This window comes from Osmia bicornis, chromosome 9 (assembly GCF_907164935.1).
Source record: "Osmia bicornis bicornis chromosome 9, iOsmBic2.1, whole genome shotgun sequence".
In the NCBI taxonomy this organism is placed as follows: domain Eukaryota; kingdom Metazoa; phylum Arthropoda; class Insecta; order Hymenoptera; family Megachilidae; genus Osmia; species Osmia bicornis.
In genome coordinates, this window is record NC_060224.1 from 10,585,269 (window position 1) to 10,657,357 (window position 72,089).

General features: G+C 45.7%; 5 protein-coding genes and 2 long non-coding RNA genes across 7 annotated transcripts; 6 read left to right on the forward strand and 1 right to left on the reverse strand.

The window, feature by feature from the left end:
* Window positions 1-14,987: 14,987 nt before the first annotated feature.
* On the reverse strand, window positions 14,988-15,818 carry LOC123988100. The gene has a single exon (XM_046286946.1). The coding sequence runs from the start codon at window positions 15,816-15,818 to the stop codon at window positions 14,988-14,990; it is 831 nt and encodes a 276-aa protein (XP_046142902.1).
* A 987-nt stretch (window positions 15,819-16,805) lies between these two features.
* On the forward strand, window positions 16,806-18,890 carry LOC123988101. Its single transcript, XM_046286947.1, has one exon. The coding sequence runs from the start codon at window positions 16,806-16,808 to the stop codon at window positions 18,888-18,890; it is 2,085 nt and encodes a 694-aa protein (XP_046142903.1).
* A 79-nt stretch (window positions 18,891-18,969) lies between these two features.
* Window positions 18,970-20,577, forward strand: LOC123988102. The gene has a single exon (XM_046286948.1). The coding sequence runs from the start codon at window positions 18,970-18,972 to the stop codon at window positions 20,575-20,577; it is 1,608 nt and encodes a 535-aa protein (XP_046142904.1).
* Window positions 20,578-21,855: 1,278 nt separating this feature from the next.
* Window positions 21,856-22,215, forward strand: LOC114882095. The gene is made up of 2 exons (XR_003790374.1): window positions 21,856-21,901; window positions 22,015-22,215. It is a non-coding gene; the product is annotated as an uncharacterized LOC114882095 (long non-coding RNA).
* Window positions 22,216-28,106: 5,891 nt separating this feature from the next.
* Window positions 28,107-30,721, forward strand: LOC114881275. The gene is made up of 3 exons (XM_029198015.2): window positions 28,107-28,113; window positions 28,479-28,700; window positions 29,883-30,721. Exons 1-3 carry the CDS (start codon window positions 28,107-28,109, stop codon window positions 30,719-30,721), a joined length of 1,068 nt encoding a protein of 355 aa, XP_029053848.2.
* Window positions 30,722-56,003: 25,282 nt separating this feature from the next.
* On the forward strand, window positions 56,004-57,137 carry LOC123988103. The gene is made up of 3 exons (XM_046286949.1): window positions 56,004-56,131; window positions 56,199-56,855; window positions 56,915-57,137. The coding sequence occupies exons 1-3, from the start codon at window positions 56,004-56,006 to the stop codon at window positions 57,135-57,137; spliced, it is 1,008 nt and encodes a 335-aa protein (XP_046142905.1).
* An 11,055-nt stretch (window positions 57,138-68,192) lies between these two features.
* On the forward strand, window positions 68,193-69,750 carry LOC114881457. Its single transcript, XR_003790276.2, has 3 exons — window positions 68,193-68,994; window positions 69,073-69,364; window positions 69,422-69,750. It is a non-coding gene; the product is annotated as an uncharacterized LOC114881457 (long non-coding RNA).
* The last annotated feature ends 2,339 nt before the right edge of the window (window positions 69,751-72,089 follow it).

Consider the following 72,089-nt stretch of genomic DNA (forward strand, 5'->3'; position numbering starts at 1 on the left):
ACCGCCACGCAGCCTGGCCCCCTGGAGAACTGAACGACGCTGCAGCCACCTTTTCGCCTCTCCGACCCAGGCCTTACCGGCAAGGGAGGCCCTGCCAGGATCCGTAGATCCCACCGGCATCGCCCCGGGTCATCTGCGAGGCTACTTCGACAGCAGCAAACGCCCCCCTTTCAGTCGCCTTGTACGACAGGCAGGGGTTACCGTGTCTGTATTCTATCCCCCCAGTCACAGGGGAGGTTTTGATGGGTTTTCCTTCCCTTGGTGTTTGGTCCGCGGGAGCTATTTTATTTCACTCCTACCCTCCATGCACTCCGAAAAGTGCAAGGCGAGCATTCCCCTATCCGCCACCTGGGGACGCGCCACGTCGGGGTATCACCTCCCCGCCCAGCCAGTACACTTGACCAGGTACGTGGGTCCCCCTGAAAGCTTTTTTTTTTTTCTGGTTCAGTTGGAAGAGGCAATGCGTTTGCGCACGCGCGGGTTGGTTCCCCTTTTCGTCTATTCGGCTAGAGGGGACCCGGGCAGTGTGGGACTCATGTCCGCCCGGGAGAGGCAGCCTGGCGCCCGTGAGGTGAGGGCAAACCCAAAGAGGCAACGCCAGAAGGGGGCAACCTGGCAACCCAACCCTTAAGGGTTGGGTTGAGCCCTAAGAGTAAGGCCTCAGCCCTAAGGGGCGACCTAGACGGGCAGCCCAGGTGGGCACTCCTGAGGCTGGACATACTACCCACTGAAACCTCTCCCCTAACGTGGGCCGCCGGCACCTTTTCACTCGTTAGAATTCATAAAGGAATACCAGCGTATAGCCACAACGACGCTTCGGCACTTCAACGCATTTCGCGTTATTGCGGCCGCCCGCAAAAACGCCATGCGCTAGGCACATGGGGCATCTGCGGATCCACGCCGTTGCACCTCTGATCCAGCGGTAGGATATTTTCAACCTGTACGGTAAGGCACAGGATTTGTCTTCGGCCACGACCAGGAACCGAAGTAAGCCCATTCCGGGTGGTCGCGCCATGTGTTCACCTGCCAGGGCAGGAGCTTGCTCTTCGACACGGCCAGGAACCGGGACATCGTATCTCCACGACTGACGGTGTCCATCTTCGTCCACCATGGTTGGTTGATAATGATGATGTGGCTTATCCTAGATGTCATCACGCCCACCTGACCTTCCACGAGGACAGGCCATTTTTCTTCAGCAACGATCGGCACCGGGGGGACATCTTCCCGGCGTGACCGCGCCACCTCTTCGCCTGCCTAGCACTATTGCCAGGACAGGTGTTCCTCTTCGGCCGCGACCAGGAACCGGAGCTCCTGCTCAACGGGTGATCGCACCATGTGTTCACCTGTTTTAACAGGGCTTGCTCTTCAGCACAGCCAGGGCCCGGGGCGAGTCCTTTCCCCGGTTGACTGTGCCACATCTTGGTAGGCTGCAATCCTCGATGACCTGTCCCATACATACTTTACACACACACACACACGCTCATGACAAGCATAGCGCTTCGAGTAGCGCTTCGAATGCCCCAAATATGCAACGATAAATAATGAATAAATAATGAGTAAAGAATAAATGAATAAATAAATGAATAAATGAATGAGTGAATGAATAAATAAATAATGAATAATGAATAGGAATTAATAAGCACATGAAGCCCATGAATAGAATAGAGGAGCCCATACATTCAATAACAGCTGTCATAATAAGCATACTAAACATACTAAACATACTAAAACTGGTTAAATCAAATCACAAATACAACGGGAAATAAATATATATATGCATCTAATGCATCTAATGCAATAGAGCAGTTAATGAATAGTTAACAGTAAAAGAAACAGTAAGCAATATGAGAACGTGAGAAACTGTGAAGTATACATAAGTAGTATTGCACGCAAGCAGGCAAGCGAGCATATGTGAACTGGACATAAGCAAATGACCAACAAAACCTCCAAAACCTAAAACGTCAAACATACATACATACAGCCGAGCAGCCAAATAGCAGAAGAGGAATATTTAACATTCAACACTAGCGCACAATATAATCACATAAAATTAAACTCAAGATAAACCATAAATTTGAGATGAAATAAACCAAGGATGTGAACCGTAAGTAAAATAAAGTCGCCAGACAGATAGCAAATAGCAAGCCAGCCATGAGAGAAGAGAAGCAAACATAACATAACATAGAATGCTACTAATTATTATCAGAGGTAAAGGTAAATAAGGTACAGTATAAAATATAGAATATAGGGTATAACCAGAAAGTAAGCTGGGAAGAAAATAAATAGGTGAGCGTAATGTAATACTAATAATTGAAACCATTCATTGAAACTATTAAGTTACTTAAATTTACTTGCAGGAACATTTACGCGACCACAACCTCAACGTGGTTGGCAAGCGAACATGATGGAGTACAATCAATGATCAAATGAAGGCAATAAAAAACAATTAGAAATTATTGCGAGCAAATCATCAATAAAGATAAGTAGCAACATATACCTCATAATGAGAATAATAGGAAGAGACAGAACTGTTAACATCAGAAATTAACCATAGTATTAAATGTAAAATGTAACATAATCCTAGTCTATTTGCAGGAAGCCCTAACGCCAGCCAATGGAAGTGGAGGTAGAGTGTAATTAACGGATAACAGGAGAAGAGAATACCCATCTGATATAATATGGGGAGCACATGAGACCTAAATCGGCATAAACCATAAGGCAGATCAAACAATTCAAATAGTTATAAATTGAGTAGATTAGATTGTTACTGGATTATAATACCGCTCCGATAAGTATGGTATTAATATTAATACTGATACAGGTAAGTCGATGCAATACAGCGCGTGGTGAAAACTAATCAATAATAAACAATCAATAATAAACCCCACATACAACCATATTACTACTAAATCATAATATAAAGGTACAAGAAAACTAAACTACACTACAATAGATCAAAATTACTATGAACATATGTGTATATATAATATGTAACGAAAACACTCCAAATATAATCAATTTAATAAGTATACCGATGTAGATAATTAATTAAACTCCTCATACCATAGTCAGTTTAAATGATGCAGTTCCATTAAACCCCCTTTAATACCAATTAATAGAAAAGGCATATAGGTGCTAAACCAAGCCAGACACTCCTATAAGAAAGTCATATGAGATCCACGGTCAAGAAATTCAAAGAATTTAAGGAACCATAACGCATATATGTATGTATAGAAAACCATAAAGACATTGTATCATGCAGGACGGACTACCGCAGCGTATGCCTCCCTGAGCACCAGCCGTATTAACCAATACTGAACTAACACTTTCCAAATCAGAATCAAAATCAGAATCAGAATTGTAATTAAGAAAGGGTAATTAATGTACAAAAGATTGCATAAAGTACCGTAAGTATTCAAAATACACAGATTCACAACTGTCACAGCTGCACTAGAATTGAATTAAACATAGTATGCAAAACATTATCCTGAGGGGGGTACGAAGAGCTACAAAAGAGCAGTGAATAATATTATAGGAACATGGAACGTAAAACGTAACACTCAATTGAAGAAGAAGTCACTGAAACATGTCAAGTGACCAAGAATAAAAATAAGAAAAGAATAAGGATAGTGAATAGTGAACGGCGAACAATAAACCAATAAACCAATAAACCAATGTCGTTACCCGTCATTCATATCTAAATTGCTAAAGGATATATGATACATCTTATAGTCTACAATTAATTGACAATGCCTGGGAGCCCAAACAACCCCCGAAAGCTTAGAAACAATGCATGATACTACAAGAGGAACTAAGGAGCTAAGAACTAAGAAACAAGAAACCAGAATCAGAATCAAACCCACCCTTGAAATATGCAAAGGGATTATAAACGCAATATACGCATATGATATAAACTCATTAATCCATCCAATCCAGATAGACTCTTCTAAATTCCATAATACAAGACCCATTAAACTAAGTCAAATAAATATAACCGCAAATATAATCGCATATATAATCATCACAGATATAACCACAGCTATAATCACAGCAGGTAAAATAAAGCAGACACATAGTAATAATCTGTATCAAGTAATTTAATTCAATGCAATTCGATATGCCATATGCCATTGTTAATTACTCTGTACATTTACTTACTCAATTATAATAATATAATGGAATAGAAAGTTAGGAAGTTATATAATAATAATGCAATACAATACAATTTAATACAGAATACTGGTTAAGTATAGCCTAACATAGCTAACTAATATAGCTGAATAACTGGACACAATCCAAGGTCTAAAATAATAATATTATAATATAACATATAATATATTCAATGCCTAAAATGGTCACAGATTGAACGCAGGCTGAACGCAATTGAACGTAGATTGAACGTAGCTTGGATGTAATAACATTAATAACATCTCAAGTGCATGCATTTTCAATTGCAGTCTCACTGCCGATCCTACATTTCGAACCGGTTCTCAATCGCAAGCTCAAGACCTCCTTACAATATCGAACACTTTTGAACACATAGATTGCAAATTGTAAATTGCAAATTGTAAATTGTAAGCGATTGCGTCCATACAAATGCAAAAGGAATAAAAATTTACACCGAACGATGTATAAGGATAAATCAAAGCACGCCTCGCAAGCATCCAAGTTTCCGCCACGCGCGCAAATCCGGCCGTAAATAAACAGGCTTGTATGTACTCTCGTACAGGGACTTTCCAACAACCAGGCAATTGGGCAGCATGCATCGATTCAGAGAAAAGAAGAGAGATCCATATTGGAGCCTTGCAAGACAACACAATCGGCCAGCGTCGTCGCTCCAAATGACAATAAACAGCCGTTCAAAACGAACGTCTTACCGATTAGGTAAGGAAGAAGAAACACTGTGGCCCCTTTCTTTGATGTAACTCTGCACTATTCTAAGCTATGTTCACTATTCCCAGCTGTAAATGCCACTTCCTCCACAGCTGTGCAGAAGAAGACCACGAAGAAGAAGAAATATCTCGGAATATGTGCGTGACGCACCTTTCCTTGAGGTAAACCTGCAAATATCTCGGAATCGGTGCCAGCTATCGCAAAATGTGAAAAGACCTTTTTTGTAGGATATCAAATTTCCTACTATTTAGGTTCTATGACATTTTTTGATCAGATGCGTAGATTCGGAACTTTTAAATATCTCGATATATCTCGAATACTACGCATCTGCTCAAAAAATGTCATAGAATATAAATAGTAGGAAACTTAATTTCCTACAGAAAAGGTCGCTTTTGGATCTCTTAGGTCTCTTAAGATAACTATTTATTCCTTTAACGTGAGTGTTAAATTTACCTACACATATGATCCCAAAGAGCTTTTTTGTAGGAAATTAAAGATTTCCTACAAAAAAGGTCCCCTAACATTTTGCCATAGCTGGCACCGTTTTCCGAGATATTTGCAGAGGTACCTCAAGGAAAGGGGCGTCACGCACATATTCCGAGATATTCCTTCTTCTTCTTGTTCTTCTTCTGCACAGCTGCGCTGGAAGTGGCATTTACAGCTGGGAATAGTGAATACAGCTTAGAATAGTGCAGAGTTACCTCAAGGGAAAGGGGCCACAGTGTTCTTGTTCATTATAATGTTAGTACGGCTTCGGAAATTTAACTATCTCGACATATCTCGAAAACTACGCATCTGATCAAAGAATATCATAGAACGTAAATAGTAGGAAATTTAATTTGCTACAAAAAAGGTCTATTAACATTTTGCCATAACTCGCACCGTTTCCGAGATATTTGCAGATTTACCTCAAGGAAAGGGGCGTCACGCACATGTTCCGAGATATTTCTTCTTCTCCTTGTTCTTCTTCTGCACAGCTGCGCTGGAAGTGGCATTTACAGCTCGGAATAGTGAATATAGCTCAGAATAGTGCAGAGTTACCTCAAAGAAAGGGGCCACGGTGTTTCTGCATCTTTATAACGTGTGTACGTGAACGAATTTCGCACTTCAAACTAGTACGAATATCTCGGTCGGTAACATGGATCGATAATCCCATCTTCACCAAATACGTATAAGTAATCGCTGCTGCGCTGTGTAACCACCGATCCGAGTGCTCGCCAATATTAAAACTCCTAAATTCGAACCGTTACGGCATTAATGCGAAAGCATTTCAGAGAGCGATTTTCAAGCGACAGCAACGACCAAGAGCTTTATCTTTACTCCAGTTGAGAGCATTTTTAATTTAAATTCAGTGCCTTGCACCGCGATGTCTGTGAATCGTGTAATCCCAAATTAAAACACAAGTGTGATTTTTGTAGTACTACATTCACGGCTCATTGTGTAAAAATTATAAGTTATACCCAATTAGTGACCGCTAAGCTGTGTCGTTCATCTTCGCCTCGACGCCCACGTCTTTGAAAAGACGGAATCCACGCGTTTTCCGAGAACTCCAATTCTCGCCAAGAAACACATTATTTCTAATGTGGATATAGTAATAATGATATTGTTATTAAATGTACACTGATCTGTAGGAAGGTATCAGTATATTACATTATATCTAATGTAGATATACTAATAATGATATTGTTATTTAATGTTCCTTGATCTGTAGGAAGGTATCAAGATATTACATTACATCTAATGTAGATATAGTAATAATGATGTTGTTATTTAAAGTATATTACATATCTAATGCACACATAGTAATAATGATATTGTTATTTAATGTACATTGATCTGTACGAAGGAATCAGTATATTACATTATTTCTAATGTAGATATAGTAATAATGATATTGTTACTAATTGTACACTGATCTGTAGGAAGGCATCACTATATCGCATTATGTCTCAGGCAGATACAGTAACAATGTTATTTTTATTAAACGGACATTGATCTGTATTAGGGAATCAGTATATGACATTATATCTAATGAAGGTATAGTAATAATGATAATGTTATTAAATGTATATTACATATCGAATGCTGATATAGTAATAACGATATCGTTATTAAATGTATATTACATATCCAATGCAGATATAGTAATAATGTTATTGTTATTAAATGTACATTGATCTGTAGTAAGGAATCAGTATATTCCATTACATCTAATGTAGATATACTAATCATGATATTGTTATTAAATGTATATTACATATATAATGCAGATATAGCAATAATGATATTGTTATTAAATGTATATTACATATCTAATGCAGATATAGTAATAATGATATTGTTATTAAGTGTATATTACATAGCTAATGCAGATATGGTAATAATAACATTATTAGTAAATGTACATTGATCTGTAGGAAGATATCAGTATATTACATTATATCTAATGTAGATATAGTAATAATGATGTTGTTATTTAATGTATATTACATATCTAATGCACATATAGTAATAATGATAATGTTATTAAATGTACATTGATCTGTATGAAGTAATCAGTATATTACATTATTTCTAACGTAGATATAATAATAATGACATTCTTATCTGTATATATATATTTCTTCTGTGCGTGTGTATGTGACTGAACTCCTCCTAAACATTTTTTGATCAGATGCACAGTTTTCGAGATATATCGAGATATTTAAAAGTTCCGAACCCGCACCAACATTATAAGGATGAAGAAACACTGTGGCCCCTTTCTTTGAGGTCACTCTGCACTATTCTAAGCTGTATCCACTATTCCCAGCTGTAAATGCCACTTCCAGCGCAGCTGTGCAGAAGAAGAACAAGAAACAGAAGAAACATGTCGGAACATGTGCGTGACGCCCCTTTCCTTGAGGTAAATCTGCAAATATCTCGGAAACGGTGCGAGCTATGGCAAAATGTTAACAGACCTTTTTTGTAGGAAATTAAATTTCCTACTATTGATGTTCTATGACATTTTTTGATCAGATGCGTAGTTTTCGAGATATATCGAGTATTTTAAAAGTTCCGAAGCCGCACCAACATTATAAAGACAAATATCTCGGAAACGGTGCGAGCTATGGCAAAATGTTAAGAGACCTGTAGCGACGCAATCAGGAAGAAGTTTTCTCCTGCGTAAAGAGAAAGCGATGTTCGAGCAAAAACAGATGGCCCTTTAGCACAAAGGGCAATAAAGTCGTTGTGCGCTCGGACTCGGCGACAGCGGTAGATTTTGACTTTCGACGCGTTGCTACGCGGGAAAACTATAGTATCTAAACGAGTTTAAGGGAAAATTTTCCTGTTCCCTCTCCAGAAATATCCCGGGTTGGCTTAGGCTATATAAAGTCTCGCTAACCCGGCGTAGGGGCTTGTTCTCTTATTTACGTCCCGCAACATAGTTCGGTGCAAGGACGAACCTTGTACCGTTAATCTTTGCAAAAAATTAGAATAGATTTAATTAGACTAGTTGATTGTATTTTACACGTAATTATACGAACTATTTATTCCTTTAACGTGAGTGTTAAATGTACCTACACATATGACCCCGACGTGATAATTTTCGTGGACTTGGGCATAGTGTGTGGTGTATATATTGACTCGTTGTGGACTAATTAAAGTTCGGTGTAATTTTTGAAAAGACAATGCCAACTGATCCGTCCACCAGTCAGAAGGTGGACGTTGAAGCCGTTCCCGGCGGTGCCGCGAGCACGGTGACAGTGCGTGTTCCACCCTTTTGGCCGGAAAAACCAGAGTTGTGGTTTCGGCAATTAGAGGCGCAATTCAGCATTGCCCGGATCGTCAAGGATGAAACAAAGCACAGCTACGTGGTTGCTCATCTCGACGTCAAGCATGCTGAGGAAGTCGAGGATTTATTGTGTAACCCTCCTGAGGAAAATAAATACGAGACGCTCAAAAATGAGCTAATCAAGCGCGTGTCTGACTCGGATTCTACGCGGATGCGGAAGCTACTCGAGGGTGAAGAAATCGGTGATCGGACGCCGACTCAATTTTGGCGGCATTTAAAACAATTGGCGGGACCTACTTTGACGGACAATTTCCTGACGCAGCTGTGGAAAAGTCGTCTTCCCACAAAAACGCAGCTTGTATTAGCCGCAACTTCCGACACGGATGGCGCGAAGCTTGCGGAAATCGCCGACCGAGTGCATGATATTCGGTCAGAGAAGGGGCGTATCGCCGCGATTTCTCCTTCGAAACCTCGGACCGAAATGGAAGAAATTCGCGAAGAATTGCGAAAGCTGCGTTTAGATTTAAACGAGATGAGAAAGGACGTGCGCAGATCTCGTGTAAATTCGCGTCCACCATCGCGAAGCCAGTCGCGAAGTCAATCGCGAGGCCGTGATAGGTCAGGTCAGCGCGACAAAAGTCCGCCGAAACGTCTTTGTTGGTACCATCATAATTTCGCGGACAAGGCAACAAAGTGCGTACCCCCATGTACATATACTTACCAGACGTCACGCACATATTCCGAGATATTTCTTCTTCTTCTTATTCTTCTTCTGCACAGCTGCGCTGGAAGTGGCATTTACAGCTGGGAATAGTGAATACAGCTTAGAATAGTGCAGAGTTACATCAAAGAAACGGGCCACAGTGTTTCTTCATCCTTATAATGTTGGTGCTGCTTCGGAGCTTTTAAATATCTCGATATATCTCGAAAACTGCGCATCTGATCAAAAAATGTCGTAGAACATAAATAGTAGGAGATTTAATTTCCTACAAAGAAGGTCTGTTAACATTTTGCCATAGCTCGCACCGTTTCCGAGATATTTCCAGATTTATCTCAAGGACAGGGGCGTCACCCACATATTCCGAGATATCTCTTCTTCTTCTTGTTCTTCTTCCGCACAGCTGCGCTGGAAGTGGAATTTACAGCTCGGAATAGTGAATACAGCTTAGAGTAGTGCAGAATTACCTCAAAGAAAGGGGCCACAGTGTTTCTTCTTAGTAATAGTAATAATGATATTGTTATTTAATGTATATTACATATCTAATGCACATGTAGTAATAATGATATTGTTACTAAATGTGCACTGATCTGTAGGAAGGTATGAGTATATTACATTATATCTAATTCAAATATGCTAATAATGATATTGTTATTAATAACAATACCAATATTACTATACCCACATTAGATATAATGTAATATACTGACTGCCTCCTACAGATCAATGTACATTAAATAACAATATCATTATTACTATATATGCATCAGATATGTAATATATATTTAATCACAATATCATTTTTAGTATATCTGCATTATGTATAATGTAATATACTGCTACCTTCCTACAGATCAATGTACATTTAGTAATAATATCATTATTACTATATCTACATTAGATATGTAATATACATTTAACAACAATATCATTATAACTATATCTACGTTTGAAATAATGTAATATGCTTATTCCTTCGTCCAGATCACTGTACATTTAATAACAATATCATTATTACTATATGTGCATTAGATATGTAATAGATATCAAATAACAATATCATTATTACTGTATCTGCGTTAGAAATATTGTAATATTTTGATGCCTTCCTACAGATCAATGTACATTTAATAACAATATCATTATTACTATATCTTCATCAGATATAATGTAATATCTTGATGCCTTCCTACAGATCAATGTACACTTAATATCAATATAATTATTACTATATGTGCATTAGATATGAAATATACACTTAATAACAATATCATTATTACTGTATCTGCGTTAGAAATATTGTAATATTTTGATGCCTTCCTACAGATCAAAGGACATGTTAAACGTGTATTACATATCTAACGCAGATATAGTAATAATGATATTGTTATTAAATATACATTGATCGGTTGAAGGGAATTAGTATATTACATTATATCTAATGTAGATATACTAATAATGATATTGTGATTAAATGTATATTACATATCTCACGCAGCTATAGTAATAATGATATTGTTACGAAATGTACAATGATATGATGGAAGGTATCAGTATATTACATTATATCTAATGAAGATATAGTAATACTGATATTGTTATTAAATGTATACTACATATCTAATGCAGATATAGTAATAATGATATTGTTACTAAATGTACATTGATCTGTAGGAAGGTATCAGTGTATTACGTTATATCTAATGCAGATATAGTAATAATGATATTGTTATTAAATGTATATTACATATCTAATGCAGATATAGTAATAATTGTATTGTTACTAAATGTACATTGATCTGTAGTAACGGATCAGTATATTACGTTATGGTATAGATATCTACTATCTAATGTAGTATCTAATGTAGATATAGTAATAACGATATTGTTATTTAATGTATATTACACATCTAATGCTGATATAGTAATAATGATATTGTTATTAAATGTATATTGTCCAGGATTGATGGAGATCCTGGAAGGATTGCGCTGGGAAAGTAATTTAACACTTGATCGGTCGGTCACATATTTATTTATTTGAGTCAATGATAAAATTGCGTGAGCACGATGAATTGACAAATACTGATTGAGCGTACAATGATCAGCTTTGAATCTTTACGTCTAAGAAAATGAATCGTCTGAATAGTTTTACAATTGCAATGAGTCGTCGTGAAGTTGATACATACAAATTATAGAATTGATCTGTCACCTTGATCGTTTTTGCGTTAACAATGCGTTTACAAGAATGCGAACAGCGAGCTTCTCAGCGCCGTTAATTATATAAATTTAGCCCGCTGCTGTGATAATGCCCATGAACGTGTGCGTGATCGGCACGTGGTTGGCGGCTCACGTGTACAATGTATTTATCGTGTAATTGACCTGTACCTTTTGCAATCCGGTTGCACTGCACAGTTGTTGCGGATTATGAACTGGCCTTGAATGTGATCTTGAGCTTGCTAGATGATTTGCACTGTGATACACTGGTTGAACAAATCTGATGAGCACGTGTCGTCTCGCGGTGATCGTTGATCAATAATGGCGTCGTAGAGCGCGAGCCGGCGAGAAGACCCCTGCGCTCGCGTTACCTAGATGGGCGACTCCCGATCGATTAATCGATCGACCGTGAGCGCCATCATGACTGAGCGGATTCTCAAACATATATTACATATCCAATGCAGATATAGTAGTAATGATATTGTTACTAAATGTACATAGATCTGTAGGAAGGTATCAGTATATTACATTATATCTAATAAAGATATACTAGTAATGATATTGTTATTAAATGTATGTTAAATACCTAACGCAGATATAGTAACAATTGTATTGTTATTAAATGTACATTGATCTATAGGAGGGCATCAAGATATTACATTATATCTGATAAAGATATAGTAATAATGATATTGTTATTAAATGTACATTGATCCGCAGGAAGGTATCAAGATATTACATTACATCTAATGTAGATATAGTAACAATGATATTGTTGTTAAATGTATATTACATATCTAATGCACATAGAGTAATAATGATATTGTTATTAAATGTACATTAATCTGTAGGAAGGTATCAAGATATTACATTGCATCTAATGTAGATATAGTAATAACGATGTTGTTATTTAATGTATATTACATATCTAATGCACATATAGTAATAATGATATTGTTACTAAATGTACATTGATCTGTACGAAGGAGTCAGTATATTACATTACTTCTAATGCAGATATAGTAATAATGATATTGTTATTCAATGTATACTACATATCTAATGCGCATATAGTAAGAATGATATTGTTATTAAATGTACATTGATCTGCGTGCACAGTACCTATGTGCATTTTGGAGTAGAGAATTTGAATTGATCCATTAAACAAATTAAACTTTGTGGAATGAAATACTTGGATTAATAACAGAAACGGACTCCGAAAACAGATGCAATTACTTTCTCACAGGATATATCTGGAAATGTGTTTGAGCTAAAAGAAATATTAAACCATATTTTCTTCAATACATCATTTATTTCAAATTAATGTTCATGAGTACAATGTATCAATATATATTAATATGATTTCTTTTTCTATATTTTCAGCATTCATTCAGACATTGATGAGGAGATTACAACCAAAAAATTATGCAGTAGAAAAGTTGAATAGATCCATTAAAGAAATTAAACAGTGTGGAATAAAATAATAGGACAAATAAGAAAAACGTACTCTGAAAACAAATGCAATTACTGTCTCACAGGATATATCTGGAAATATGTTTGAGGTAAAAGAAATATTAAACCATATTTTTTTCAATACATTCTTTATTCCAAATTAATGTTGTGTACAATTTATCAATATATAACAATATGATTTCTTTTTCTTTATTTTCAGCATTTGTGCAGACATTGATGAGGCAATTACAACCAAAATTATGGAGTAGGGAATTTGTATAGATCTACTAAACAAATTAAACATTGTGGAAAGAAATACTAGGATTAATAACAGAAACGTACTCCGAAAACAGATGCAATTACTTTCTCACAGGATATATCTGGAAATATGTTTGAGGTAAAAGAAATATTAAACCATATTTTCTTCAATACATTCTTTATTTCTGTTTGAGAATCCGCTCAGCCATGATGGCGCTCACGGTCGATCGATTTATCGATTGGGAGTTGCCCATCTAGGTAACGCGTGAGGAGGGGTCTTCTCGCCGGCTCGCGCGCAACGCCGCCATTATTGATCAACGATCACCACAGCAAACCACGTGTTCACTAGTTCTGATCATTTAAGTGTGCTCAAGTGCAAATCATCGCTCAGAATTCGATCATCGACGCTCAAACCGACCTCAGGAATCAGCAGCTATCGTGCAAAGCCGCAGGATTGCGGAAGGTACCGATCATTTACAATAAATTCATTGAACACGTGAGCCGCCAACCACGTGTCGATCACGCACGAGATCACGGGCACCATCACAGCAGCGGGCCGAATTAATAGAATTAACGGCGCTTACAAGCTCGCTGCTTGCAAATTGTAAGAGCATTGCTCATGTAACACCTCGCAGGTGACAGAGAAATTCAATAATCGATGTGTAACAAATTCATGTAAAATCACTGTTTTGTTCATCGAGTTCAGACAGTTCATTTTTTGTGTGTATCAAATTCACAACGAATCATTGTAACGATCAATTATTTGTATTTGTTTGCTCAGCAATCAACTGTCAGATCAGCGTGTTCACATCGCGTTTTATTATTGACTCAAATAAATCAATTTGTGAATCAGAACCAGCAAGTGTAAAATTCTTTCCCAGCGCAATCCATCCAGGATTTCCATCATTCCTGAACATTTGGTCCTTCGAGCCGGATGTTCAGGAATGATGGAAATCCTGGATGGATTCCGCTGGGAAAGAATTTTACACTTGCTGGTTCGGATTCACAAATTGATTTATTTGAGTCAATAATAAAACGCGATGTGAACACGCTGATCTGACAGTTGATTGCTGAGCAAACAAATACAAATAATTGATCGTTACAATGATTCGTTGTGAATTTGATACCCACAAAAAATGAACTGTCTGAACTCGATGAACAACACAATGATTTTACATGAATTTGTTACACATCGATTATTGAATTTCTCTGTCACCTGCGTGGTGTTACATGAGCAATGCTCTTACAATTTGCAAGCAGCGAGCTTGTAAGCGCCGTTAATTCTATTAATTCGGCCTGCTGCTGTGATGGTGCCCGTGATCTCGTGCGTGATCGACACGTGGTTGGCGGCTCACGTGTTCAATGAATTTATTGTAAATGATCGGTTACTTTCGCAATCCTGCGGCTTTGCACGATAGCTGCTGATTCCTGAGGTCGGTTGAGCGTCGATGATCGAATTCTGAGAGATGATTTGCACTTGAGCACACTTAAAAGATCAGAACTAGTGAACAAGTGGTTTGCTGTGGTGATCGTTGATCAATAATAATGGCGGCGTTGCGCGCGAGCCGGCGAGAAGACCCCTCCTCACGCGTTACCTAGATGGGCAACTCTCGATCGATAAATCGATCGACCGTGAGCGCCATCATGGCTGAGCGGATTCTCAAACATTTCCGCCCGCCATCAGCAACTCGTTGATGATGTTTCTGCAGAGGTGAGCTCAGCTTGATGGTGAACAGGCAGGATGACAAGCTTGGTGATCGGTCGGACGAGAGTCGTGGTTGCAGTCTTCAAGGTTGCAACCCTGGTGAGGGCATCCTTGCCGGGGTAAACTTCGGTCACTCTTGCGAGTGGCCACTTGCTTGGTGGAAGATGCTCGTTCGTGAGCAGTACCAACGAGCCTGTCTTGATGTCGTTCGATGGATGATGCCACTTTGAGATTGATTGAAGTCTCTGCAGGTAGAGACTCCACTGAGACCAGAAGTGTTGAACCCTCTGCTGGATCAGTTGCCATTTCGACAATCTACCTGGTGAGACGTCGAGCAGTGATGGTTCTGGTATCGTGTTGAGCGCTGAACCGATGAGGAAGTGTCCTGGGGTGAGCGCAGAGATGTCGTCGAGATCGTCACTGAGCAGCTCCAATGGTCTTGAGTTGAGCACCGCTTCGATCTGTGTGAGGAGAGTGGAAAACTCTTCGAATGTTAGTAAGAGCTCACCAATTGTTCTCCTGAGATGGTACTTGATTGATTTCACCACAGCTTCCCATTTTCCTCCCATGTGAGGAGCAGCTGGTGGGTTGAACATCCATTGAGTGCTGTCAGCTGACAGAATCGATGCGATCTGTCGGTGCTCCTGTGAACTTGCACAAGACGGCCAGTCTGTATAGCTGCCATTGAATTTAGGCAGTGCGATGTCAGGTAGCTTAGATTGAGCTGGCGTCTTGTTTGGTTGCTCTGTCTGTTGAACCGGTCGTTGAGCCGTTATGAGAACAAACGCCGGCTCATACAAGCTCATTTAGATCAACTGGCGTCGCTACCTGCTGGACCGCCGACCATGGCAGCCGAGCAAGCGAAGAGCCTGAGCCAGCTCATTTCGACAGCTCTGGAAACGAGAAACGCTGTGCTCAATTTGGTGGATGCGGGAACTCTGGGCGACTGTATGCTGGTGCATCAGGTTAGCCGCAAGCTGGACCGTACGACCAAAGAGAGGTAGGAGTCGTTGCTTGGGGCGACGACTGAGTTTCCAAGGTTGGACTCGCTGGTGGAATTCGTCACCGCCCGTGTGAGGACCTTGGAGTCGCTAAGCGAGGACCAGGCGAAGGCAGCTCAACCAAGAGCAGCACCAGCGCGGCAAGCAGCTCAACCTGCACAGCTCCGAAGGCCAGCTCACGCCTCAGTAGCTGCAGCGCCAGCTCGCCAGACAGCTCCTCGAACGGCACCCGAGAGGCCCGACTTGGAGCGACCATCGCCTTTCGAGTGCTCCGACTGTTGCGGAGGGCAACATTATATTGTTGCATGCGCACTCTTTAGGAGCATGACGCCCAAGGTGCGAGCTCAGTGCGTGGAAAACAAGCGCCTGTGCTACAACTGCTTGGGCAGGCACAGCGTCCGCTCGTGCAAATCTGCTCAAAAGTGCAAGCACTGAGGAGATCACCACCATACTATGATCCACGAAGCCGAGCCGAAAACGGCTCCAGCTCAAGCCGGCTCATCCAGATCAGCCTCCTCATCCGCTCAAACCACCGAGTAGGAACTCGGTGCAGAAGTCAAACTGCCAGATCACAAAACTCTCCTCGCAACCGCTCAAGCTCTGCTCACCACCTCAACAACAGCTCACCAAATCCGCATCTTAATCGATCCAGGTTCCGAAATCTCATTCATCTCTGAAGAACTCACCCGTCTGCTCAACCTTCGGAGACACCGATCATCCATCACGATCATTGGTGTTGGTGGAACAAAATCAACTGAAACAAAGGGCGTGGTCACTGTCACACTCCAATCGATGCATTCACAACAGACTCTCTGCATCCAGGCTCACGTGCTCACAGCCGTATCGACAATCCTGCCATCGTTCTCAATGAGAACTCCGGATTGGCCTCACATTAGGAAATTGAGGTTGGCGGACAATGATTTTTTGACACGACGACCAGTCCATTTAATCATTGGAGCGGATTTCTACGGAAGGATCATCAAGCCAAATATCATCAAGGGCTCACCCACAACACCAATTGCTCAACTTTCCATTTTTGGATGGCTCGTCATTGGCCCAGTCGAGGAATCACATTCAAATACCCATTATTCACATTTTGCAGTTGCTCAAGACGAGCAGAGCAATCTGCAAGAGCTGCTCACCAAATTCTGGGTTCAAGAGGAGTCACCAATGGACATTCCAAGCACGCTCACTCCGGAGGAAGAAGAATGCGAATCACATTTCTGTGCGACTCACTCTCGTGATCACACAGGAAGATACATCGTTCGCATTCCACTCAAGGCACCAGCATCGCTCTTAGGCAGTTCACGCAAGATTGCCCAAAGATGTCTACAAAGCACTTTGCGACGACTCTCCAAGGATTCAACATACAACCAGCTCTACGTCGAGTTCATGAAAGAGTACGAAGAATTAGGACACATGGTAAAGGCTCCAGATCACCAAAGAATTTCATCAAGAGAGGCTGAGAACGTTGGGCCTGATGGGGAGATGACCTTGGCACATGATGCTTCGGCATCAGGAGGGTTGAGGGTCTCTTCTGACGGTTCAACACCTCAGACCTCTGCTCATCTTCAACCATATTATTTGCCTCACCATGGAGTTCTACGTCTCGACAGTTCAACAACGAAGCTCAGGGTTGTATTCAACGGATCGAAAGCTACGACATCAGGCAAATCAGTCAACGATTTAATGCATACTGGTGCTAATTTGCTCTTGAATGTTACAGATGTTCTAATTTGGCTTCGCCATTATCACCACATTTTTGCCACAGATATCACAAAAATGTATCGCCAGGTAGCAGTTCACAAGGATGATTGGGATCTCCAGCGAATCCTTTGGATCGATGAAGACCGCAATGTCATCCCTTACCAGCTCACAACTGTCACGTATGGTACAAAGGCGGCTCCCTTCCTGGCGACACGAGCACTCATGCAACTTGTTCACGATGAGGGTCATCGATTCCCTCTGGCAACGCCCTCGCTCACACATGGCAGATATGTGGATGATATCTTTGGAGGAGCAGACTCAATCTCGGAACTTGTGGAGGTCGCTCAACAGCTGATTGCATTGTGCAACGCGGGCGGATTTCCACTCGCAAAATGGCATGCGATTCACCCAGATCTTCTACGGGCTGTTTCGTCATCCACACAATCGTCAGCTCCCATATCATTTGACGACTGCACTACCAATTTACTCGGTATTCAATGGATGCCTCAAACTGACGCATTCGGCTTCTCATCAACTTTGACTGATCAACCAAGTAAGTGTTCAAAACGCCTCGTATTGTCCGAAGTGGCTCGGATATTTGATCCATTAGGTTTCGTCTCACCGGTAATAGTACGAGCAAAAATGCTATTACAAGAACTCTGGCTACACAAAATCAATTGGGACGACCAATTACCGTCTCAAATTGTATCACGATGGTTCATCATCAGAGAAGATCTCAAGGGTTTGGCCAAACTGATAATTCCAAGATGGTTCAACACATGGAACAATTCAACTGTAGAAATTCATGGATTCTCTGATGCTTCTCAACTTGCCATGGCAGCAGTGATTTACATCACTGTTAGCTCTCCGTCCAACAACTCAATGACGTCACTTGTCTGTTCTAAGACAAAAGTTGCACCACTGAAGAGGCTCACAATACCAAGATTGGAGTTGTCTGCAGCACTCCTATTGGCAAAACACACAAAATATGTTCAATCAACGCTCAAGGTGAAGATCAATGCAACGCACCTGTGGACGGATTCTCAAGTTTCGCTCATATGGATCAAATCGCAAGCATCACGTTGGAAGGATTATGTTCGGAACAGAGTCATTCAGATCCAAGAACTCACTCCAAATGCGCATTTGGAGGCATGTTCCAGGTACTTCTAATCCAGCCGACTGTGCTTCCCGAGGCATTTCGACAGATCAACTCCAACGATTGGAGCTTTAGTGGAAAGGTCCTCCATGGATGGCTCGAAATCAAAATCATTGGCCAGAGCAAAAGGAATTCTCAACTTCAACCAGCGAGCTCGAAGTGAGACCCAATGTGTCACTCTTTGCTTCAGCTCAAAAGCTAAGTTATCATTGGGATCTCATTTATAAATATTCATCTCTTATTAAGCTGTATAGACTGACTGCACTTTGTTTCAGGTTTGCCTCACGGCTTAAGAGAAAGCTCGAAACTCCTCCTGTGATCATCATACCATCCTGCGACATGGAGAAGGCGCAGCTCTTCTGGATTCACGCGACTCAACACTTGTATTTCACCAGCGAAATCAAGACGCTCAACTCAGGCTCAACCCTGCCTGCAACTCACCCCTTCAGTCGCCTCACCGCCTTCATCGATTCGCAGGGAACAATACGAGTAGGAGGAAGACTCACAAACACAGCGCTCAGCAGGGATGAAAAACATCCAGCGATCCTCCCACGGGACGCTCACCTGTCGAAGATCATCATTGAAGATGCTCACAAGCGAACATTTCACGGAGGAACGCAGCTCACGCTCGCATACATTCGACAACGGTACTGGATCATCGGTGGCAGAGCTCCTGTAAAATCTCACATTTTGAGATGTGTCGTGTGTGCTCGTCAGAGGGGGATTCGTGCCCGTCAGATGATGGGTCAACTACCTCTCTGTCGAGTCACACCATCACGACCATTCGCTCACATCGGTGTCGATTATGCAGGACCGATCACAATGAAAAATTCAAAGGGAAGAGGCTCGAAAACAATCAAAGGATGGATCTGCGTGTTCGTATGTTTCTCCTCATCAGCTGTTCACCTCGAGGTTGTCAGCGATTACTCAACCGAGGGATTTCTGGCAGCCTATAGAAGATTCTCATCACGAAGAGGGATCGCTCACAAGTTGTACTCTGACTGTGGTACAAATTTCATTGGAGCACAGGCAGAGCTCAAACGCCTGTTCACGCCAAGTTCACAGGAGCACCGACAGATCGCATCGATTCTGTCAGCTGACAGCACTCAATGGATGTTCAACCCACCAGCTGCTCCTCACATGGGAGGAAAATGGGAAGCTGTGGTGAAATCAATCAAGTACCATCTCAGGAGAACAATTGGTGAGCTCTTACTAACATTCGAAGAGTTTTCCACTCTCCTCACACAGATCGAAGCGGTGCTCAACTCAAGACCATTGGAGCCGCTCAGTGACGATCCCGACGACATCTCTGCGTTCACCCCAGGACACTTCCTCGTCGGTTCAGCGCTCAACACGATACCAGAACCATCACTGCTCGACGTCTCACCAGGTAGATTGTCGAAATGGCAACTGATCCAGCAGATGGTTCAACACTTCTGGTCTCAGTGGTCTCGACACTACCTGCAGAGACTTCAATCAATCTCAAAGTGGCATCATCCATCGAACGACATCAAGGCAGGCTCGTTCGTGCTGCTCACGAACGAGCATCTTCCACCAAGCAAGTGGCCACTCGCAAAGAGCGACCGAAGTTCACCCCGGCAAGGATGCCCTCACCAGGGATGCAACCTTGAAGACTGCAACCACGACTCTCGTCCGACCGATCACCAAGCTTGTCATCCTGCCTGTTCACCATCAAGCTGAGCTCACCTATGCAGAAACATCATCAACGAGTTGCTGATGGCGGGCGGAAATGTTTGAGAATCCGCTCAGCCATGATGGCGCTCACGGTCGATCGATTTATCGATCGAAAGTTGCCCATCTAGGTAACGCGTGAGGATGGGTCTTCTCGCCGGCTCGCGCGCAACGCCGCCATTATTGATCAACGATCACCACAGCAAACCACGTGTTCACTAGTTCTGATCATTTAAGTGTGCTCAAGTGCAAATCATCGCTCAGAATTCGATCATCGACGCTCAAACCGACCTCAGGAATCAGCAGCTATCGTGCAAAGCCGCAGGATTGCGAAAGGTACCGATCATTTACAATAAATTCATTGAACACGTGAGCCGCCAACCACGTGTCGATCACGCACGAGATCACGCGCACCATCACAGCAGCGGGCCGAATTAATAGAATTAACGGCGCTTACAAGCTCGCTGCTTGCAAATTGTAAGAGCATTGCTCGTGTAACACCACGCAGGTGACAGAGAAATTCAATAATCGATGTGTAACAAATTCATGTAAAATCATTGTGTTGTTCATCGAGTTCAGACAGTTCATTTTTTGTGTGTATCAAATTCACAACGAATCATTGTAACGATCAATTATTTGTATTTGTTTGCTCAGCAATCAACTGTCAGATCAGCGTGTTCACATCGCGTTTTATTATTGACTCAAATAAATCAATTTGTGAATCCGAACCAGCAAGTGTAAAATTCTTTCCCAGCGCAATCCATCCAGGATTTCCATCATTCCTGAACAATTTCAAATTAATGATTTTGAGTACAATGTATCAATATATTGTAATATGATTTGTGTTTCTTTATTTTCAGCATTTATTCAGACATTGATAAGGAACTTACAAGCAAAAAATTATGAAGTACAAAAGTTGAATAGATACATTAAAGATATTTTCCAGCGTGGAATGAAATACTAGGACAAATAACAAAAACGTACTCTGCAAACAGATGCAATTACTTACTTGCATGATATATCTGGAAGTAAGTTTAAGGTGAAGATATGTTAAACCTTATTTTCTTCAATGTATTTTTTATTTTTTTATTTTTTATGTTTTTGAGTACAATATATCAATTTATAATAATATGATTTCTTTTTCTTTATTTTCAGCATTTATTCAGACATTAATGAGGAAATTACAACCAATAAATTATGCAGTAGAAAAATTGAATAGATCCATTAAAGAAATTAAACAGTATGGAATAAAATATAGGACAAATAAGAAAAATGTACCCTGAAAACAGATGCAATTACATTCTCGCAGGATATATCAGGAAATATGTTTGAGGTAAAAGAAATATTAAACCTTATTTTCTACAATACATTTTTTATTCCAAATTAATGTTGTTGAGTATAATGTAGCAATATATAATAATATGATTTCTTCTTCTTTATTTTCAGTGTTTGATCAGACACGGAGGGGAAAATTGCAGCAGAGATATTATGGAGTAGAAGTATTAAATAGATACAGTGGAGAAATTATCCAAGCAAGAGCAGTATTAAATTAGAAAAGTTTGTCTAGCACGTTACAGGCTTTAAATACAATGTAATACTAGCATATTTCAAAAAAATAGTTTAATAAACGTAGATGAATCCCTTAAACTTTAACTTCCTATTCTAATTTCCTTAGTATAGAATTTAAGTTACAATTCATAGTGTTTTCTTCTACTTTCAAATAAATAGTTTTACCAAGTAATAATTTATAAAAAAAATAATTTGAAACAGAGTTTCTATTTCACTATTCACTTGTACCTTTTTTATAGCGCTTGTATTGTTTACAAATCTTGAATTTGTCTCAAACGAGTAGAACAGTTGTATTGAAATATTCCATTGCTAAGTCGAATCTGAAATGATATTAAAGCGTTTGGAAAGAATCTTGTCAAAGAAGACTTATGGACAGAACGTTGGAAACTCTTTTCCTCTCTAGTCAGTCATATCGTTATTGGTAAATATAATCTGAGATCTTCTACAATGTCATTCACGAAATTATCTTGAACAATTATACTAGATAATATTAATTAATGGTAGTCCAACAATGTAGTACGTTAACAACATTTTATTTTATTGATAATCTGGAGTACTTTTCATTTATTGAACGAGGAAAGGTGATTATCATGGTAGATAAGTTGCTACACAGATGACATAATGGAATAATAAAAACTGAAAAAAAACATGCATTTTCAAGAATGTTCCTTTTTTAGATTAGACACACTATTATTATTGTAATAACATTATTGACACTATAGACATAACAAATCAGGCACCTTCTTACATTGGTTGAATTTCATTTTGAGAGACATTAAATTCTTAACCTTTTTTAATACTTCAGTAGTATTTGATGTGTACAATTCAAAAATATCGATTGTATGCCATTGTTTATGCCATTATGATATTAAATCTATTAATCCAAATGCACATCCATATAAATTTATTCCGCGACCCGATCTCATCAACAGTATTTAACACGTAAATTCCAACCACACTAATTTCATGCTTTGGAATCCACTGCTTCTTTTTAACCGACTTCGGAAAGGAGGTGGTTACTCAATTCGATCAGTATGTATTCTTTTTTTTGTGTTCACCGATTACTCCGAGATGGATGTACCAATCGGAACGAAACCTTTTACATCTTGTAGGGTATGTCTTCCGGTTGGTCCCATTGAAAAAATTTTTTCATTGTTATTGCAAAATACAGGAAGTTTTCAATGTCAAGATTGGACGATTTCAATGACCTTTTAATATGTTGTCGGGGACATGATTCTGAACAACTTTTTCATTATGCATAATTAACGGAAAGTTTTAGTTTCCGAGATATTCGTGAAAAACTATTGTTACTACTACATTGAATTCTATGTATGCCTACGTGTCTCTACTGGTGTAAGAGTCAGCATGCAGTCGCCGATTCTGTACTGTTTCTTATATACATGGGTACTCTGCAAGGCATGTACCGATTGAGATGAAACCTTTCACATCTAATAGGAGATATTTCCGCGATATTTCACTTGCAAAAATTTATGCAATTTGTTATTGTTAATAACTATTCTGATAACTTGTATGGAACTTGTTATCGTTAAAAACTATCGTTATTGCAATTAACCAATAAGAACGGTAAACTACCTCACGGCATCCTACAAATACTGCTCGCTCCACTAAAAAGTGTGAAATAAAATAATTTTTAACAAAAAATACAACCGACTTCGAAATGCACTAAAAAGTATGAAATAATTTCTACTTTATTTATACAAATACCCAACAGCTATTAATAAAACCTATGTACTCGTTAAATAGTATACTAAATACATTTCAACCTTTTCGGAGGCGGCGCAATATTAAAAATACCCGAATATACGATGCTGCCAATAATGATTTGATAGGTTGTCGACGCCTGAATCTTCCTAGTAGAAGAAAAGTTTTTAATTTTGCGCCGCCTCCGAAAAGGTTGAAATGTATTGAGTATACTATTTAACGAGTAAATAGGTTTTATTGATAGCTGTTGGGTATTTGTATAAATGAAGTAGAAATTATTTCATACTTTTTAGTGCATTTCGAAGTCGGTTGTATTTTTTGTTAAAAATTATTTTATAACACTTTGATAATATTCGATTGGAAAATTCGTAATTTATATACATATAACCTAACTACATGTGTCAAACTACAAAAAACACAACCAGCATTTTGTAATGTGACATCTCCGTAATATTTACAGATTTGTAACGACCCAAAGTGAGTACGTCACTGCACCGACTTGTAGGGAGAGCGGTTCCCTTAGAAGGCGACTCGTAATCAACGTGTTAGGGATTATAGGTTCGTGTGGTGTGCGGCTAAGGAGTGAAATCCAAACACTAATGTGCTAGAACTAATGGAAATTTGTTTATTCAAGAATAAGAGGTAAGTGAATATTAATTGAAATATAATATAAAACAAAATCGCTAGTATCACAATAAGTACGGCTAGAAATAGGAATACAATAAGAAATAATACTTTGTTCGCCGTACATTGGGAATACAATAAGAAATATGTAATTAGTAGTTAATATATGTAAATTGAAATTAATGATTAGTATTAGTAATAAATTGTAAGAATTAACGATAATAATTGATAGCGCTGACGCGAACGTGGCTCAGTCTTCCATTACAGTCAATACTCTGTTTAATTTCATTAATGACTATGGAAACCAAATTCCAGAGGTTTGTGCAAAACTATTGGATTCAAGTTAACCCTTCCTATAGGTCGCAATCGGTTTCTGGTAATACCAGAGCTGTGTTAGACGCAGGCCGTCTCAAGGAGCTCGGCTCCTCGCTAGCTCTTTACACTTGAGTGTTGGCTTAGCTTAACACCTGTTTAACACGTTGCGTACCGTGAATAGGAGGTCCACCGATCCGTAGTACTGCACGCCACCAGTGGAAGAGTAGAAATTTGCTACAACTCGCGCTCTATTGCTGCCTAAACGGCTCAGCGCAAGCTTTCCTCTACTTGTTCAGAGTATTGTCTGTTCCTGACCGTGGTCAGAGAAGATCTGCGCTGAAACCGTGTGGAACGCCTCTATTTATACTCAGATTTAGCTGAGTCGGCACTTTTTTTCCACATAGAGTTTCTTGGGGTAACTGGGTTTTCCCCATCACCGCTCTAGAATTTCACCCCATCGTGTGTTTACCGGGTTTGCTCTGGCGCATGCGCGGTCAGACGTCGATAATTTATCGATAAACTGTTTTACCGTCTGACTTATCGACTATACGCTTATCGACGAATTCAGCAAACTCGGTTATTGACGAAAATGAAAACTGTTTATTACAAAAATTATTATATGCATTAAACTAAATATTAACAATAGAAATTAAATTAGACACTTTGTATGAATTATAATAAAGAAAAATGAAATAAAATGGTATTGTGCTTCTTATTGGGTCGTTACAGATTCCAGTTATTAGATGCTTTAAAGTTCTCGAAAGCCGACTGTTTCGAAAATTGTCGTTACTAAGTTGTCGATCACCTGGCGAGGTTGTTGACCCAATGACGTCGCCTGTCTATGACTGACAGAGACGACATCATCGGGTCGTTGGCCTAGCGGATAGCTGACAGCAGCTGACAGTTTGAGAAAGTAAACACTCTCGGTTTCGACAGGAGCATAACAAAACCTATCTCTATGTTTCGCTCGAAAATTTTGATATGTTGGAGATTATCAAAAAAAAGAATTGTAACTGGCACAATATATTGTCGGATTACATGTAATTAATATTATCTAGTACAATTGTCAAGAAATTTAGTGAATTCCGTTTCGTAAGATTTTAGGTTATATTTGCCTATGGTGAAATAAAATTAATTCATAGTAATTGAATTTCCTTTTCCACCTTTTCTCCATAAGTCTTCTTTGAACAAGATCGTTTCTAAATGTTTTAATACCTTTTCTGATTGGATTGACTATTGGAATATTTCAGTTGGACTGTTGTAGTCGGATAAAATGAATTTGGGATTTGTAAATACAATACAAGTGATACAAAATAGATGAAAGTGAAGAGAGTAGTAATTACAACAATATTACAACTTCTTTTTTTTATTTATGTATTTTTACTCGACAAAAGTATTTATTTGCAGCTAGAAGAAGACAATGCGAACTGTAAATTAAATTCTATATTAAGGAAATTGGAACAGGAAATTACAAATTAAGTCTCATTTTCTCCTATTAATTTATTTATTTAAAGTATTCTGACACTATGATTTACAACACAAACTTATCTAATTTAATAATCCTCTTTTTTTGATAATTTGTTCAATGTATCTATCAAAATCTTCTACTCAATAATTTTTTGGTTGTAAGTTTCTCATCAATGTATGAATAAATGCTGAAAATAAAGAAGAAGAAATCATATTATTATTATTGATACATTGTACTCAACATCATTAATTTGAAATAAAGAATGTATTGAAAAAAATATGGTTTAATACTTCTTTTACCTTAAACATATTTCCTGATATATCCTGCGAGAAAGTAATTGCATCCGTTTGCAGGGTACGTTTTTGTCTTTCGTCCTAGTATTTCATTCTACGCTGGAAAGTATCTTCAATGTATCTATTCAACTTTGATACACCATGGTTGTAATTTCCCCATCAATGTCTGAAAATATAGAAAAAGAAATCATATTATTACATATTGATATATTGTACTTAACAACATTAATTTGAAATAAAGAATGTATTGAAAAAAATATGGTTTAATATTTCTTTTACCTCAAACGTATTTCCAGATATATCCTGTGAGAAAGTAATTGCATCTGTTTTCGGAGTACGTTTCTGTTATTAATCCTAGTATTTCATTCCGCAATGTTTAATTTGTTTAATGGATCTATTCAAATTATGTACTCCAATAATTTCCTCATCAATGTCTCAACAAATTCTGAAAATAATGAAAAAGATATCATATTATTATATATTGATGCATTGTACACAAAAACATTAATTTGAAATAAAGAATGTATTGGAAAAAATATGGTTTAATATTTCGTTTACCTCAAACATATTTCCTGATATATCCTGCGAGAATGTAATTGCATCTGTTTGCATAGTACGTTTTTGTTATATGTCCTAGTATTTCATTCCATGCTGGAAAATATCTGTAATGTATCAATTCAACTTTTCTGCTCCATAATTTTCTGCTTGTAATTTCCTCATCAATATCTGCATAAATGCTGAAAATATAGAAAAAGAAATCATATTATTATATATTGATACATTGTCCAGAACAACATTAGTTTGGAATAAAGTATGTATTAAAGAAAATAAGATTTAATATTTCTTTTACCTGAAACATATTTCCTGATATATCCTGCGAGAATGTAATTGCATCTGTTTTCAGGGTACACGTTTCTTATTTGTCCTATTATTTTATTCCATACTGTATAATTTCTTAAATGGATCTATTCAACTTTTCTACTGCATAATTTTTTGATTGTAATTTCCTCATCAATGTCTGAATAAATGCTAAAAATAAGGAAGAATAAATCATATTATTATATATTGATACATTTTACTCAATGACATTAATTTGGAATAAAGAATGTATTGAAGAAAGTAAGGTTTAATATTTCTTTTACCTTCAACATATTTCCAGATATATCTTGTAGGAAAGTAACTGCATTCAATTTCCACAAGTTTTTCACTATAACCTATACCTGTCAAACATTACACATAACCATTTGACCTTAGATATATGGAATCATATACTTTAGCATGCATACGCAAAGAAATAGCATCGGAATTTAAATCGACAAACAATACCACTATCTGCCGATTTCCAAAGGCAATGATTATAAAACATATGGCGTCCAAATGGCACGAATCCAAATGGCACGACGTCCAAACGGCACGGCGTCCAAACGGCACGACGTCCAAAAGGAACGCGTCCAATCGGTACGGCGTCCAAAAGGAACGCGTCCAATCTGGACCGTCCAATTGGGACGCGTCCAATCGGTCAATGTCCAAGTGGGACACCCCCAAAAATGGCAGGTATGTCGATGACATTTTTGGTGGCGCAGATACCGCAGAACATCTACAGGACATTGCAAATCAGCTGACGCAGGTGTGTCAAGCGGGTGGTTTTCCACTCGCAAAATGGCACTCCACGAGCAAATCGTTGCTAGAAGACCTCGCACCAGAGCAAGTCAACGCAGCAATCTCATTCGACGACTGTGCAACCAAAATTCTCGAAATTAAATGGATTCCACATCAGCACACGCTCAACTTTTCAACCATATCAGCCACGCAGCGCACGAAGTTTACAAAACGCCTCATACTCTCCGGAGTAGCTCAACTCTTTGATCCACTCGGTTTTGTTGCACCTGTAATTATCAGAGCTAAAATTCTTGTTCAAGAGCTTTGTTTACAGGAACTCAGTTGGGACGACATTCTGCCGCTTCATAATACTCAACGATGGTTACGCATCAGGGAAGATTTAACCAGCTTGGCCAAGCTTTCAATCCCACGATGGTTCAACACCACGACCACGTCTACAGTTGAACTTCATGGCTTCGCTGATGCATCAGTCCTCGCAATGGCAGCCGTCGTCTATCTCGTCGTACACGCACCGTCCACGGGTAACCAAGTTTCGCTTGTCTGCTCGAAAACGCGAGTGACACCACTCAAACGTCCGACCATCCCGAAGTTGGAACTCACCGCAGCGCTGCTACTCTCTAAACTGATACGGCATGTTCACGCTACTTTGAACATGACCGTCTCTCAGACATTTTTGTGGACGGATTCAGAAGTCACGCTTGCATGGATCAAATCGCACCCCTCCAAATGGAAGGATTACGTTCGCAACAGGGTAATCCTGATCCAGGAGATTACGCAGAACTTTCACTGGAGGCATGTACCAGGATCATTGAATCCAGCTGACTGCGCGTCAAGAGGCATGACGACAGAACAGCTTCAACAGCACTCGCTTTGGTGAACGGGAACACCCGGGATCACGCAAACGCAGAATGCACAGCCCACTAAAACCAGTGTCGACGCAGACGAGCTAGGAGCTCCAGAAGCTCATGCTGTGGTTTCACTGCACACGTCTAACGCAAACGTAAAGGAATATTCATGGGATTTGATCTATAAATATTCTTCTCTTCACAGATTACCCAGAATTACATTTCTCTGTCTCAAATTCGTGGACAAGCTGCTAAAAAGACAGGACGCTTAGCCCACACACGCTATCTCAGCAGCTGATATGGAAAGGGCCAGAATCTACTGGATTCAGGCCACGCAGTCCATATTCTTTCAAAACGAATTCGCTACACTCGCCAAAGGAACAACGCTTCCATCGACGCATCCGTTCACGAGGCTCACCGCTTACCTCGACCATCAAGGAATCGCCAGTGTAGGCGGACGCCTCCAACATTCAGAACTCTCGCACGATGGCAAACACCCTGTCATTTTGCCTCGTGATTCACGACTCTCTGCACTTCTCATCGACCACGCACATCTTCAGACCATGCATGGAGGTACGCAATCCACCCTCGCTTTTCTCAGACAACGCTACTGGATTCTCGGTGGACGAGCTCCAGTGAAAACACATATCCCGCGTTGCGTGAAGTGCGCTCGGCAGAGGGGGATCCGTGCTCATCAACTGATGGGCCAACTACCTCTATGTCGGGACACTCCATCGCGCCCGTTCACACACACTGGTGTGGACTACGCAGGACCGCTCACGCTGAAGACTTGGAAAGGCAGAGGAGCCAAGACGCAGAAAGGGTGGATTTGTGTATTCGTCTGCTACGCAACATCAGCTGTACACTTCGAAGTTGTCACCGACTACTCAGCCGACGCGTTCATCGCAGCCTATCGCAGAATCGCAGCAAGGAGAGGAACTGCAGCCTCTCTCTACTCTGATTGCGGCACCAACTTCCAAGGAGCGGACCCGCAGTTAAAAAAGCAGTTCAAGGACAGCACATGCGAAAACCAAGACGTCGCAGCTCTTCTAGCCAAGGATGGTACGCAGTGGCACTTCAACCCTCCTGCCGCTCCACACATGGGTGGAAAATGGGCGGCAGTGGTCAAGTCTCTCAAATTCCATCTGAAGAGGACGATTGGAGATGCTTTATTGACGTTCGAGGAATCAAAAACATTGCTCGCGCAGATTGAAGCCATCCACAATTCAAGACCGTTGGAACCACTCAGCGATGATCCAGACGACGTCTCAGCCCTCTCACCAGGACACTTCCTGATCGGATCGCCGCTCAACGCAGTGCCAGAGCCCACGCTTCTCGACATCTCAGTCAACAGATTGTCAAGGTGGCAATTTGTACAGAAGCGCCTCCAACAATTGTGGAGACTCTGGTCAACGCAGTACTTGCAGCGACTCCAGGCCATCTCAAAATGGCATCATCCGTCCAACGAGATCAAGGTAGGCTCTTTTGTTCTCATTACTGATGAACGCTTGCCCTCAGGAAAATGGCCCATGGCCAGGGTTCTCGGTCTGATGCCAGGAAAGGATGGACTTACCAGGATCGTCACCCTCAAGACGGCCACCACAACGCTCACGCGGCCTATCGCCAAGCTGGCTCCTCTTCATCAGCCCTCTGAGGACAACGCGGACACGCAGACCACATCATCGACCAGTCGCTGATGGCCGAGGGGAAATGTTGGCGAAATTCCCCAAATTGTCGTAGAACATGAAGTTGGCAATGAAAGTATTTCGTCGGTGCGTCGTTACCGATAGCGGCAGCACCGTTCGGGCCCACTTTGTCCACGCGGTCCCCTCTTCAAGCGGAACCGGCACGATCGACGCCATGATTGATTTCCTTCTTCTTGATAGATCGTTCGACGCGTACGCACGTGCCTCGCAGTCCTCTCTGTTCGATTCAAGATTGTATTTCTGTTCACGCGACGCGAAGGATTTCAGACCACGCTGTCTAATTCTTTGTATCGTCCGCGCTGCATAACTATATGCCATTTAGCGTGTAAGATTTATACTTGTATAATTTCTTCATCGTATACAATTTCCATTTGTTGACCACGCTGACCACGCGCATCAAGTGTTTGTGACTCTGTGACTCTGTAAATATTCTGTGTCGTAAATATACTGCTTGTGTTACGTTAAGGCGTGTCATTTTCTCTGTCCGCTCTGACCACGCAATCCGCTGACAGTATCGTTATTACTATATCTACATTAGATATAATGCAATATACTGATCCCTTTCCACAGATCAATGTACACTTAATAACAACATCGTTGATACTATATCTACATCGGATATAATGTAATATACTAATACCTTCCCACAAATCAGTAGACATATAATAACAATATCGTTGTTACTATATCTACATTAGATATGTAATATATATTTAATAGAAATATCATTATTACTATATGTCCATTGGATATACATTGCAATATACTGATTCCTTCCCACAGATCAACGTCCATTTGATAACAATATCGTTATTACTATATCTACATTAGATATGTAATATACATTTAATAACAATATCATTACTACTATATCTACATCAGATGTAATTTAATATACTGATATAATCCCATACACCAATGTACATTTAATAGAAATATCATTATTACTATATCTACATCAGATATAATTTTATATACTGATTTAATCCCACAGACTAATGTACATTTAATAACAATATCATTATTACTATATCTACATTGGATCTAATGTAATATACTGGTTCCTTCCCACAGGCCAATGTACATTTCATAACAATATGATTATTACTATACCTACATCACATATAATGTAATATACTGATTCCTTCCCACAGGTCAATGTACATTTGATAACAATATGATTATTACTATACCTACATTAGAAATGTAATATATACTTAATAACAATATCATTATTACTATATCTACATCAGATGTAATGTTATATACTGATTTATTCCCACAGGCCAATGTACATCCAATAACAATATCATTACTACTATAGATCCAGTAGATATAATGTAATATACGGGTTCCTTTCCGCAGATCAATGTACATTTGGTAACAATTTCATTATTACTACATCTACATTACATATAATGTAATATACTGATCCCTTCCCACAGATCAATCTACATTTGATGACAACATCGTTGATACTATATCTGCATTAGGTATAATTTAATATACTGATCAGTTGCCACAGATCAATGTACATATAATAACAGTATCGTTATTGCTATATCTACATTGGATATGTAATAAAGATTTAAAAACAATTTCTTTATTACTATATCTCCATTAGATATAATGTTGTATACTGATATATTTCCACAGGCCAATGTACATCCGATCACAATATCATTACTACTGTATATCCATTAGCTATAGTGTAATATACTGATGCCTTCCCACAGATCGATGTACATTTGATAACAATATCATTATTACTATATCTACATTAGATATAATGTAGTATACTGATCCCTTTCCAACGATCAATGTATATGTACATTATTATATGTACATTGATCTGTGGGAAGGGGTCAGTATATTACATTATATCTAATGAAGATATAGTAATAATGATATAGTTATTAAATGTACACTGATCTGTATGAAGGAATCAGTATATTACATTATTCTAACGTAGATATAGTAATAATGACATTCTTATCTTTATATATATATTTCTTCTGTGCGTGTGTATGTGACTGAACTCCTCCTAAACATTTTTTGATCAGATGCGCAGTTTTCGAGATATATCGAGATATTCAAAAGTTCCAAAAGCCGTACCAACATTATAAGCAAGAAGAAACACTGTCCCCCCTTTCTTTGAGGTAACTCTCTACTATTCTAAGCTGTATTCAATATTCCGAGCTGCAAATGCCACTTCCAGCGCAGCTGTGCAGACGAAGAACAAGAAGAAGAAGAAATATCTCGGAATATGTGCGTGACGCCCCTTTGCTTGAGGTAAATCTGCAAATATCTCGGAAACGGTGCGAGCTGTGGCAAAATGTGCAGAGACCTTTTTTATAGGATATTAAATTTCCTACTATTTAAGTTCTATGATATTTTTTGATCAGATGCGTAGTTTTCGAGATATATCGAGATATTTAAAAGTTCCGAAGCCGCACCAATATTATAAGGATGAAGAAACACTGTGGCCCCTTTCTTTGAGGTAAATCTGCAAATATCTCGGAAACGGTGCGGGCTATGGCAAAATGATAAGAGACCTTTTTTGTAGGAAATTGAATTTCCTAATATTTATGTTGTACGACATTTTTTGATCAGATGCGTAGTTTTGGAGCTATGGCTCCAAAAATCACGGAATTTCACTGCGAATCGTTTCCAATTTACGAAAATTATCCTTAAATAATATCCAATGTTTATAATTAACACCCCGAACACCGGAAACACGACGTCGAAATGCCGCGTAACACGCACATCACGTTTTCGTTATTTAACAATAAATTAACACAATATTTCTTCAAAAAACGACACAATAGCACTTCCGAACACATAATAAAAATGATTTACCAAAAAACGCGAATAACTAAGCCGCTATCCACCGCGTTGAAAATCTAACCACGGAGCGACCACGAAACACGTCCGCTCTCCTCGACGCGTCGAGCGGGAATCCAACCTTTTTTTTTTTCGTGGGGAAATCTTACATCAGACCCCCCGCCACCTGTGGGGGAGGGCAGCAGAGGAGTTTCAGATTCCTCCTGACTAAAACCCCACGGCGACCTCCTGTGGCGTATGGCAGAGCCTCCGGGACCCGATTACTATAACTCCGGAGCCTCCCCCGCCGTGCGCTGAAAGCGCCCCTCACCGGGGGAGTAACAACTCCCCCAGCCGGCACCAGGGGATCGCACCCGGTGCCGGCTCCATCGCGGGGGAACTGCGTGCAATGGCGGCCGGGCCCCCCAGCCCGTACCGCCTGCAGTCACCGCGCCTCGATCTCCTCACAGGCTACGGGGAGGAGCAACCCCCCGCCCGCCCGCGAGGAAGCTCGGGCGCTGTCCTTCGCCCCGCCGGCTTCCGGTGCCGGCTACACCCCGGGTCCGCGTGCAATGGCGCCCACACAGGGGGCCTGCGGCCCGCCGAGTCGTCCCCCTGTGGGTTGCGGTGAGCCGTGGCCGGCCACCCTCCAGGGGGACTCCCTCGGCTCCGCTGCACCCGCCCCGCGGGGGCCAGTGCCGCTCCCAGCGTGGTAGGGATACGCTACTCTTCGCCCGGAGTCACCCGGCCCCCCAGAGGCGGTCGGAGAGGGGCCCCGATTGAGAACGGGGTCACCACCGCGCGCCACCGGGTCCGACCGGGGTCCGGGCTCATTTCGTCCGGGGCGGGAGGGTACACCGCGACCCCTCCCGCCGCCACAAGAAACACCCCCCGTAAAATCGCCCCAGGAGGCGGGATGGCACGCGGGCCCTCCCGCTACACTACCCCGTCGCGCATCCGTCGCGCCGGGGGGGCAAATAGCGAAAGCCGCCATCGCCCCCCCCCCGGACCCCTTATGGCGACGGATCCCTGCAACGTCGTCGCGTCCCACGTCGGCGACCTCTCCTTGAGGGCCATGACCACGCAGAAGGTGGTCACGGCCCTCCATTCTGTCTCGCCGGCAAGCATCTGTCTCACGACGCCTGCCGGCGAGAGATCCTCCCCTGTTTCTGCCGTCAGGGCGTGGCGGGCCACCGCAAACACCGGGCACTCCGCCAGCGTGTGCTGTGCGGCGTCCAGCGCCGCCCCGCAGAGCCAACAGTGGGGGGTCCATTCCCTGTTCCTCTGGCACAGGAACTCCCCGAAAACCCCGTGTCCGGAGAGCACCTGCGGACCCGGAACGACAGGGCGCCGTGGCCGCGGTCCCGCCACTCCGATATCATCGGCAGAACCGCCCAGGCGGCGCGGGTTCCGGCGGCAGCCCCCTCTGTTAGGGATCTCTGCCACCTTTCCGCCGCGACCAGTCGGCCCTGGCTCCGGTGTTCCTCGACCGTCGGCCCCGGCGGGTCCTCCCCGGCCTGGCGGAGGGCTCGCGAATACCAGTAGGTACTGGATTCGACCTCCGCCTGGTACCGGAGTGGGATGAGACCCGCCAGGACCATCGCCCCCTCGTAGGAGATCGTGCAGTAGCCCCGCACGATCCTGATGGCCAGCCGGCGCTCCACTCGCCGCAGCAGAGTGCAGCTGTGCCTGCTGACCGCCAGATCGCCGGCCCATATCGGAGCCCCGTTTAGGGCTATGGACCGGACGATTCCCACGTACAGGCGGCGAACCCTCACTCCCGGCCCCACGAGGTTGGGCAACAGGCGGCCAAGATTGGTCGCCACCTGTTCCATCCGGGGAGCCAGGCGGTCGAAGTGAACATCGAACCGCCAGTGGCTGTCAAGATACAGACCGAGGTATCGAAGACCCCGCCCGATCACGATCCGGCACCCGTCAACCTCGAGCCGGAGCTGGGCCGGAGGGGCTACCCCACGCCGAGGCTCGAAGAACCACATGGCCTCGGTCTTGTGAGGAGCCAGCGCCAGACCCAGCGCCCGGATCGTTCTTCGCACGATGTCGACCCCCACCTCGGCACGGCGGCAGGTCCTCAACCAGTCCCGCCCGGTGGCCAGCAGGTAGTAGTCATTTACGAATACCGTGGCCCACACCCCGGGCGATAGGATCATCCGCAGTGCCGCGTTGTACGCCACGTTCCATAAGGGGGGGGCCCAGTTTGGACCCCTGGGGCACTCCGCGGTCGACCTCGCTGCCGTGCAGCGTACCATCCGGCCTGTGTACAGGGATCCACGTGCTATCTAGGAAGGCCCCGATGATCCTCTGCAGATACAGGGGGACGTTGTGGTGAACCAGCGCCCCACGTATCGTAACATGGGGCAGGGTGTTCAACGCGTTTGTAACGTCCAAGGATACGCCCAGCGCCACCCCACCCCGGGACGTGGCCGACCCGGCGAGGGTGCGCACCCGCTGGATAGCGTCGATGGTGCTGCAATCCTCGCGAAACCCGCAGTGGATGTTGGCCAGATCGGGGCCAACGCTCGACAGATAGTGGACGAGGCGGTTTGCGATGATATGCTCGAAGAGCTTTCCCACCTCGTCCAACAGCACAATGGGCCGGTACGCAGAGGGAGAATCTGCGGGCCGTCCGTCCTTTCGGAGGAGGACCAGCCGCCCCTCCTTCCAAATCGAGGGGAACACCCCCTGCTCCAAAGCGGCGTTGAAGACGCGGCACAGCCTCGGACCTAGGATGCCGGACGCGATAACCCAGGCGCGGCCGGGGATGCCGTCCGGGCCCGGGGCGGTGTCCTTGGCCCCGAGCCTTCTGACGGCATCGTCCAGCTCCTCCTCTGTGACCCCCAGGTCGGCGGACCAGGCGACGGGCTCCGCCGGGCCTTGCTGGTGGCGCGGGTGCGACGTTCCCCTGGAACGGGGGAAGAGGGTGTCTATTACCCGTGTCAGCAGCTTGGGTTCCAGGCTCTCAGAGACCGGGGGCGCCCGTGCGCGGAGCTTGCCCATGACCATCCAGTAAGGGCGCACCCACGGGTCCTCGTCCAGAGAGCCCTGGAGCTCCTCCCACGCCCGGGATATCGCGTCCCTGATGGTCTGCCTCAGGGCTACCTCGAAGACCTAGTATGCGCCCCTCAGCAGATCCTCCGTCGCCGGGTCGCGGACACGAGCCCTTCGGGCGCGCTGCCACTGGCGCCGGGCGTGCTGACACTCGGATCGGAGATCCGCAATGTCGCCCGACCACGAGTACACCGCCCTCCGAGGGGCAGGCGCGGGGCCCGGGGCATGACGGTGTCGCATATTGCGGTCATCGCCTCCCGGAACCATTTGGCCTCCCCCTCAACGTCCGCGACCGGCCCTCCAATTTTGCACCATGCGCCTGGCCACAGGGGACGTCCAGCCCAGATCCACAATGGATTCCCCCTGAAACCTTTTTTTTTTTACGTGGGGGAAATCTTCAAAAGACGCCCCAGCCCTCCTGGGGAGGAGCCGAGGGTAGTGCCAGATTTTTACCGGCTAAAACACCCACGGTGGCCTACGCTGTGTGTTGGGGAGGGCCCCGGGACCTCTGACGAACAACACCGGGGCCCAAACCCCCATGGCGCGTTGACGCCGCCTTGCTCGGGGGAGGGTCTATCTTTGGCCCTCCCCCTACATGCCAAACTCCGCCGCCATCGGGGGCCACACCCGATGACGGCACTCCTCGGGCCGCGTGCAACAGGGACCGAGGCCCCAGCTCCGGTCCCCTGCGGCCCTGCGGCCCCGCATAAATTTGGCGGGGCCGCGTGATTTCTTGAGCACTGGAAGGACAGCCCCGGCTACGCGCTGGGCGGTGGCGCCACTCTCGACGAGCTCGCGTCGCCACCGACCCAGGACTCAGCCGGGCCTGGCGCCTAATCCTAGCAACAGCTTCGGTCATCTCTTCCGGCCGGATCCCGTCCAGACGAAGGGCACGCAGACGCCAGAAGACTTTGGCGTCACCCTCTGCCTGGAACTTGAAGGGGATAACCCCCGCCAGGGTCATCGCCGCCGCGTAGCGGACCGTGCGGTAACCTCTGATTACCCTGATGGTTATTCTCCTCTCAGCCCGGCGCAGCAGTTGCTGGCTGCGCCGGGAATCCATCAGAGCGTTCGCCCATATGGGCGCACCATAGAGGGCCATGCTCCGCACGATCCCCACGTAGAGACGGCGAACCTTCTCGTTGGGCCCCCCGATATTGGGCAGTAGACGGCCAAGCGCGTTGCTTGCCCTGTCTAGTCGGGGGGCCAGACAACCGAAGTGCTCCTCGAAGCGCCAGTGGCTGTCCAGGTGGAGGCGAAGTACATGTGGCCCGTCTCCACCTGGACGTCGACTCCACTCACTTGGACCACCGACTGGCGCGGTGGCGCAACCCCACGCCGAGGCGAATATAACCACATCTCCTCGGTTTTGTGGGGAGCTAGCTGAAGCCTCAGCCGCCGGATTGCCGCAGCAACGGCAGCGACGCCAATCTCGGCGAGGCGGCTAGTCCTTTTCCACCCCCGACCGACGGTCAACACGTGCGTATCATCTGCGAAGCACGTGAGGCTCACACCGGTCGGGAGCTCGACCCGCAAGACCGGGTCGTACCCCAGGTCCCAAAGTGTGGGACCTTTCGCAGAACCCTGGGGTACGCCATAGTCCATGTCCCTCTCGTGCATCTGGCCATCCCGGCCCCTGTACACTATCTTCCTGTCCCGGAGGTAGTCGCCGACGATCCTCCTCATGTAGGGGGGCGCCTTGTGGCGTATCAGCGCCCCCCTTATCGTCCCGTGAGGCAGGGTGTTGAAGGCGTTGACGATGTCTAGACTAACGCCTAACGCCACCCTGCCCCGGGACGTGGCCGAGTCGCAGCGGGAGCGCATCGACTGGATTGCGTCGATAGTGCTGCGCCCCCGCCTGCAGCCATATTGCGACTCGGCCAAGTCGGGACCCTCCTGGGACAGGTGCTGGACGAGGCGGGATACCAGAATCCGCTCGAACAACTTCCCCACCTCGTCCAACAGCACAATGGGCCGGTAGGCCGAGGGACTGTCGGCGGGTCGCCCATCCTTCCGGATGAGGACTAGCCGCCCCGTCTTCCACTGTTCTGGGAAGACTCCATCCTTAATGCAGGCGCTGAAGAGGCGTCTCAATCTCGGACCGAGGACGCGTAGAGCCTTCACCCAGGCACCATAGGGGCCCGGAGCAGTGTTTCGGGCCCCCATCCGTTTAATCGCCCCGGCCAGCTCCTCCTCCGTGACCCCCAGTTCGTCGGACCAATCCACCTCCTCGTGGTCCGGCGGGGGGCGGGTGTGTTCCCTCTCTCGTGGGAACAAAGTGTCGACTACCCGTCCCAAAAACTGGGGGTCGAGGCTCTCCGTGACCGGGGGCGCCCAGGGCTTAAGCTTGCCCATCACCATTTTGTATGGGCGCCCCCATGGGTCCTTCTGGAGAGAGCCTAGGAGCTCGTCCCATGCCCGGGATTTAGACTCCCTGATGGCTGCCTGTAGGGCAGTCTCCAAAACTCGGTACTGCCCGTACAGATCGTCCTCCCTCGCTGGGTCGCGGAATGTCCTTCTTCTGCGGGCCCTTTGCCACCGCCGGCGGGCTGCGAAACAATCTCGTCTCAGATCACCAATTTCGCCCGTTCACCAGTAGGCGGCCCGCCTGGGGAGGTTCTTGGCCCGGGGCATGACGGCGTTGCACACCGCCTTCATGGCTCCCCGGAACCATTCTACCTCCTCCCCAATGTCCGCGACCCGCCCGGCAGGTATTGGCAGCCAGGCCAGAGCGAGGGCTGCAGCCATCAGCACGTCCTCGCCCATCCTCTACAGCGCCCACCGTAGCGGTGGTGGTCCACAGGGGCGGCGGGCGGTGGTGGTAAGGTCGAGGCGGATGTATAGATGGTCACTAAGTGTGACCGCCTCTTCCTTCACCCTCCATCTCTGCACCATACGCGCGGCCAGGGGAGTCGCGAAAGACAAATCGACTATAGACTCCCCCTGGGCACGCACGCAGGTGCTAACGGACCCCACACTGAGCAGGTGGAGTCCTAGCCCCGCCGTCCAATTTACGACCGCTCTACCTCTCGCGTTTGTCCTCGGAGAGCGCCAAAGTTACGCATGAGCATTAAAGTCCCCGAGGACTAGCACTGGCCGGGGGGAACAACGGGAGACAAAGTCCCCCACCCGGTCCAGGTACTGTTCATATTGCGCGAGAGCCCATCTGGGCGGGGCATAGAGCCCTACCACCGCTATTTTACCCCACAGCACGCCGACCAAACCCCGGCCCCGTTCCAGTGGGGCGGGGTGTGGGGGTACTACGGTGCCAATAATCGCCACGGAGCCCTCCTCGTCCCCGAACCAATCTGGTCAGTCGAGGACTCAGTACGGCACCGCGGCCACCGCCAACCCAGCCTTCCACTCGGCCAGGGTTTGAAACAACATGTCCTGAGCCCTGGCCGAGTGGTTCAAGTTGGCCTGAAGTATAGGGCCCTTGGGCCCCATACCTAAGCTTTACGAGCCGCCTCCGCGGCATTTTTACTCGCCGACTTGGCAGGGGGATTTTTCTTGCCCCCCTTCTTCGACTCCGCAGGCTTGGATCCTTGATGCCTGTTCCCTTGGGGGCTGTTCCTGCCCCTTCAACGGCACTCTTCTTCTTCCTCTGGGAGGAGGAGGGGGCACAACCTTTTACCCCCAATCGATGCCCGGGCCCCAGGTCCGCACAGAGGGGGCACCGCGGGCTGACGCTACACTTGCTGGCCACGTGGCCCGACTGCTCCGCACGCATAGCAGCGGTCGGACCTATCAGCTTCGCAGCAGCATCGCTGCCTAACATGCCCTCCTTCCAGGCAGCGATAGCACTGCAATGGCCGCGGTAGCACGCCTGTATTCTGGCCGAGGACCAACCGACCAGAACCACCCAGAGGCGGCATAACTTTTTGGGTGCCGCTAGAGGGCATCTCGCCCAGACAGTCCCATCCTTTGGGGGGAGGTGCGAATCTCCCCCATTTCAATTTCTTCAGCGGAGCAACCCCCCGCAGCGGCCAATGCGACGGCACCTCCGCCGGGGTGACCGAGTCGTCGAGACCGGTCACGCTAACCTCGCCCATTTTTATGGGGCGGGCAACCCTCACCTCAGTGCCACTGAACACCTGGCGGAGTCGGTCAGCCAACTTGGCAGCTTTCTCCGTCCTGTCCTCCCCAGGTATCTCGAGGACCAAGCCACCGGTCCGAGCTCGCCTGGGTATCAACGCCGTGATGCCCAGCTCCTCCACCTTGACCCGCTCCCGGGCCATGAGCATGGCCTCGGCGTATGAGACCTTAGCGTCGGCAGCTAGGTTGATGGTGACCGCCGCAGTACGAGGAGGGCGGGGGGCCTTCAGCCTGGCAGGTTGGGCCCCTTGCCCCTTAACCACCGGTGCCGCCCCTCTCTTTGCCCCTTCTGGGCAACCACCGTGGAGCTCTGGGAGGGAGGAGCCTTGGCCGCTGCCGCCTTCTTCTCTGCAGCTTTAGCGCGGCGGCCGACCACCGTCACCCATGTCCCATCCGCCGTCCTCCGATGTTCTTCGACAATCCGGGCCATTCTAGCCTCCACAAATGATGCCGGTTGGTCGGGTGCTGAGGAGGGCCCCGGCAACGGCTCCGTGTCGGGCAGGGCCCTATTCCGCACCCGCCTCTCAGCTTCCTTCCTCGATGCAGTGGGGATGGTTGCAGCCGCAGCTCCCCCCTTAACATGCTCCGCCCTCTTAGGCGGGGGCTGGACAGCTGCAATAGCGGCTTTGAACTCCGCCCGGAGCCCCGACAGGCCCTTTTCGAGGAGAGCCGCAAATCCCCTCATCAGGTCGGGCTCGAGGCCACCAACCTTCCCCTCCTCTTTTCCAGGTGCAGCAGCTGGGATCGGGACTTGCACCACGGGACATTCAGGCGGGCAAGACGGTAAGTCGAAAGCTTCGACTGCGTCCTTCCTCCTTTTCCTGCCCGCCTCTTCACCAGACAACGGCGAGCCGGGCCTTGCCGACCTTTTGGAAGGGCCGGGGCCTCCAGGCGCCGGCACCTCTGTGGCAGCGACCCTGCACGTAATGTCTGCCAGGCTATTTTGCAGGATGTTGATTTGGGCCTCCTGGGCAGCCACTTGTTCCTCCCGCAGCTTCAGCTGTTCGCGAAGCTCCTTCACCTCTTTATCGGCCCTGGCAGGTGCAGCCCTGATTCCCGCTTCCGTGTGGATGGCCTTAAGGGAGCGGGAGGCCATCCTCAGCTTGCGAACAAATGTCCCTTTCAGCCCCTTGGAGACGCCCGCGACCTTGTCGATGTCGCGACAGAACTCCAAGGACTGCGCAATAAGGTCGCGCGTGGGGACTTGACTTCCTCCGCCAGGTCCTCAGGGTCCGGGAGGGACCTGCTACCCCGACTCGGTTCTATAGGGTCCTCGTTAGGATCGAGCACCCTCCTCTCCTCCAGCAGGTCAAGTTCCCGGCGCTGGACATCCAGGACTCTCTGCTTAGCCGCCGCGAGCCACACGTACTGGCCCGTGGTCGGCGGGCGACCCCTCTTGCTCGTGCGCCGTGCCTCCAGAGATACTGCCGAGGAGAGTGACTCTGCCGAGTCCAAGTCCACCTCACTCTCTCTGGATGCGGGGGCATCAGAGGCCTCAGGGGAGGCCACTCCACATCCGCCCTAGTTAATCGGACGGATAGGCGGCGCGCATCCGTTACCCTGCTAGTGCTGGGCTGCGCCATATCCTCCGCGCCCGTTTCCCGTCTCGCGTCCTGTTGAACAGCCGCAGTCGTCGTCGGTACGTCCCGTCCAGTGTTTGTTGTTGTTGTTGGCGTTTTTAGTTTCAAGTCATCCATAGTGTTCCCACGAGTGGGTCGGTCTGTGGGTCCACCCGGGCAGAGCCGCCTTACCCGGGTAAGGCTAGTACACCCGGGGGGTCGCCAGATACCCCGGGGTTGACCGCTAGAGACTGATGCACCCATCAGCCACCCCTGGCGCTGACTCCAGTGGCGCCCTCATCACCGCGTACCGCAGCTTGGGGCTAGAGATTTTTATAGCGGTTGTCATCCTCGCGGGCCGGCCAATGAAGGCAAGCCCCCCGTTCCAGCGAAACGTGACCACTGGGTTACGGTGTAATTGCTTGGGCACTCCGGGTTCGCTACCCGCACCCGACCGCCACGCAGCCCCTGCCCCTGGAGAACTGAACGACGCTGCAGCCACCTTGTCGCCTCTCCGACCCAGGCCTTACCGGCAAGGGAGGCCCTGCCAGGATCCGTAGATCCCACCGGCATCGCCCCGGGTCATCTGCGAGGCTACTTCGACAGCAGCAAACGCCCCCCTTTCAGTCGCCTTGTACGACAGGCAGGGGTTACCGTGTCTGTATTCTATCCCCCAGTCACAGGGGAGGTTTTGATGGGTTTTCCTTCCCTTGGTGTTTGGTCCGCGGGAGCTATTTTATTTCACTCCTACCCTCCATGCACTCCGAAAAGTGCATGGCGAGCATTCCCCTATCCGCCACCTGGGGACGCGCCACGTCGGGGTATCACCTCCCCGCCCAGCCAGTACACTTGGCCAGGTCCGTGGGACCCCTGAAACCTTTTTTTTCGGTTCAGTTGGAAGAGGAAATGCGTTTGCGCACGCGCGGGTTGGTTCCCCTTTTCGTCTATTCGGCTAGAGGGGACCCGGGCAGTGTGGGACTCATGTCCGCCCTGAAGGGGCAGCCTGGCGCCCGTGAGGTGAGGGCAAACCCAAAGAGGCAACGCCAGAAGGGGCAACCTGGCAACCCAACCCTTAAGGGTTGAGTTTAGCCCAAGAGTAGGCCACAGCCCTGAAGGGGCGACCTAAATGGGCAGCCCCGAGTGGGCACTCCCGAGGCTGGACATACTACCCACTAAAACCTCTCCCCTAACGTGGGCCGCCGGCACCTTTTCACTCGTTAGAATTCATAAAGGAATACCAGCGTATAGCCACAACGACGCTTCGGCACTTCAACGCATTTCGCGTTATTGCGGCCGCCCGCAAAAACGCCATGCACTAGGCACATGGGGCATCTGCGGATCTACGCCGTTGCACCTCCGATCCAGCGGTAGAACATTTTCAACCTGTACGGTAAGGCACAGGATTTTTCTTCGGCCACGACCAGGAACCGAAGTAAGCCCATTCCGGGTGGTCGCGCCATGTGTTCAGCTGCCAGGGCAGGAGCTTGCTCTTCGACACGGCCAGGAACCGGGACATCGTATCTCCACGGCTGACCGTGTCCATCTTCGTCCACCATGGTTGGTTGATAATGATGATGTGGCTTATCCTAGATGTCATCACGCCCACCTGACCTTCCACGAGGACAGGCCATTTTTCTTCAGCAACGATCGGCACCGGGGGGACATCTTCCCGGCGTGACCGCGCCACCTCTTCGCCTGCCTAACACTATTGCAAGGACACGGGTTCCTCTTCAGCCACGACCAGGAACCGGAGCTCCTGCTCAACGGGTGATCGCGCCATGTGTTCACCTGTTTTAACAGGGCTTGCTCTTCAACACGGCCAGGAACTGGGACATCGTATCTCCACAGTTGGCCGTGTCCATCTTCGTCCACCATGGTTGGTTGATAATGATGATGTGGCTTATCCTTGCAGTCATCACGCCCACCTGACCTTCCACGAGGACAGGCCATTTTTCTTCGGCCACGACCAGGAACCGGAGCTCCTGCTCAGCCATGTGTTCACCTGTTTTAACAGGGCTTGCTCTTCAGCACAGCCAGGGCCCGGGGCGAGTCCTTTCCCCGGTTGACTGTGCCACATCTTGGTAGGCTGCAATCCTCGATGACCTGTCCCATACATACTTTACACACACACACACACACGCTCATGACAAGCATAGCGCTCGAGTAGCGCTTCGAATGCCCCAAATATGCAACGATAAATAATGAATAAATAATGAGTAAAGAGTAAATGAATAAATAAATGAATAAATGAATGAGTGAATGAATAAATAAATAATGAATAATGAATAGGAATTAATAAGCACATGAAGCCCATGAATAGAATAGAGGAGCCCATACATTCAATAACAGCTGTCATAATAAGCATACTAAACATACTAAACATACTAAAACTGGTTAAATCAAATCACAAATACAACGGGAAATAAATATATATATGCATCTAATGCATCTAATGCAATAGAGCAGTTAATGAATAGTTAACAGTAAAAGAAACAGTAAGCAATATGAGAACGTGAGAAACTGTGAAAGTAAACATAAGTAGTATTGCACGCAAGCAGGCAAGCGAGCATATGTGAACTGGACATAAGCAAATGACCAACAAAACCTCCAAAACCTAAAACGTCAAACATACATACATACAGCCGAGCAGCCAAATAGCAGAAGAGGAATATTTAACATTCAACACTAGCGCACAATATAATCACATAAAATTAAACTCAAGATAAACCATAAATTTGAGATGAAATAAACCAAGGATGTGAACCGTAAAGTAAAATAAAGTCGCCAGACAGATAGCAAATAGCAAGCCAGCCATGAGAGAAGAGAAGCAAACATAACATAACATAGAATGCTACTAATTATTATCAGAGGTAAAGGTGAATAAGGTACAGTATAAAATATAGAATATAGGGTATAACCAGAAAGTAAGCTGGGAAGAAAATAAATAGGTGAGCGTAATGTAATACTAATAATTGAAACCATTCATTGAAACTATTAAGTTACTTAAATTTACTTGCAGGAACATTTACGCGACCACAACCTCAACGTGGTTGGCAAGCGAACATGATGGAGTACAATCAATGATCAAATGAAGGCAATAAAAACAATTAGAAATTATTGCGAGCAAATCATCAATAAAGATAAGTAGCAACATATACCTCATAATGAGAATAATAGGAAGAGACAGAACTGTTAGCATCAGAAATTAACCATAGTATTAAATGTAAAATGTAACATAATCCTAGTCTATTTGCAGGAAGCCCTAACGCCAGCCAATGGAAGTGGAGGTAGAGTGTAATTAACGGATAACAGGAGAAGAGAATACCCATCTGATATAATATGGGGAGCACATGAGACCTAAATCGGCATAAACCATAAGGCAGATCAAACAATTCAAATAGTTATAAATTGAGTAGATTAGATTGTTACTGGATTATAATACCGCTCCGATAAGTATGGTATTAATATTAATACTGATACAGGTAAGTCGATGCAATACAGCGCGTGGTGAAACTAATCAATAATAAACAATCAATAATAAACCCCACATACAACCATATTACTACTAAATCATAATATAAAGGTACAAGAAAACTAAACTACACTACAATAGATCAAAATTACTATGAACATATGTGTATATATAATATGTAACGAAAACACTCCAAATATAATCAATTTAATAAGTATACCGATGTAGATAATTAATTAAACTCCTCATACCATAGTCAGTTTAAATGATGCAGTTCCATTAAACCCCCTTTAATACCAATTAATAGAAAAGGCATATAGGTGCTAAACCAAGCCAGACACTCCTATAAGAAAGTCATATGAGATCCACGGTCAAGAAATTCAAAGAATTTAAGGAACCATAACGCATATATGTATGTATAGAAAACCATAAAGACATTGTATCATGCAGGACGGACTACCGCAGCGTATGCCTCCCTGAGCACCAGCCGTATTAACCAATACTGAACTAACACTTTCCAAATCAGAATCAAAATCAGAATCAGAATTGTAATTAAGAAAGGGTAATTAATGTACAAAAGATTGCATAAAGTACCGTAAGTATTCAAAATACACAGATTCACAACTGTCACAGCTGCACTAGAATTGAATTAAACATAGTATGCAAAACAATATCCTGAAGGGGGGGTACGAAGAGCTACAAAAGAGCAGTGAATAATATTATAGGAACATGGAACGTAAAACGTAACACTCAATTGAAGAAGAAGTCACTGAAACATGTCAAGTGACCAAGAATAAAAATAAGAACAGAATAAGGATAGTGAATAGTGAACGGGCGAACAATAAACCACTAAACCAATAAACCAATGTCGTTACACGTCATTCATATCTAAATTGCTAAAGGATATATGATACATCTTATAGTCTACAATTAATTGACAATGCCTGGGAGCCCAAACAACCCCCGAAAGCTTAGAAACAATGCATGATACTACAAGAGGAACTAAGGAGCTAAGAACTAAGAAACAAGAAACCAGAATCAGAATCAAACCCACCCTTAAAATATGCAAAGTGATTATAAACGCAATATACGCATATGATATAATCTCATTAATCCATCCAATCCAGATAGACTCTTCTAAATTCCATAATACAAGACCCATTAAACTAAGTCAAATAAATATAACCGCAAATATAATCGCATATATAATCATCACAGATATAACCATAGCTATAATCACAGCTAGGTAAAATAAAGCAGACACATATTAATAATCTGTATCAAGTAATTTAATTCAATGCAATTCGATATGCCATATGCCATTGTTAATTACTCTGTACATTTACTTACTCAATTATAATAATATAATGGAATAGAAAGTTCGGAAGTTATATAGTAATAATGCAATACAATACAATTTAATACAGAATACTGGTTAAGTATAGCCTAATGTAGCTGAATAACTGGACACAATCCAAGGTCTAAGATAATAGTATTATAATATAACATATAATATATTCAATGCCTAAAATGGTCACAGATTGAACGCAGGCTGAACGCAATTGAACGTAGATTGAACGTAGCTTGGATGTAATAACATTAATAACATAAATAAAATAATACAATATGATCATGGTATAATACAATACAATAACAATACTATAATACAATATTATAACATAATACAATATAACATAATATAATATAACATAATACAGCATATAATATATAATATATAATAGTAAGTAATATAAATGCACCGAATACATAAAATGCACAAAACGGAGCTAATGATACCACATTAACAAATACACTGCAATTACACTACAATACAATACCTCCGAGCGTAGCACATTAGTACGCGCACTGTAACAGCAATCACATCCGCACGAATAAATACAAAATTTAAATTAGAAAATTCAAAATTCAATAATTTCAATAAATTCAATTCAATTAATTAATTAATTCAGTTCAATTGACACTTATCACTTAACACTCCCTATCACATCACATCATAGATGACCGATGACCATGTGCAACGTCAACTAAGATAGGAAACCGGGCAAAGTAAAATAAAGAGCGCGACCATAAACCATAAAGAACATAGATACCTAGTGTTCGAATTCCCTAGTCCATACCATAATGATTATCGACCATCAAATTAACCACCAAATCATCAAATTAATCAACTAGTTATACAGAATATATAAACGTTAAAAGCGAAAAGCGGAAATAAAAGCGAAAATACTTCAACAACTTTCAATAACTCACCGCGATGAAAACCAGAAGTAAGGTACCTACGAAAGATAACGATAGCAAAACGCATCGTAATAAGTAAAGCATGCAATACTGCCCGAAGATAAGCCGTAAAGCTATCCCTAGTCGGTAACCAACCGCAGCACCAGAGATATTACCAACCGCAAATATTCCATCCACCACATAATACTCGGCCGCTCGCTCCGTAACGGTTCCGTAACGGTTCCGTAACGGTTATCCACAGACCAATTATCTGCCGCGCAGCAATTACCTACCGCGCGCTAGTTACCCGGTACACACAGTTATCGACTGCAAAACCATCCATCGTGCAGCCGCGCAATCCTAGAATCCATACTTACCATCAAACTTATCATCAAAGATAAGTTTGATGTACAGTACTTTCACGAAGGTATAAAGCACACGAACATCAATCAAGCTTCCAGACAGATCAAGATGGAAGGATAAATCAGTTAGTAAAATCAATACTACGGTTATTTATTATATATAAATATGAATCATACGTTTGTAATAGGGTGGAATGAAATAAATATAAATTACATATAAATTACAAATTACAAACAATAAGGAATAAAATGAAATAAAATGAAATCAAATGAATCAACCCGAATAAGATCCACAGATTGCGCAGATTGCAGGACACACTGTATTACTACATATCGCGCCGCAAAAAACAGATTATACAAAACAACAGAACAACAGAACAACAGAACAACAGAACAACAGAATCAACGGAATCAGGAATCGCCACAGAACGAAGGGCCGAATAATAAATAGAATAAACATTTAACTTAGACAAAATCAACCAGTAAAGTCAAACAACGTCAACAACGCATGCGATCAGGAAAGTCCCGTGAGCCCAATAAAAACAACTCTCGGTCAATAATATTAGTTAGTAAAATAAAATAATAAATCAATGAAACTAGAATAAATCATGGTAACAGGCAACTAGCAGAAATGAAATATGAAGCAGAAATGAATCAATAAATCAAGAAAATCGAATCAGATCAATGTATAACTTTAATCAATCAACATCAAAATGAAGGAATGAATGAATAATAAATGAATGAATGTACGTAAACTGAATGCAGGTAAAACAGCTAATGATATTAACAAATTGGGAACTGCAGAAAGTGTGTAACGCGCAAAAAAACGTAACCAACATAACCGACATACATAGCCGACATAATGTAATGTAATGTAATGAAATGTAATATAATGTAAAATAATAAATACAGCAAATGAGTTATATTCCAACTAAATATAACCGTGGGCCTTATTGGCTTAATCCCCCCTACTTTATAAATTATAGATTATACGGTTATAAGTCATAGTGTTCGAAAATGCGTTGATTTCAACCGACGCCACACGAACCGCGGCAGCACTCTTCAGCGCGACCGGCAGCCACCTTGGATGCCGGTCAGGCTGACCAATCACCGAGCTTGACGTCACCGGGAAGAAGCCAACGGCTCTTGCTACGACGAAGCCGGTGGTTCGGCCATTACGGTTTTGTATCGTTACGGTAAACACGTGCAGTACTGATTCCAAAAATTTCTAGTGCAATTAACGAATTTCGATTCTAAAGAACTCAGCATCGCAACGCGAATTCTGTGCCGACGGCCAACGCGAACTCGCGGTTAATCTAGTTCGTGCAAATCCACGAAATTAGTAGAATTTCGTGGTGACCACGTGTTGAACCAACACGTGGTTGTAATACAGCGCAATCTCAATCGCAAATTCTCCGCGACGCGGTGAATCTTCACGATCTACGGTCATCATAAATTCGTGCAACGCATAATTTATTGTAAATACTGTACATAGTGTATTTGTGCCTTTAAATATACATTGTTTGTTTTGTGCAATCTCAAGTGCATTCATTTTCAATTGCCGTCTCACTGCCGATCCTAACATTCCGAACCGGTTCTCAATCGCAAGCTCAAGACCTCCTTAGAGTGATGCCCACTTGGATGTCGACCGATTGGACGCGTCCCGATTGGAGGGTCCCGATTGGACGGTCCCGATTGGACGCGTTCCTTTTGGACGCCGTGCCGATTGGACGCGTTCCATTTGGGACGCCGGACCGATTGGACGCGTTCCTTTGGACGTCGTGCCGTTTGGACGCCGTGCCGTTTGGACGTCGTGCCATTGGGATTTGTGCCATTTGGGACGGCCATATCTTTTATAATCATGCCTTTGGAAATCAGCAGATGGTGTTATCGTTTGTCGATTTAAATTCCTATGCTATTGAATGCGTATGCATGTTAAAGTATATGATTACATAATCTAACGATAAGGTCAAGTGGTTGTGTGTAACGTTTGACAGATATAGGTTATAGTGAAAAACATGTAGAAATTGAATGCAGTTACTTTCTTACAAGATATCTTGGAAGTATGTTTACGGTAAAAGAATATTAAACCTTATTTTGTTCAATACATTCTTTATTGCAAATTAATGTTGTTGTGGACAACTGTATCAATCTATAGTAATACGATTTATTTCTCTTTATTTTCAGCATTTATTCAGACATTGATGAGGAAATTTAAACCAATAAATTATGCAGTAAAAAGATTGAATAGACCCATTAAAGAAATTAAACAGACGGAATAAAATAACGGAACAAAGAAGAATAATGTACCCTGAAAACAGATACAATTACATCCTCGCAGGATATATCTGGAAATTTGTTTGAGGTAAAGAAATATTAAACCATATTTTTTTTCAATACATTCTTATTATAAATTAATGTTGTTGAGTATAATGTAACAATATATAATAATATGATTTTTTCTTCTTTATTTTCAGCGTTTGATCAGACACGGAGGGGAGATTGCAACAGAGATATTATGTAGTAGATGTATTAAATAGATACAGTGCAGAAATTATTCGAGCAAGAGCAGTATTAAATTAGATAAGTTTGTCTTGCACGTTATAGACTTTAAAAACAATGTAATACCAGCATATTTCAAATAAACAGTTTAATAAAAGTAGATAAATCCCTTAACCTTTAACTTCCTACTCTACTTTCCTTAATATAGAATTTAAGTTACAATTCACAGTGTTTTCTTCTACTTTCAAATAAATAGTTTTACCAAGTAATAATTTATAAAAAAATAAGTTGAAACAGAGTTTCTACTTCACCATTCACTTGTATCTTTTTTATAGCGCTTGTATTGTGTTTAGAAGTCTTGAATTTGTCTCAAACGAGTTTGAACAGTTGTATTGAAATATTCCATTCTGAATAAATGCTGAAAATAAAGAAAACAAATCATATCACAATATATTGATGCATTGTACTCAAAATCATTAATTTGGACATAAAGAATGTATTAAAGAAAATAAGATTTAATATTTCTTTTACCTCAACTATACTCGGAGTGCCCCAACCTCCCGAAGGGGCGCGGGGAACCAGGACGACCACAGGTCGAGCCAGGCTGAGCCCCAACCGAGCGCGTCTCCGGGTGGCGGATAGGAGGACGACCGGGTGCGTGAAGTGGACCCCCGTGTACCGTAGAACGGCTCGCCTCAGGCGACCGGGAAACGGGAAAGGAGGCGTCCACGGAGTGCCCTGGCCAGCGGGTGCCATAAGGGATCCCTGAGGGCCTAAAAACGCTCGGCGGAGAACTAAAGCCCCGTCGCGGACCAGCTCCCAAGCTAAGGTGTAAGCTATCGTGCCGAGAGCTGGATGGAACCGGGGTAATGGTTGTCTCGAACGATGCCCTTGGGGTACCAGGCGCCCCCCCATTGTATCTAGCCTTACCCCTGTAACCGGGTCTCTGCAGGGGTGGACCTTTATTTCCCGACTACTCGTGGGACTTAAATGGAAAACAAAGAAACAACTACAACACAACAACAAATAGACGGAGACGCAACGGCAACGCAGACGGACTCCAACAAACACGCGTCCGGAAACGGTGCAACGGTAGGGTTAAGGGGCTCAATCTTGGGAACCACCCCCGCGGCACGCTAGCGAGCAACCAAACGATGAGCGCGCCAGCGGCGGGCGAAGGCTAAGCCTTACCAGCCCTGGACTCACTCACGCTCAACGAAGAGCTCTCCTCCGAAGCAACCGGGGACGTGCAGGGAGAAATCCCTTATCTGGACCCGGAAGTATGGAGGAAGATGAAACGCTGTGGGGCAGCCAGGAAGAGGGCCCGAAGAGGCGTATAGCTCTCGAAAGGAACTCTGGCGGGACTGTCCCCACGGACAAAAGATATGAGGCGGGGGAAGGCCCCAACGACGGCGACCGCGAAGGGAGGCTCGGTAATCGGGCAACCTACTGCGGAAACGTCGAAGGTAGGCCACAGGGATTGGATGGTAAGGGGCTCAAGAGGTCCCGGCCGTCCATATCCCGAACACCCAACCTCTAGCGAAGCGGCGACAGAAGGTATTCCCGTCGCCGGTCAGCTACAAGGAGGCGTTGACGACGGAAAGGAGGCTGGCCATAGTGCGGCCAACTACCAGAGGCGACACTCACGGAAGAGCAGGGCTCCAACGTCGAGCGGGCGATTGTGGAGGCGCTGTGTGGGACACCCAAAGGGGACACCATGCCGCGTTTCGACGAATGCCGGTTCGGCGAGGGCATCCTGCTGGTCACCTGCGCGGATGCAAGCTCAACAAAGTGGCTAAAGTCCACCACTCGCCGCAGTCAAGCCCTGGGAGGGAGCAAACCTCCAGGTCATTGATAGTCAGCGGCTACCAAAATTGAGGAGGATGCTGACAGTCATCCCCGGCCCTCCGACAAAAACGGAGGCTATAATGAGGCTCATTGAGGGTCAAAACCCAGGCCTCCGCACCGGGCTCTGGAGGGTCTGGAGCAGGAGAGAGAGGGGCCGAACTCGGTCACCTTGGTCCTGGGAATCGACCGGCCTCACATAGCCTCTTAAAAGGCAGGGTTTCGAGGTCCACGTAGGAATGCGCAGGGCCCTTTTCAGAGAAGGACCTGCGGGGGACCACGGAGGACCCGAAAACAATTAAAAGTAGGCCCCGGAACGGATCCGGTGGCAACAGCCCCGGCCACCGAGGGCAGTACAGAACAGGAAATGGGAGGAGAGGAAGGGGAACTTGCGGAGTCACAGGAGATACCCCTAGGTATCCCTCCTACCACCCACCGCAAACGATCCACCACTCGAGGTGGAAAAATAAACCAAAGAAGCCGGACCCTCGCAGAGGACGAGTCAATCGGCCCAACCGCCCCGCCGGGTAGATACATACCCAGGACGGGGACGGTGAGGGGAAGGCCAACCCTGGCAGAAGCCACAAAATGGACTGGTCTGATGGGAGTGCAAAGGGGGCGTCCAACGCACCTTTCCCCACTCCCTGAAGACCAGCACTAGAGACAAGAGAGGGAGAGGCTCCGGAAGGGGCCCCCCTTAAAGGTAAATCTTATGGGCCCCTCTGGGGAACACAAGACAGCCGCGAACACCAAGCGAGACCGGACCAGTGCTGACACCAACAGGGTGTCAGACGGCACTAGTTTCTCGCAGATTAATCTGCAACATTGCAAGGCGGCAACGGACATCCTCCATCACCGCCTCGCGACAAGGCAGACAGATATAGCCCTCATACAAGAACCTTGGATTTCCAAGGAACGCGTAGGAGGGCTCGATATGAGATGCGGCTCACTCTACTACGATGCCACTCTACAGGCCCAGGGCCTGCATCTTCGTCAAGAAGGAGATAACGGCCCTGAAACTAAATGAATTCTGCACAGCCGATCTTTCAGCGGTTAAGGTCAAACTTAACCTTTGCGGGAACGTATGAGCTAGTGATCTGCTCGGAGTACCTCCCGTATGACTCAGAGGACCCTCCACCTACGAGGGAACTCAGCGCCTGATAGACCACTGCGCAAACAAGGGTCTGCACCTGGTGATCGGATGCGATGCTAACTCGCCACCACCCGTATGGGGCCGAGTACCAATACCAATGGCAGAGGCACAGCACTGCTAGAGTACATCGCCACCACGGGTCTGGAGATCTTAACAAAGGCTCCGCCCCCACCTTCGTCACCTCCCGTAGACAGGAGGTAATCGACCTGAACCCTGGGCTCCATAAAGGTGGCACAGGTGTCAAACACTGGCAAGTTCGAGATGAAGCAATTCTCGGACCACCGCCTAATCACGTTCAACTTAACGGGCGACAGGGAAGGCGGGTACTGGAGAAGCATACAGGAACCAAAGGCCACCAACTGGGCACTCTACAGAGAGGGCCTGGAAGGGAGGCTTAAGGGCACTGTCAGCGTCCCAGGACAGTTGGCGAAATGAGCAAGCGGTGAAGCACTTAAGCTCCGCCGTTTTACTCAAGCCTACGAGGGATGCCTGCCCTGTCAAAATTGAAGCAGTAGCAAAAGGGTCCCTGGTGGAACAAGAAATTGGACCAAGCCAGAAAGGACACCCCGCCATACTACTGAACAAAGCATGAAGGCAAATACGAAGCCAGCCTGGGACAGCTATAAAAGGTCCCAGCAAGCTTACAAAAGCTTAATAAGAACCAGCAAGAGGTAGCCTGGAAGACCTTCTGCAAAGAAACCGAAGCTCTACCAGTAGTGGCCAGGGTTAAGGAGGGTCTTTCAACAGGCCCCTCACCGGGTGGATGGTCTCAGACTCCCAGATGGAAGTCTGACGAACAACCACAAGGAACATTAGAAACACTCATCCAGACACATTACCAGGCTCAATAGCGGAGGGCCGGGAGCGTCGTCGTAGCGATACGGCGCGCACCGACCCCCGCTCCAGCGGAACTGGGGAAACAGCGGAGAAGGTGATACACACAGACAGGGTGAAGTGGGCATCGGCTCCTTCAAAAGATTCAAGAGCACGGGCACTGACGGGTCTTCCCGGCACTCCTTCAGAGGGCGGTGAGGACCGTACAGGCGCCTGGGCCAGATCTTCAAATCCTGCCTAGCAAAGGGTTATGTACCCAAAGCCTGGAGACACTCCAAGGTAGTGTTCATCCCTAAACCAGGAGGGACCAATTACAACCTTGCTAAGTCATACAGACCCATCAGCCTCACCTCTTTCATGCTCAAAACGCTGGAGAGGCTGGTTGATAGGTACATCAGAGACGAGGTTTTTGGCCAACAAACCGCTACACCCCTCTCAACACGCCTATCAAAACGGCAAATCCACCGAGACGGCACTTCATAAACTAGTAGGTTTTATTGAAGGCGCATTGTTCGAACGGTGAATCTGCCCTCTGCATTTTCTCGACATCGAGGGGGCGTTTGATAACACCACCCCATGATGCCATTAAGGAAGCCGCGAGGAGTATATATTAAGGGACTCCGTCGTAAGTGGATCCCACAACATGCTGACGAACAGAACAGCCATAGCAAGCCCTGGGAGAGGAGACGGTGAGGGCCTGGACGTCGCGAGGGCTGCCCGCAAGGAGGAGTCCTGTCCCCCCTGCTGTGGACCCTCGTGGTTGACGAACTCATACGTACACTCGCCACGGAAGGCTTTGAGGTTCAGGGCTACGCCGACGACCTTTCTATCCACGGTCAAGGCAGACACCCGTTGGATCTAGCGAGGAGATTACAAAAGGCTATCATACTCGTAGACTCTGGTGTCAATCACACTCGCTCCCGGTTAACCCGAGCAAAACAGAGCTGGTCTATTTACAAGGAGAGACGACGCTTTTATTTAAGGCTCCTCACCTTTTTGGGACGCAACTACAACTCACAGATGAGGTTAAATATCTAGGGAATACTAGACAAAAAATCCAACTGGAAGAACCATGTGAACAGGCAGACCCAGAAAGCAATCAGCACCCTACTGGGCCTGCCGCAGAATGTTTGGTCCTCGTGGGGACTCAAACCAAGGGTGGTCAGGTGGATATACCAGACCATCCTTAAATCTATCATAACATACGCCTCGATTGTGTGGTGGACCTCCATGAAGCGGGGAGCACACAAAAGGGCTATAGAAAAATAATACAGAATAGCGCTGCTGGGGATAAAGGTGCACTCCCCACCACGCCACCTTGGCAATGGGTGCGCTGCTCGATATCAAGCCACCCCATCTAACAGTGATGGCAACAGCTTGGAGAGCGGCCATCCGCCTCCACCAAGCTGAAGAATGGTCCCCGACGGGCGGCGGTCACACCGAAATCCTCAGGTGGGAGAGACGAGACCGCTGCAAGACGGAATACCTCTTCAGACGAGAATAGATCTAATCCTCCCAGACAGGGAGAAATAGCTGAAGGACCCAAACGGCATTCTGACTCCGGGGGGCTGGTCTGGTTCACAGACGGCTCTAAGACCAGTATCGGCACCGGAGCCGGGATTGCGGGGGAGAGCCCTAGGGTCGAAATAACCCACAAGTTGGGCCACCACGTTACGGCCTTCCAAGCAGAAGTGTTCGCTATATGGGCCTGCGCCAAATATAATTTGGAAAGGGCCCACTCAGGCAAACACATATACATCTGCAGTGGCAGCTTGGCCGCGCTGGAAGCCCTCCACAAAGTGGAAATAGGGTCGAAGCTAGTCAGGGACTGTGCACTGACTCTGAGACAGCTATCTCTGAACAACAGAGTTAAGCTGCTATGGGTACCAGGTCACACTGGCATCCCAGGAACGAGAGGGCTAACGAATTGGCACGACTGGGGGCGACAAGCTCCCAGCCGTGCCATGAGTACCCCATTGGTTGTCTCAACCTATGCGTTGAAAGGCCTAGCTAAGGACTGGTTAAACCAGGAATTCACCAGGCTCTGGCACAACGTAATGGCAATGAGACACACGAGGGCCCTATTTGAGGGACCGTCACAGAAGCTGGGCGACACCTTAAGTCACCTGGACAAGGCGCAACTGCGCATGCTCGTGGGCCTAGTGACAGGACACTGGTACACGAGGGAACACACCTCGCGCGCATGAGACTCATAGAGGTGACAATATGTCCGAGGTGTGAGGAAGAGGACGAAACCCCCTCTCCACGTACTCCTAAGATGCAGGGAACTAAGGGCCCGAAGAGGAGCAATCCTGGGGACCCTGGAACCCTCATCTTAACGCATTTCGGCTGGCCTGGTGCCGGCACTTCTAAACTTCGCTACAGAAGCCCAGCTGCCAAGGCACAGCCAGTAAAGAGGCTGCCTAGCGGCCCGGGTACAATGGTCCCCAAGGACTGAGTGCCCGGCTAACCTCAGCCTTACAATAATAATACATAATAATAATACCCTCAAACATATTTCCTGATATATCCTGCGAGAATGCTCATCAATTCTGAACAATGCTGAAAATAAAGGAAAGAAATCATATTATTATATATGGAACATTGTCCACAACAATATTAATTTGGAAATAAAGAATGTATTGCAAAAATTAGATTTAATATTTTTCTACCTCAAACATATTTCCAGATATATCCTGCGAGAAAGTATTGCATCTGTTTTCAGGATACGTTTTTGTTATTTGCCCCAATTTTTTTCATTCTACGCTGGAAAGTATCTTCAATGTATCTATTCCAATTTTTTACCTCCATAATTTTCTGGTTGTAATTTCCGCCTGAATGTCTGAATAGGTGCTGAAAATATAAAAAAGATATCTATATTATATATTCATACACTGTTCTCAACATTAATTTGAAAAATAAGGATGTATTGAACAAATAAGATTTAATATTTCTTTTACCTCAAACATATTTCCTCATATATCCTGCGAGAATGTAATTGCAATCTGGTTTTCAGGGTATATTTTTCTTATTTGTCCTATTTATTGTGTCTTATTTTATTCCATACTGTTTGATTTCTTTAAGGGATTTATTCGATTTTTCTACTGCATAATTTATTGGTTGTAATTTCCTCATCAATGTCTGAATAAATGCTGGAAATAAAGAAGATAAATCATATTATTGATATTGATTCATTTTAATCAACAACATAATTTGGCCATAAAGAATGTATTGAAGAAAGTAAGGTTTATATTTCTTTTAGCTTAAACATACTTCAGATATATCTTGTAAGAAAGTAACTGCATTCAATTTCCACATGTTATTCACTATAACCTATATCTGTCAAACGTTACACATACCACTGACCTTATCGTTAGATATATGTAATCATATACTTTAGCATGCATACGCATTCAATAGCATAGGAATTTAAATCTACAAACAATACCACCATCTGCCGACTTCCAAAGGCAATGATTAATAAAAGATATGGCGTCCAAATGGCACGACGTCCAAAACGGCACGGGCGTCCAAACGGCACGACGTCCAAAAGGAACGCATCCAATCGTCCGGTCCGGACGGGTCCAATCGTGCACGGCGTCCAAAGGAACGCGTCCAATCGGGACCGTCCAATCGGGACGCGTCCAATCGGTCGACGTCCAAGTGGGAACCCCCCCCTCCTTACAATCGAACACTTTTGAACACATAGATTGGGAATTGTTAAATTGCAAATTGTAAATTGTAAGCGATTTGCGTCCATACAAATGCAAAAGGAATAAAAATTTACACCGAAGATGAATAGGATACATCAAAGCACGCCTCGCAAGCATCCAAGTTTCCGTCACGCGCGCAAATCCGGCCGTAAATAAAAGGCGTGTATGCACTCTCGTACTGGGACTTTCCAACAACCAGGCAACTGGGCAGCATGCACGATCATAGAAAAGAAGAGAGATCTATATTGGGTACTGCAAGACAACACAATCGGCCAGCGTCGTCGCTTCAAACGACAATAACAGCCGTTCAAAACGAAACGTCTTATCGATTAGGTAAGGAAGAAGAAACACTGTGGCCCCTTTCTTTGAGGTAACTCTGCACTATTCTAAGCTCTATTCACTATTCCCAGCTGTAAATGCCACTTCGAGCGCAGCTGTGCATAAGAAGAACAAGAAGAAGAAGAAATATATCGGAATATGTGCGTGACGCCACTTTCCTTGAGGTAAATCTGCAAATATTTCGGAAACAGTGCGAGCTAAGGCAAATGGTGAGAAACCTTTTTTTGTAGGAAATTAAATTTCCTACTATCGACCTTCTATGACATTTTTTGATCAGATGCGTAGTTTTCGAGATATATCGAGATATTTAAAAGTTCCGAAGCCGCACCAACATTATAAAGACAAATATCTCGGAAACGGTGCGAGCTATGGCAAAATGTTAATAGACCTCTTTTGTAGGAAATTAAATTTCCTACTATTTATGTTCTATGACATTTTTTGATCAGATGCGTAGTTTTCGAGATATATTGAGATATTTAAAAGTTCCGAAGCCGTACCAACATTATAAGGAAGGAGAAACACTGTGGCCCCTTTCCTGAGGTAACTCTGCACTATTCTAAACTGTATGCCACTATTCCGGAGCTGTAAATGCTACTTCCAGCGCAGCTGCGCAGAAGATGAACAAGAAGAAGAAGAAATATCTTGAAATATGTGCGTGACGCCCCTTTCCTTAAGGTAATCTGCAAATATCTCGGAAACGGTGCGAGCTATGGCAAAATGTTAACAGAAGCTTTTGTAGGAAATTAAATTTCCTACTATTTATGTTGTATGACATTTTTTGATCAGATGCGTAGTTTTGGAGCTATGGCTCCAAAAACGCGAAATTTCACTGCGAGTCGATTCCAATTTACGAAAATTATCCTTAAGGGGTAACACCACTGTAACAGCTCGAAAAAAGCTTTTTTTTTGGCAATTTTCTTGGATGGAAGGAAAGGTAATAGAATAATAATATTGGGGGCAGTTATTAAGCATATATTTATGTATTAAAAAAAAATTTTAATTGAGAAATATAAGAAAATGGCGGCACTGAAGCCATTCTAGCAAGGCATGTTTTATTTTCAGCGCTCTGCGGCACGCAGTGTAGCTGGTGCAAATTTGAATGTATGTGAAAGAAAAAAATATCGCTTAATCTACATGCTTATAGCTAGAGAAATACGTAGGGGATTGATTTTGCATGATTGGTGAGTATTTGAATAAAAGCGTTCAATTTTTCTCTAAAAAGAGGACAATCATTTGTTAATAAGTAATGTTTAAATTAACTTATCGGAAATCCCGTATGTATTTCTCTTCGAAATGTTGTTTTAAAGATATTGTTAAAATTCGAATGAAAAGAATGAAAATTGTTCGAGTTATGCTGCGTGCCGTTTGAAAAATCATGTTTCGAGAAAAACGCGTTTAAAGTTTTGAAATGTGTTATGAACATGAAGAAATGAAAAATTTGACTGTTTTAAATTTTTTATCATTAATCTGCTATCCTAAGAACATAAAGCTGCCCTTCCATGTTTAAATATTCTTCCTCATTCTCTTTCCTCGAAGATTGTAAGGTAGAGTGTGCCTCTTTTGCCGCATCTGTCAAGGAGCGCTCGGCGTGGTTGATCCGCTTAGCGTCGGCTTCTAGACAAAAATTGTATGATTGGGACACCAATATTCATCTCCAAACTTTATCAGCTATATCAGTCGCTATTTTCAAGACTTTTTTGCCGCTTGAATAAGATTCTGGAGCCACATTCCAAACGGTAGCATTAAACTTTCGTTGCTATTTTCTGAAGACATCCATTGTTTATTAGAGAAGTTAGAAATCAAAAGGTAGGACATTAGGTTGTACCTTCCCAATAGGGATTAATTTGACACCGGTAGTCGTTTCGAAGCAGTCCGACGCGCTTGGGAAAGAGTTCGAAATTTCAAGGAAACAAATTTCTTTCAGGTAATAACGCTTTTGCCCCATATTCTAGAAGGTTTAAAGCATCTTTTAAGCCAATAAAATAAAATCGATTTTTCGAAAAATTTAGTGGTGTTACCCCTTAAATAATGTCCAATGTTGATAATTAACACCCCGAACACGGGAAACACGACTTCGAAATGCCGCGTAACACGCAAATCACGTTTTCGTTATTTAACAATAAATTAACACAATATTTCATCAAAAAACCACACAATAGCACTTCCGAACACATAATAAAAATGAATTTTACCAAAAAGCGCGATAACTAAGCCGCGATCCACCGCGTTGAAAATCTAACCACGGAGCGACCACGAAACACGAGATGATTACGAAGATGAACACGAGATCCGGGACCTGATTACTATAACTCCGGAGCTCCCCCGCCGTGCGCTGAAAGCGCCCCTCACCGGGGGAGTAACAACTCCCCCAGCCGGCAGCAGGGGTCGCACACGGTGCCGGCTCCATCGCGGGGGAAATGCGTGCAATTGCGGCCGGGCTTCCCAGCCGCGATTCCCACGTATAAACGGTGAACCCTCACTCCGGGCCCCCCGAGGTTGGGCAACAGGCGGAGAAGAAGATAGGTCGCCACCTGTTCAATCGGGGAGCCAGGCGGTTGAAGCGAACATCGAACCGCCAGTGGCTGTCGAGATACAGACGAGGTATCGAAGACCCCGGCCGATCACGATCCGGCACCCGGTCGACCTCGAGCCAGAGCTGGGCGGAGGCGCTACCCCACGCCGAGGCTCGAAGAACCACATGGCCTCGGTCTTGTGAGGAGCCAGCGCCAGACCCAGCGCCCGGATCGCTCTTCGCACGATGGCGACCCCCATCTCGGCACGGCGGCAGGCCCTCAACCAGTCCCGCCTGGTGGCCAGCAGGTAGTAGTCATTTGCGAATACCGTGGCCCACACCCCGGGCAGGTCAATCACCCGCAGCGCTGCGTTGTACCCCACGTTCCATAAGGGGGGGGCCCAGTTTGGACCCCTGGGGCACTCCGCAGTCGACCTCCCTCCAGTGCAGCGTACCGTCCCGGCCCGTGTACAGTATCCACCTGCCATCCAGGAAGTCCCCGATGATCCTGCAGATACGGGGGAACGTTGTGGTGAACCAGCGCCCCCCGTATCGTCCCATGGGGCAGGGTGTTGAACGCGTTTGTAACGTCCAAGGAGACGCCCAGCGCCACCCCACCGCGGGACGTGGCCGAATCGGCGATGGTGCGCACCCGCTGGATAGCGTCGATGGTGCTGCGAACCTCGCGAACCCCGAACTGGATGTCGGCCAGATCGGGGCCAACGCTCGACAGGTGGGGGACGAGGCGGTTTGCGATGACACGCTCGAAGAGCTTTCCCACCTCGTCCAAGAGCACAATGGGCCGGTACGCAGAGGGAGAATCTGCGGGCCGTCCGCCCTTTCGGAGGAGGACCTGCCGCCCCTCCTTCCAAATCGAGGGGAACACCCCCTGCTCCAAAGCGGCGCTGAAGAGGTGGCACAGCCTCGGACCTAGGATGCCGGACGCGATAACCCAGGCGCGGCCGGGGATGCCGTCCGGGCCCGGGGCGGTGTCCTTGGCCCCGAGCCTTCTGACGGCATCGTCCAGCTCCTCCTCTGTGACCCCCAAGTCGGCGGACCAGGCGACGGGCTCCGCCGGCCCTTGCTGGTGGCGCGGGTGCGACGTTCCCCCGGAACGGGGGAAGAGGGTGTCTATTACCCGCGTCAGCAGCTGGGGGTCCAGGCTCTCCGAGACCGGGAGCGCCCGTGCGCGGAGCATGCCCATCACCATCCGGTGAGGGCGCACCCACGGGTCCTCGTCCAGAGAGCCCTGGAGCTCCTCCTACGCTCGGGATTTCGTGTCCCTGATTGCCTGCCTCAGGGCTACTACGAAGACCTGGTATGTGCCCCTCAGCAGATCCTCCGTCGCCGGGTCGCGGACACGAGCCCTTCGGGCGCGCTGCCACTGGCGCCGGGCGTGCTGACACTCGGATCGGAGATCCGCAATGTCGCCCGACCACCAGTACATCGCCCTCCAGGGGCGGCAGGCGCGGGACCCGGGCCATGGCGGTGTCGCATATTGCGGTCATCGCCTCCCGGAACTACTTGGCCTCCCCCTCACGTCCACGACCGACCCGGCCGGAAGAGCTGGCCAGGTCACGGCAAGGGCTGCGGCCATCAGCATGTCCTTGTCCATCCTCCTCAGCACCTAGCGACGCAGTGGCGGGCCACGTGCCGGCCGGGGGGCGGCGGGGAGGGAGTAGCCAAAGGTGATGTATAGATGAACACTCAGCGTCTCCCTCGTCGCCACCCTCCAGTTTTGCACCATGCGCCCGGCCACAGGGGACGCCCAGGCCAGTTCCACAATGGATTCCCCCTGGGCCCGAACGCAGGTGCTGGCGGAGCCCCTGTTCAGGAGCAGGAGCCCCGCGCCAGCCGCCCAGAGCAGTACCGCCCCTCCTCTCGCGTCGGTCCTCGGGGACCCCCAGACTTCGGCCTTGGGGTTGAAATCCCCGAGGACCAACGTCGGCCGAGTGTGGGAGCTAACCACACCGCTCCCCACCCGGTCCAGAAACTCCTCGAACCGCTCCAGGGACCAGCTGGGCGGCGCGTACATGACCACCACTGCTACGCCCCCCCCCCAGTCAACGGCCACGAAACCCCGCCCCCGTGCTAAGACATCGGCGGGCAAGACGATGGCGACGGAGCCCGCCGCGTCGCCGAACCAGTTGGCTCGGTCCAGTACGCGGTACGGCTCCGACACCACCGCAACCTCAATCTGCCACTCGGCCAGGGCTTGTAGCAAAAGGTCCTGCGCCCCGCCCGAGTGGTTGATGTTGGCCTGCAGGAAAGGACCCTTAGGCCCCACTGCGCGCCGGCTCCACCGCTGCCTCCACAGCTGCTCCTGCGTTGCTGGGGCCCGCTACCCCAGTGGGCGATGCAGCCGGGGACTGCTTCGCGCTCGTCTTTTTGGCGGACTTCTTCCGCCCTTTCTTCGCGGAGACCGACGGGCATCCTCTGTCCCCATCCTGTGCCCCGCGGGCCGCCCTGAATCGGTGCACAGGGGGCACCGCGGCGGGGCCGTACAGCCACTGGCTCGATGGTCCAGATCGCCGCAGTTGAAGCAGCGATCCGAACGATCGACCCCGCAGGGACACCACTGCCTGACATGTCCAGTCTCCAGGCAGCGGTAGCACTGCCGGGGCGCGCCACCAGGGCCTCGACCCGTGCTGAGGACCAGCCGACCCTCAGCCTCCCCGCGTCGACGACCTTGTTGGCTGCGGTGAGGGGGCACCTCACCCAGACCCTCCCCAGGCCACGGGGTGGGGCGCGAATCTCCCCCACCTTGACCTCCTCCGCGGTGCAGGCTCCTCCGCTTGCCACCGCCGCTGCTACCTCCTCCCGGGTGACCGAATCGTCGAGCCCGATGAGGCGGATCTCGCCCATCTTAACTGGGCACGCCACCATAACCTCATCGGACCCGCGGAACACAGTTTGGAGGCGGCTATAAGGGCCGCCGCCTTTGCCGCCCTCTCGGTCCCGGCGATCTCCAGGACGAGACCGCCGATGGCCGCGCGCCTGGGCCGGAGATCGGTGATGCCGATCTCCGCGAGGTCGACCTCCTGCCTGGCCCTGATCATGGCCTCACAGCAGGTGGTCTCCGCCCCGGGCGCGACCGTTAGCGTGACCGCCGAGGGTTTGGGGGGCGGGCGAGGCGGTGCTTCTTTGTGGCCTCCTTTGTCGCCTTGCCCCCCGCGGTTCCCTCCTTTCGTGCGGCCGGGGGATTTGTCGTCCCGGCCGTCGTCCTCCTCCCCGTCTTCTTCGCCGGCGGCGGAGGGGGGGCCATCTCCACACCCTTCTTCTTCGCCGCCTCTGCCTTCTTGGCTTTGCGGCCTACCACCTTGGACGACGCCTTGGTCTCCTGGCGGTAGTCCTCCTGGATTTTCACCATCTTGTCGGCAACGAACGAGCCGAAGGAGGCCGTAGGGCGGGAAGGCGCGCGAGTCCCAGCCGCCCCCGAACTCTTTTTCTGGGGCTGCGGAGTTCCCACGGATGTCGTGGGATCTCCGCGCTGTTGCCTCTGCCCCTTCCCCTGCCGTCCAGAGGTGGCAGGAGGTCGGCCACGCTCCACGCGACGAGGGCAGCGATGCCATCCATGAGCGCGGCCGTCTCCGACGCCCCGGCCCCCCCCCCCTTGGCGGCCGGGGCCTTGTGCTCGGTGGGGTCGTCCATGGCCCGTCCCCCTGCGGTCGCGGCAGGCGACGGTGAACGCACCGGGGCGGGGTCCTCCATCTCCTCCAACGTGGTAGCCCTCCGACAGCTCCTCTTCGGCCGGGCCTCCTGCTCCAGCGGGGACGCCGGCCGCGACGCCTTCCTGGTGCCAGGGGTGGCCGGGGCTTCAACCGCCGAGGGCCTCTCGCGCAGAGCCTCCAGCTCCCGCCGCAGCGTCGCTATCTCCTCCCCTTGTGACGCTATTTTGGCGTCGCGGAGCTGTAATTGGGCCCTCAGCTCCTCCGTTTCGTGGTCGTCGCGGTGCCGCGCGGCCCTCAGCCCCAGCTCGTTTACGACCGCCTCCACGTCGCGGGATGCCTCCCTGAGGGCACGGACACACGTGCCCTTCAGGTTTTTGGAGCACCCCGGATCTTCTCGACCTTTACGGCGCCCTCCATGGCGCGCGCCACAAGGTCTGGCGAGGAGAGATGGCGCACCTCCCGCGCAATTTCCTCCGCCTCCCTCAGCTTCAGGGCCGACCGGCTTGGCTGGCGGGGGGCCGCGCCGACGTCCAGTAGCTCCCTAGTTGCCTGGAGCTCCATCTCCTCCCGCTGTAGGCGTAGGAATTCCTTTTTTCTTCGCGGCAAGGGCCACGTAGTCCCCCGATGTATAGGGGCGTCCCCTCTTTGCCGCAGCCGAGGTGCTGGGAGTCATGGGCGGCACGGAGATAACCGACCCATCCGACTCCTCCTCGCTGTCAACTGGCTGTCGCCAGAATCCCCTATCAGAGGCAGCAGAAGAAGCCCTGCTGCCCCTGGTGGATCCCGCCGACATGGGTCGCGCCCTTCTGGCCCGAGCGGGAGCCGCGGCCCTCCTGGGTCCCGGCTGCGCCGTCTCCTCATCCCTTGCCGACCTGACCGTGTCAGGTTCCCTTGCCTGGTTTGTCATCGTTTCGTCCCGTCCTGCGTTTTGTTTTTGGTTTGTAGAATTTTCCATGTTCGTCCCACGAGTAGATCGGATCCTAGGTCCGCCCAGGCAGAGCCGCCTTACCTGGGTAAGGCAGATACACCCGGGGTTGGTCGCTAGCGACTGGTGCACCCACCAGCCACCCCTGGTGCTAACTCCAGGGGCACCCTCCTCACCGCGTGCCGCAGCTTGGGGCTAGGGATTTTTGAAGAGATTGTCATCCTCGCAGACCGGCCGGTTAAGGCAAGCCTCCCGTTCCAGCGAAACGTGACCACTGGAGTACGGTATAATTGCTAGGGCACTTCGGGTTCGCTACCCGCACCAGACTACCACGCAGCATGGCCCCTGGAGAACTCAACGACGCCGCTGCAACCTTCATCGCCTCTCAGCCCTGGACCTTACCGTCATGGCAGTACCTTCCAGAGTCCAAAGGCCGTAGCCCAAGGACCCCGCCGGCATTGCCTCAAGTCCTCATCGAGGACATTCCAGCGGCAGCGATCGTCCCCCTTTCAGTCGCCTTGTACGCCAGGCAGGGGTTACCGTGTCTGTATTCTATCCCCCAGTCACAGGGGAGGTTTTGATGGGTTTTCCTTCCCTTGGTGTTTGGCCCACGGGAGCTATTTTATTTCACTCCTACCCTACATGCACTCCGAAAAGTGCATGGCGAGCATTCCCCTATCCGCCACCGGGGGACGCGCCACGTCGGGGTATCAGCTCCCCGCCTAGCCAGTACACTTGGCCAGGTCCGTGGAACCTTTTTTTTTTTTTTTTTTTAGGAGAGGAAATGCATTTATGGACGCGCGGGATGGTTCCCCTTTCGTCTAATCGGCTAGAGGGGGCCCGGTCAGTGTGGGGCCCATACCCGCCCTGAGGGGGCAGCCTGGCGCCCGTGTGGTGGGGGCAAACCCAAAAAGGCAACCCCAGAAGGGGCAACCTGGCAACCCGACCCCGAAGGATGGGGTTTAGCCCAAAAGTAATCTCAGCCCAGAAGGGGCGACCTCGAGCAGGTAGTACGGAGGGGACAGTCCTGTGGCTGGATATACTACCCACTAAAACCTCTCCCCTGTGTGGGCCGCCAGTACCTCTTCATCCTTTGGGACATATAAAAGGTTACCGACGTATAGCCACAACGGCGTTTTGGCAATTCAATGCATTTTGCATTATTCCGTCCTCCCGCAGAAACGCCATGCGCTAGGCACCATGGGGCATCTGCGGATCCACGCCGTTGCACCTCCGATCTTGCGGTAGGACATTTTCAACCTGAGCAGTACACGCAGGAATTGTTCTTCAGCAACGATCGGCACCGGGGCATCCTCCAGGATCGCGCCTTCCCGGCGTGACCGCGCCACCTCTTGGCCTGCCTAGCATTTTGCCAGGACAGGGGTTCCTCTTCGGCCACGACCAGGAACCGGAGCTCCTGCTCAACGGGTGATCGCGCCATGTCTTCACCAGCCTGCAAAGCGAGGTCAGGAGCTTTCTCTTCGGCCACGACCAGGAACCGGAGCTCCTGCTCAACGGGTGATCGCGCCATGTGTTCACCTGCTTCAGCAGGGCTTGCTCTTCGGCCACAATCAGGAACCGAAGCTCCTGCTCAACGGGTGATCGCGCCATGTCTTCACCAGCCTGCAAAGCGAGGCCAGGAGCTTTCTCTTCGGCCACGATCAGGAACCGAAACTCCTGCTCAACGGGTGATCGCGCCATGTCTTCATCAGCCTGCAAAGCGAGGTCAGGAGCTTTCTCTTCAGCCACGACCAGGAACCGGAGCTCCTGCTCAACGGGTGATCGCGCCATGTGTTCATCTGCTTTAGCAGGGCTTGCTCTTCAACACGGCCAGGAACTGGGACATCACATTTCCCGTTGACCGTGCCATATCTTCGTAGGCTGCAATCCTCGATGACTTGTCCCATACATACTTTATACACACACACAAACGCTCTCATGACCAGCATAGCACTTCAAATGCCCCAAAATGCAACAATAAATAATGAATGATAAATCAATAAGCCCATGAAGCCCCTGAATAGAAGACCCATAGACGGACCATAAATAACAGCTGGCAGATTGATACAATAATAGTAAACATAATAAACCTAATTAAACGTGATTAAACGTAATTAAGTAACAAATCAGAAAATCAGCATATATATGCATCTAATGCAACAGAGCAATTGAGCAATTAATGAAACAGTTAAAATAGAGAAAGAAACAGTAATAAACAGTGATAAATAAATATGAGAACATGAGAACATGTGAACTAAACATAAGAAGCATAGTAAGTGAATAAGCAAGCAAGCATATGTGAACTTGACATAAGCAAGGTAAAAGCAAAGTAAAAGCAAATAACCAACAAAACCTCAAACGTCAAACATACAACCAAGTAACCGAGCAGCATGAGAAGAATAATAGTAAAGAGTATTTGTTACTTAACACTAGTACACAATATAATCACATCGTTAAAATAAAATTCAAGATGAATTATAAATTGAAATGAAAATAAACCAAGGATGTGAAACGTAAAGTAAAAGATGCCAGACAATAGCAGATAGCAAATGCCAGTCATGAGAGAAAAGAAGTAAAACATAGAATGCTACTAATTATTGTCAGAAGTAAAAGGTAAAATATAGAGTATGACCAGGAACAGCGGGTTCTAATGCAAAGTAGGCACACGCATCACTTCAAAATGAAAAGACAAGAAACAAAATCACCACAATAGAAAGGGTACGCCGTATATGCGCAGTATAATAAATAAATGCATGTGTGACAGGGAGTTCCTCATAATCATCTGTTAAAACTATCGCGGTGACTGAAAGAAAACTACCAATAATAAGCAGTAAACTGAGAGCTTGCATGAAGCGCTCAAACCAGCGAAGTTGAGAATCCCTCCTGAGAGGCCAAGATAACCAAGATAATGTAGATGAAGGTCCATTAGGATTATTTAAACTAGTAGACGGTGTCACGTGTCACCAGGCAACCCTACAATGAACAGACGTACTTGGTAGATGATCAACATAAGATTGAGCAGGCCAATTGATGACGTTATCACCAACGTCAAATATAATACATAATACATTCCTATCACATCAGTTTATGGGAAAAGTACCATATTTTCAGAGAAGATCACTGGGAATAAAGAAGAAGAAGAAAATAAATATATGGTGAGCATAATGTAGCACTACTAATTGAAATTGAAATTATTGTCTGAAATTATTGAAGTTGCTCAAATTTGCTTGCAGGAACATTCTACACAGCCACGACCTCGAACGCGATTAACAAGCAAAGATGGTGGAGAAACAAAATGATCAAATGGAGGCAATGAACAATAAATAGGGGACTTATAGCAGTCGGCAGGCCAAAAGACAATAAAATAAAGCAACGACAGGTGTGACACAAATTAAAATAATCAAGTAAGAGTAGACAGCAATTACAAGAATGGAAATGTAAAGAGAAGAATAAAGGAAGAACAAGGATAAAAGAAGAAAACAAGAAAGAAAAGAAAGATCAGTATCGAATGACAATGAAATCAAGGTAAGGTATAAATGAAATAAAATCATTGAAGTGTATAAATACTGAAATCATTAACAGGAACCGTATACCCTCACGACCACTATGATTCCTGAAAGGAACAGAAGAACAAACAGAGCATTGTAGCAGCCCAGAAGAAAATTAGTCAGAAAACGACTCAAATCAGATCAAATCAATGTATAATTTAATCAATCATATCAAATGAATGAATGAATAGTAAATAAATAAATGAATGAATGAATGCTGAATACGAGTGAAACAGTTAAAGACATTAGAATTGAGAAAATAGAGAAAATGTACAAAATGTAAAGTGTGTACCGCGTAACAGCATGACCCACATAATGTAATATAATGTAGAAGTAAAACAAATGAATAAATGAATGCAACAAGTGAGTTATATTCCAACCAATATAACTAGATTATTGTCTCAGCCACTGTAACTTTATAAACCATACGTTACAAATTACAAATTATAAATCAAATTCATAAATCATAATTCGCAAGTTGTAACTGATTTTGTCCATGCAAATGCAAATAGGAGATAAAATTGACAACCAGATAGTGCATAAAGGTAAGTAAATAAAATGGCAAATAAACAAATCAAGCGTAAACTGCATGGTTCAATCAACACCATACTACTACATAATATAAGAATACAATAAATAAATAAATAAATAAATAGAGAGTTTAAATAATATTTAAATGGTGAGATTACAACAGAAGCCACGCGCCCTCAAGCGTTTGCATAGACAAAATCACCTATCCTTACAGGAAAATTAACCGTACCTAAATCCAAATGAATAATAAGCGAATGAATGAATGAGTGAGCAATAGGGCAATTAGAGAAGTTAAGGCAAATTAAGGCAAATAAAGAGAGTAAAGAATGTGTAGAGTGTAGTATATAGGCCAACGTAACCGACATAATATAACGTGACACAAAATAAAATAGAATAAAGTACATTGAAGTGCATTCCACCAACAAGTGTAACCATACAATTATTCATACATCTCACATTAACGCAACCATTCAAGACTAAATCAAATAAATTTACAAATTTATAAAATTTACAAAATCCATTGCGTTGAATATGCAATGAGGCAGATTATATTATACTAAGCAAAAATCATATTAAAAGGTACGGTAAGATAAACAAATACACTCAGCACTCAACAAGGCAGCCAAGTGCTTCAAATATAGCTATCAATTATCTTTATTCATTAATTAAGTGTAGAAAAGATAATACAATACAAAATATAAAATATTACACAATACTAACTGAATTAATTGCAAATAATATGTAAATTGAGTATAAGCATAAGTATGAAAATTTGTATAAATACAATAATAATAATAATATAGTATAAATGTAAAAGGAAAACGGAGCAATAGCACACATTGCCACTCATCGCAATGAGTACACGCACAAGTCACAAACATACACGCACCGATACTCGATATTCAATATCTGATAGTTTAATCAAAATACAATAATTCAACAATTCAATCAATAATTCAAAATACGATCCTACTCCATGTCTCAACCGAGTATATGGGACATGGAGATGGAGAAAACAATGCCGCCGATGATCATGTCAACCAAAGATAAGAAACCGAGTGGAACTTAAGCCATAAACCATACGCCATGTAGATGCGTAACCTTCGAGGAATTTCGTAACATTTTACAATTCGTCCCATTATGTCTATTGACTATTAAATTAGCTAACAAATTAACTAATTGATTATTACACGGAGTGTACACGCGCCCGCGATAAAATACATCAATAAAATACTTTCAATAAATTACAATGACCGAAACCAAGATAGAAATAGAAATAGAATGCAACGAAAGGTAACGATAGCGGAGAACATCCCGGTATCTCGGTAAATAAAGTACGCGACACTATCCGTTGATAATAATTACAAATTATCCCTGGTTGGTAACTATCCGCGGCATGAGCAGACAAATATTACCGGCCACAAGCATTCTACCTACCATATAATACTCGGCCGTTCACTCGCCAATTACCCGTTAGACAGTTAACGACTATAGAACTGTCCATCGTGCAGCCGCGCAATCCTAGGAAACCATACTTATCATCAGACTTACCATCAAAGATAAGTCTGATATACAACGCTATTCGCGAAAGGTAAAGGTAATTATACTGAAAGTAAAAGGTAACAAATAAAACTTCAAGACGAGCCAAGGTCAAGAATAAATTTATTAATAAGTAAATCAAAGCTACGATTATCATTTATTATGTAAATCATTTATGTTGTAAATAAAATGAACTAAAATATATAGATATAAATATGAATATGAATATAAATATAAACATAAATATGAATACAAACTATAAAGAAAGTGAACCTACCATAAAGCTAGATTAATAACAATTATGAAATAAATCAACCCGTGTAAAACCCGCAGATTGCGCGGAGTGCAGGTCACACTGTGCTAGCACATTATCGCGGTGCAGAAAACAAATTACAAATTGTGCAAATGCACCGAAAATAACGGAAAACCGCCAAGGAAAGAGAGGCCGAGTAAATAAATAAGCTAAATAAAACAAATAACATAAGACACTTAACCAAATAAATCAAGATGGAAATCAAAATCAAAATCGAGATCAGAATAAAATAAAGATCAACAACGCATGTAGCAACGCATGTAATCGGGCAAATCACATACAACCAATCAAGCACGCAATTAAATATTATTAACTAATA

Coding starts and splice junctions, on each gene's coding strand:
- LOC123988100 (XM_046286946.1), bottom strand. CDS start 15,818: ATGAGCTTGTATGAGCCGGCGTTTGTTCTCATAACGGCTCAACGACCG.
- LOC123988101 (XM_046286947.1), top strand. CDS start 16,806: ATGCATTCACAACAGACTCTCTGCATCCAGGCTCACGTGCTCACAGCC.
- LOC123988103 (XM_046286949.1), top strand. CDS start 56,004: ATGGGTGCGCTGCTCGATATCAAGCCACCCCATCTAACAGTGATGGCA. Junction 56,132..56,198: donor GGTCACACCGAAATCCTCAG/GTGGGAGAGACG, acceptor TAATCCTCCCAG/ACAGGGAGAAATAGCTGAAG. Junction 56,856..56,914: donor GGCCTAGTGACAGGACACTG/GTACACGAGGGA, acceptor AATATGTCCGAG/GTGTGAGGAAGAGGACGAAA.
- LOC114881275 (XM_029198015.2), top strand. Junction 28,701..29,882: donor CGTACACGCACCGTCCACGG/GTAACCAAGTTT, acceptor ACGCAACATCAG/CTGTACACTTCGAAGTTGTC.
- LOC123988102 (XM_046286948.1), top strand. CDS start 18,970: ATGGCTCGAAATCAAAATCATTGGCCAGAGCAAAAGGAATTCTCAACT.